The sequence below is a fragment of the Paramormyrops kingsleyae genome, chromosome 5, assembly GCF_048594095.1.
Source record: "Paramormyrops kingsleyae isolate MSU_618 chromosome 5, PKINGS_0.4, whole genome shotgun sequence".
Taxonomy (NCBI): Eukaryota; Metazoa; Chordata; class Actinopteri; order Osteoglossiformes; family Mormyridae; genus Paramormyrops; species Paramormyrops kingsleyae.
In genome coordinates, this window is record NC_132801.1 from 5,389,653 (window position 1) to 5,461,034 (window position 71,382).

Consider the following 71,382-nt stretch of genomic DNA (forward strand, 5'->3'; position numbering starts at 1 on the left):
ATAATTATAACGAAATATCGGCTGCTGTGCGGAGCTGGATTAGTGAACGCATAGCGCCCCCTGCCGCTCATCCGGATATGAAAAACATTCGCCGCCGCTCCAGCCCTCGGAAATGCACCATCAGTGTCAACAGAACTTATATCTTTGCCTTGAAATGAAACGAGTGTTTACATTATCGGGAATGAAAATAATTGCACGGAATGACCAAAGTAAATTCTCCATTAGTCTTTTTATTGATTCTGTCTGGTGGACCAAATAGCCGTACGCATTTAATAATTTCTCTCGCTAGCACAATCTCTTTCAGTTTAGGAATGGAAAGATGTTTATCAATAAATAAATAAATATGCACCGAGTAGAGAACAGAATATGGGTGGTTGCGTAGTATTTATGTCTTTCATAACAAGCATACAAAAAAAGTGTAAATCGCCTGTTATTAAATCCCCCCGTGACACCACGGTACGTAAGACTCATTCGTTGAGTTTGATAATTTGGACTCTATGGTAGATTACTAAAGAAAACAGAATAAACGGGACAAGTGAAAAACGCTTAGACGTTTTTTCACTAATACTGGCCACATGTCAGAATCTGTGGGATAATGTCCTATATAATTATCTGTTTTTTGTATCAGAATAAATCTCGACAAAAGCACTAATCACGATGAATGCTTTCAGTCTCCACTTTACATAAAAATCATAATTTACTTGGTAATTCTTTATATTCGCCTATATTGTAGTTCCGGGGTTGTGAGTTGAGCCCTCTAGTGTTGAAAACACATAACAACAAGGAACGCTTATCAAACGTGGCCCGTGTTTCTGACTAACTGCGCTGCTGTTAAACGTATCTTAAGAACCGTGACCGTAAATCATAGTATGAATGATACTGTTTGTGCCGATTTTAAGACTGCAAATAGTGGGCAAGCAGCACACAACTAGATTCACAGTAATTTAATACTGTGTGAGCATGACTACATTACAACCCTGTACAGAGGTCAATAAGGTTTTTAAAGGGGGGAGGGGTGTCGTAAGACCCACTACCGACGCACATTCCCTTTTTATGAAATATTAGTGGTGTGCAGAAAAGCCACTGGTATTTATTTTTAAAAACAAGACAGCGACCCCTTTGGCTGTAATGGCTCCTTCTGCTTGGCGTGCGTCATGGCTAGTTTTCTGCTATAACTTCAGGTTATGACAACTCATTCCATCGCATCTTGAGGTCGAGCACGCGCAGTGTGGAGAGGAGGCATCGTATGCCAGAGAGGAAGGACGGGGCAGTGACAGAATGAGGCTGGCGGGGGGGGGGGGGGGGGGTGGGGTGAACAGATCCCCGTAGCTGCGGCTTTGTCAGCCTCCTTCCTGGGCTCTCGCCCCCCCCCTCCCGGCTCACCATGAGCACCGGTGTCAGACTAACCCCCCACCCCCCCGGATCCTTCAACGTCACCTGTCACCTGAGTCCAGATAACAAGCTGTCACGCCCCTCCCCCTTCCCCCCACCCCGGTCTTCATGCTACAGAATGGTCCTTCTCCAGTCCCAGTACAATCACCAGCCTCCGCCCATCCACACCCTCAAGGCTTGTGCTTGAAGTGAGCCTCCACTGTAGGGGGAGAAGAGAAGCCGAGGGTGAGATCATAGACACTGTCTGTCTATCAGAAAGGGGAGTAGGACAGCGGCATAACTACAGACGGGGGTGTAGCTACAGACGGACATACACTCAATGGCCATTTAATTAGGTAAACTTGCTTGTTAATGTAATCAGTCTGATCCTCCAAACAACAAATTATGTGGCTGTAACTGAATGCAAACAAGACGTTAATGTTCAACTAGACATTTGAATGCGGTGTGACTGCTCATGCCAGAGAAAGCTACTCTCCTGGGACTTTCACACACTACAGTTCCTACCGTTTACAGAGCGTGATGTAATAAGCAAATAAACAGCCAGTTGGCGGCATTTCATTGGCTGAAGACACCCAGCCAATCAGAGAGCTCAGAGGGGAATGGGCAAACGCGTTAAAGCTAACAGGAAAGCCACAAGTGTGAAATAACAGCTCATAACAACAGCCTGGAAGTATGTCTGGTGACAAAAGGGGGCCTTAACCAATACTAGATAATAGGAGTGAAACAATGCAGTCTACTCATGATTTGGTTCGAGAGACGATTCGGGGCTCACAGTTCGACACTCACAACACATTCAACAAAATAAGACGGAAAAACTTCTTATTCATTCCTTTTTAGGCAAAAGCATTAACAAAAAAGTTGTTTGCAAACCATTTCCTTTTATCTTGCAGTTCATTTTCCATATTCTCCATTCGTCCTATAAACTCCAGTGCAAAATTCAAAAATAAAACCTTGAAGCAAAATTGAGCTTCTGCCTTTTGCCTTAAACTTAATGACTGATTTCACCCCACGGTGCCTGTTGTTACGCCCCTACGATGTGTATCCTCATTTTTTAATTGTGACATATCGTACTGTGGTATATTGTTACAATCCTTCTAGATATGAGATACATGTATGTAATAAAGTGGCCACTGAGTTTAGAAACAGACAGATACAGGAAATTCAGAGAGGCACACGGGTACAGACAGACACAGACAGGCACAGCACAGACAAACAGGCAGACAGGTACAGACAGACACAGACAGGCACAGCACAGACAAACAGGCAGACAGGTATAGACAGACACAGACAGGCACAGCACAGACAAACAGGCAGACAGGTATAGACAGACACAGACAGGCACAGCACAGACAAACAGGCAGACAGGTATAGACAGGCACACAGGTACAGACAGACACAGACAGGCACAGCACAGACAAACAGGCAGACAGGTATAGACAGGCACACAGGTACAGACAGACATTGTACAACTGTGTACGTGACGTATAAATATCTTGAATCTTGAAACATGCACACAGGGACTGGCTGACAGGCACAGACACAAACGAGATACAGGAAATACAGACAGGCATACAGGTACAAACAGGCACAGACAGATAGTAAACACAGACAGGAACACAGGTACAGATAGACAGGAAATATAGACAGACACACAGGTAGAGACAGACATATAAAATACAGACAGGCACAAAGTTGCAGGTACAGACACAAACAGATACAGGAAATACAGACAGGCATACAGGTACAAACAGCCACAGACAGACAGGCACACAGGTACGGACTGACTAACATAGACAGGTACAGTCGTGGGTATTAATTTTGTACTATTTTACAGTGCATCGTATATGTCAGTATGAATTCAGGTGTGTGTTTGAGTACACATGTCCATGTGTGTTGACTGCATGCATGAGTGTGTGTACCTGCATACTCCTGTGGCAGCATGGGTCGGTTGATGACCCTCTGGAAGGCGGCGATCCAGTCCTTCTGCTCCGCCTCTGTCTCGCAGGCGAACAGGAACTTCCTGTCCGGGGTGATGATGGTGATGCCGTGCTGCCAGCGGTGACCCTGCGTGGAGGGCGGCAGGCCAGCCTGCACTGCGTAGCTGTTCTCCTTGCTGCCGATGAACACCTCCCCCCGGGCATAGGCGTCCTATGTTGGGGGGGGGGGGCAGGTACACAGAGCCCACCCAGTTATATCGATCATGTTTCAAACCCCAAACCCCCAGTGCAGCAGCTCCCCGGACATACATACGTCATCCTATGTCACCTTAAAAGTGACACACATAACAGCGGACCCACCCCCCCACCCCAGAGGCGGACAGAGAGTCCAGCTGCATTTCCAGGCGCCCCCAAGAGAGAAGGAGAACAATGACGAGGAATGATGGCGATGATGCGATGGGTGATGTAAGCATGATGCGATGGGTGATGTAAGCATATAAAGAAAGAGAAAGCGCACGTCCGTCCTGTCACCGCGGAGACCGGCAGCACTGCCCAGGGTGACACACGGGTCCCTCTCGGGATTGCCAGCTTACCAGGGGGTCTTTGAAATACATCAGCCTCCTGTCGTCCATGGTGAACCACCTTTTCTTGAAGCCCTCTGTTTGCTGGGAGTCGGGGGGGTGGGGGGGGGGGTGACAGAGGTTTGTGAGTAGGTTGAACCGGGAGGGCGCTTGTTAAATAGCACGTCCGTCATCAATGCGTCCCTTAAAACTCACACACTGAGCACCGCACATACGTATAGCACAACGTAACTGAACACAGAAGAACGAGTAGCGCATGGCTTCCGGCAGTCGGGCTCATGCTTGTTCCACAGTAACCGGCGGTGGCGTTTACAACCACTCAAGCCACTCATCTGCATGGGGTCCCTGAGGTTTGGTTGCCCCCATTGACCACAAACAGTCACTGCATTAAATATTAGAGATACACCTTCTTTATTTAGGAGATGCTGAAGCGACACGTTCCGCTAACCTGCTAGCCAGCTACGATTTTCAGTACGCAACCACAAAGCGAATATACCTCACCGGGGCCACAAAAGGAAAGCTAATCAAAGGCAGGAAGGTGCTGACAGAACGTTTGCCTAAGGTGACCCGCTTCCTGACCACAGACGCTGAAACACTTCATGAGGAGGCAGCAAATTTTACAAACACAAACGGCAGGGGGGTGGGGGTTGACTTACTTTCGGACCTGTCTTCTCCATAAAACCTTCCTTAATAAAGTTTCTTGTTAGCTTTGGCACCAACTACGAAAGCAGAAAAAATACAATGTGAACTGAGAGACAGCAGAGATGCGGCCGCCGCTGACGAATGAGAGCCTCTGACCGGCCGGCGCGTGCGGAGGGGAAGCCGGAGGCTGGAGACTCACGTCTGCATCGCCGGCTCCAGGGAACGCCACCTGGAGGTAGTGGAATCGAGCCGCCCGGATGGCATTGAACCAGTCCACCATTTCCTGTAGGACAGATGAGGTTTGGTGATGAAGGACTGAGACTCGGAACCAGCACGCATGTTCGAGACCCAGTCAATCCCCAGTAGCATAATTCCAGGTATTAGCTCAGTAAACCTCAGCCACACGATTAGGTCATGCTTTAAATTGCCAGTCTCTATACTGAGTAAGAATAATTAAAATCCTATAGCCAATTGTAAGACTCCTAATATCTCCTGTAGTTCAACAAGTAGAGCCTCGTGCTGACAATGCAAAGGTTTGAATCCCAGAGAGGACGTAGAAATTGTAACCTTACAGTAAGTTGATTTGGATAAAAGCATCAGATAAATGAATCAGTGCAAGATCACTGCAGTCTGCATCCTGCTTGATGAAAGCAGGAAGTATTCTTGAAAAACTGAAAATCTTAAAAATGAAACAGATATGAGACATACTCCATCGGAAATTTCAGGCCACGTCCAAGTAGAAAAAAATGTTATCTTTTAGCAATCTACTGCTGCTGGAATCCAACAGGGGGAGCCGCTTTCTCACTTTCTCAGTGTTGTCTATACAGAGCGCTATTATTAAGCAGGTCAGAAGCATCCGTAAGGAATGATATTCAGCAGCAGTGTGAATATGCAGCTCCAGTATCCCAGTATGCAAATGATTACTGGCCACACCCATAATTCTACAGGCCACGCCCTCAGCGGAAGCACTGTTAAGCGCAGCCAGGGCCCAGCGCAGCCAGCCGCGGCAGTCCAACGATTTCACCGTCGCAAGGCGAAATTTCTTGCAGACACGTCAAAAAAAAAAGGCATTCTGTGGAAAGGGACTCCGGGAGGAGCGAGGTGGGCAACAGTTTCAGACTGCCTGCTCGGCACGGCCACGATGGAGCGGAGATATTTAAAGGCAGGCTGCGTGGGTGATCTCTTACATCTTAAGCCCTTTATATTGGTATTAACAGCAACTTCCTTCTCAGTGGCCTAAATTAAAATGTATTCAATATATTTAATTCACTTAGCAGACGCTCTTGCTTTTTCAATTCCCACACGATGGTACAACAGCAATGCCGTCTTCAGACCATAGGCACACCCTCATATGTGAGGCCTGCCTTTCAGCTGACAGCGACCTCCCCGTCGTCCCCTACCCCGAGGCCGCCTGCCCAGTGCCCCGCCCACACCTTGCCATCCTCGTGGTAGACAAAGATGTTCCTGGTGCTGTTGTCCTTCAGGTAGGTGATCTGGAGTCCATGGGGGCTCCCGATTTTTGCTGGCCGGAAGGTGGCGTTGAGGGTCTCGATTCTCATGGAGGCCTTGGGTTCCCTCGCCTTCAGAAACCAAGACATGCAAAGTTATGTGTTAGGAAGGGGGTGGGACAAATGGGATATCATCCAATCAGAGCCCTCTTTGTTAGCGAACAGTCTGTCTACAAGCCGTCAGATATACTAACTCTTCAAAGGCCTTTTTTTCTACCCTGTTCCTCTTTTAGATACACATGTTTACTTTATTGAGATGCTTCTGTCCAAAGCGACGTACAAGTTAAACAAAGAATATATTACAAACACAAGGCTGTCAAGGAGTCGACTAGGCATGAGCGCAGCTACGCTGAGGTTCCAGTGAATTCACCGAGGTTCCAGTGAATTCACAGAGGTTCCAGTGAATTCACCGAGGTTCCAGTGAATGCCCAGCTGCAAGGTTTAGCATACATGGCCTGACACCTTTACGCAGTGACAGGCTAAAAGCCGTGTACACGGTGTGTGCGTGTGTGTGTGTGTGTGTGTGTGTGGGCTTCCCCTGCTGGCACGCTGCCCGTTGGCGTACCGACCGCAGACAGACCAGGCCTCCACTCACGTCATGCTTGTTGAAGTACTTCAGGATCCCCTCCCGCTCAGAAAGGATGAACTTTCGGCTCAGGAATTGCCCGTTGTCTCTGCCTCGTTTCCATAGAAACCCCTCTCGGTACCCTGCGTGGGAAATGAGCCACAGTGGTGGCATCTGAAGCAGTCTGGAGGAACACGAACCCCCCCCCCCCCCCAACAAACCCCGCCTTCTTGGCGCAGTGGGGACCCCCCTGCTGTCAAAACCTGTCTTGCATATTAACATTAACACATCGCTGGAAATCAAATACATTTCTGTCTATTTTTAGATCCTAGACGTACAGTAGACTAATTATAAGCAGCTATTGCAGTGCAATTAATTAGAGTAAAATTTATCACCCCCTCATATCCCTCTCCCCTCTGGAATATCTGCCTCACACACACACACACACACACACGGGCATCGATTTCACTCTCAGGATGACATCACCGGTCGATACCCTCCTCCATGAGCCAGATCAATCCTGAAATCAATCTGAGACCCATGCCCACCCCCCACCACACCCCCCACCACTGACTCATCATCTAACATGTCTCTGCACATGTACACTTCATTTGTATGGCCTGGGGTGAGGGGGGGTGGATCTCATAGTAACTGAATCCCTGGGTGACCGGATCTGCAGCCAGCTGTGGCAGTAACGGCCAATACGGAACCGTGACTCAGTGCTGCTGTAACCCAGTGCAGTCGAAACTGGACTGTTTTATTCGGGGAGGGGGGGCTTCTCCCCAACACACTGTACAAAGGATCCAATCGAAGCTAATGACCCAGGACCTTGTAAAAAGCCATTTTTCTGTACTGGTTCCCTGACGCAGTCCTTCTGATTGCACCCCTTCTGTCAGCAAATCCAACAGTCTAATTAAAGCCCCGCCCCCTTTAAAACACCTTAGCAAGCAAGGAAGGAGTCGGTAGTCAAAGCCCATTAGCATTTAGCAATAGCTAGCAGCATCATACATAACTAACAGCATAAGCATTATAGCATGAACCTGTGATCGCATGCGCTGATGCAGTGTATTTTAGACAATGTAACGAAGGCTTATCAGGCTAATATGAAACGGAGAAGTATATAAGAATGTTGTGGTACTTGGAGGGGAAGATCTATCACAATAGTCACACTGAAATATAAATCCCTCACGAGTTTGTCAGAGATGAGCTGCCAGATGGGCTTAAGCAGATCTGTGTTCGGTAAGAGGGACAAAGGTGACATTCAGCTTGTCAAGTGCTTGGTTTACCTGAACTTTGTGTTCTCTCCCTCTACTCTGACCATGGGGAAGGCAGTAATCATGGTAGTGAAAGACGTCTATCTTCTGGTTTTGACTGCTAGCTGGTTTCCTAGCTGCTAAGTCACCTGCTGGACCTCATAATAACGGCGTTAAGAGGATTGACGTGGAATCCAACCCTGGATCCAACAGCCTGGTGGGGCACGGGGGTAGATGGTGAGGAATCTCAGATGTGGAGTCTGGATAGTGAGCCATGTTTAAAGGAAGAGAGATCATCCAGTTAAGCAAGAGCTAGGCTAGGCTAGGCTAGGCTTCAGTTTGAGCCCCGTGACGAGTGACTACAGAAGAAATACAGAAGTACTCACTGTAAAGACCAGTCATATCCTAACCCTACGCACACATACGAACCAAACAAGGACAGAGAAACGGAGGGTGAGGCGCAGACACCCCCCCAACCCCACGCACCACTACTCTGCCTGCCTCCCTTGGGTGTTGAAAGAAAGCCACAGTAGGTCGGCTGGCAAGGCGAGGAACCAAAGGGCAGACAGGGGAAACCACGCGGCGCACAGGGCCGCCGTCTTCCGTGCTGTGGTCAGCTCCCATGTGACCTCCTCCTGGTGGTTCCATGTCACTGACATTCAAAGGCGTATTGTGCACGATGCAGGGCTGTCAGGCAGGGGTGCACAAAGGGCCACTGTGATGCCCGTCAACACCGTTTGAGTGCTTTGCCTGCTGGGGGCCAAATTTACATGGCCGTGCCTTTGATCAGCCCCGCACCATGTCTTAACAAAAGGTGGCATTTACTAAGTTAGGCCGGACATTACTCCCCATCACCCCAACGGAGAGTAATGCATAACAGTCATACAGCGACAGTTAGCTCCTCGTACTCTGTAACAGAGCCATGTTAGTTCCTCATAGTCTATAATAGTGACAGTGCCACAGTTAGTTCTTCACACACTGTTATGGTGACAGAGCCACAGTTAACTCCTCATATGCTGTAACAGTGACAGATCCACAGTTAACTTCTCATACACTGTAACAGTGACAGATCCACACTTACCTCCTCGTACACTATAACAGTGACAGATCTACATTTAGCTCCTCGTACACTATAACAGTGACAGAGCCACAGTCAGGTCTTCGTACGCTGTACCAGTGAAAGATCCTCAGTTAACTCCTTGTACACTGTAACAGTGACAGAGCCACAGTTAACTCCTTGTACACTGTAATAATGACAGATCCACAGTTAACTCCTCGTACACTGTACCAGTGACAGATTCACAGTTAACTCCTTGTACACTGTAATAATGACAGATCCACAGTTAACTCCTCGTACACTATAACAGTGATAGATCCACAGTTAACTCCTCGTACACTGTACCAGTGACGGATTCACAGTTAACTCCTTGTACACTGTACCAGTGACGGATTCACAGTTAACTCCTTGTACACTGTAATAATGACAGATCCACAGTTAACTCCTTGTACACTGTAACAGTGACAGATCCACAGTTAACTCCTCGTACACTGTACCAGTGATAGATCCACAGTTAACTCCTTGTACACTGTAACAGTGACAGATCCACAGTTAACTCCTCATACACTGTACCAGTGACAGAGTCACAGTTAACTCCTTGTACACTGCAATAATGACAGATCCACAGTTAACTCCTCGTACACTATAACAGTGACAGAGCTACAGTCAGGTCTTCATACGCTGTATCAGTGACAGATCCACAGTTAACTCCTCGTACACTGTAACAGTGACAGATCCACACTTAGCTCCTCGTACACTATAACAGTGACAGAGCTACAGTCAGGTCTTCATACGCTGTACCAGTGACAGATCCACAGTTAACTCCTCGTACACTGTAACAGTGACAGATCCACAGTTAACTCCTCGTACACTGTAACAGTGACAGATCCACACTTAGCTCCTTGTACACTATAACAGTGAAAGAGCCACAGGTAACCAGCACTAATGCCACCGGTTGTGCATTCCTGATGCCCGTTACCATGGCAGCAGGTAGGTGAGTGGGCAGATGGGCGATCCTAGGCAGAGCACCAAGCATTATAGCCATTACTTCCCTGTGCAGGTAGGGTGACCTAATCCAAGTCAACAGCGACACTATGAGCTACAACAGGGTTTCATTACAGCCATTTCAGTTAAAATGACCCGGATTTCACGCACTGAGATCTTGCTGAGTGCTGATTGGTCTCCTATAATCGTGGATGTGTCACTAATGTTAATATGAAACAGCTGGATGAGTCTTTCAATCAAGGAAACAAACCAGTCAAAGCACAAGAAGAACTGAACTATTCAGCTGAGCACGGGAGCCGTTCAGTCTTAGTCTGTAAAACCTTTAGTTGCTGGTCGTGTCCCTCCTGGCGTGGATTAGATGGTCACCCTGTCAGGTGACCCCCCCTTCAGATTCACGTTATTCATACGTCGGGTGTCATGTTTAACCCTACCCCCCCCCTCCTCGACTGAAGCATTCTCAGACGCTTGACGCTTTTGAACGTCGTTTCACTTGGGAGCGCAGCTACATTCACCTCCAGACCTCTTTGAAACTTGATCTCCGGTTCCCCACAGCTTGTGACCACGGTGATGACCAGCCATAATTCACAGCCTGGTTCCCGACACGGGGCGTGGAAAGCGTTTGGTTTTTATGGTGGCCGAGACAGAGAAAACAAGAGATTGATGCCTGGTGTATCTCCTCCCGCGGGTACGCCGGCCCGTGTCGGCCTGAGACAGACAATACGCCCTTTCAGTGCGTCACACTAGACTCGGAACAATGCTGTGTTTTTTTTTCTTTCTTTCTTTAAGTCAGGCAGGGCCCTGAAAAGGGGGTGGGGGGGTTGTAGGTGTCACTGGATGAAAACTGGTTATGGAACTGGACTTTCGAGCGGCACATGGTGACTCTGCAGGGACACTTTTGAGGAAGTTAAACTGTAGCCTAAAAAAATACAGGAAAAGCCGGCACCCCGGAAAGAGACATTAACGACACATCTGAACTGCCGCCTACAGCACAAGTTATTGGTCTGCTACCCAGAATACCTCTGAAAATGCTTGCGTGAAGTGAGGTGTGAGTCATAGCTATTGAGTTTGTTTAAAAGTGCCTTTTAGACAAGCAATGTGTGATGTTTGCTGGGGGAAAATATCCCCCTTTCAGAGAGGAGGGCCTGACCTCTCCCTTGAAACCCGTTGCTCTTTATGTGAACCACAGTGCTCTGTGGTTAGGGGTGTGAACACGTGACCAAAACAGCGTTCGATGGAAGGAGATTTGAGCAGCTTCTGTAGAAGTGCTCATGCTCGCTTCTATGAGGCGGGGGGCTACGGCCGGTGGCCAGACGGCGGATGATGGCAGCGCCTACCTGCTGAGTATGGCTCCTGCTTCTCGATGTACATGAACTCGTTCCTCTCGTACCTGGCGTGGAACCACTGCTCCCGGAGAACTCTGCAAGGAACCGCAAGCTTCAGCCAGGCCCACTGGGCTTCCCTTAAGTCATTTGATACCGCAAAGCTGTTCAGTCGATGGGCCCATTCGAAGGCCATGTGGACTTTCATTTTACCCAGGAATTTAATTGAACACCAGCCCTTTGTTTTACCACAGAAATTAACTGGATAACAGCTTTTGGGTGACTTTGTTCCACTGTAGAACATGATTGGATGGTGGCACTATGTCTAAACCTGATTGGGCGATGGGCCTTTGTTTTAACACACTGCACTCTCACAGCGGTGCAAGTTCTGCAGATTCATGAGATAATCATTAGGCAGTAAGCCCTCTGTACATTCTCAAGACTTATCTGTCTTCCTGCCTCTCTGCATGGATGTGCCCTCTATCGCCCCTTCATCCGCTTTCCCGGCGCTCTGTGTGTGGGTATAAAGAAACACAGAGTTCTGATTCCGTTTCTGCAGGCTGCTAAGTTCCCTATCATTACTGCTGTCCCGCAGGGCGCCCCAGAAACTCTGTGAGGGTGATCAACTGGCCGACTCCCGCCACAGCGGCACAACTCACAAAACCGGTTTTTCAGGAAAAGGGCAAGCATGCCGTAAGTGGTTTTGGTCGTTCAGCTGCATAAAATGCCTCCCCCCAAACTGTGTATAAGCCCAGACCTTCAGTCCTGGGGGGCGGCAGCCCCGGTAAATATGTCACCGGTGGTAAAATGCCAAATGGCCGCTGAACACGAGCTGGCAGCGTACTGCCACACCTGGAGGCTTCGTGCCGTTCTCTGCTCCATGGCAGACATGTCACCGCTAAGGTCACGTGTGGGCAGGGGGCAACCATTCCGTCGCCATATTGGCGCTTCCTGCACGTCAGGATGCCACTTCTCACGCCATGAGCCTTATAGGGTACAAAGGGGCTGAAACAGCCCCGGTCATAGACTGCTTCCCGACCACGGGCAGCTTCCTGACCGTTTCCTGACCATGAGCCGCTTCCCAGTCATGGGCCACTTCCCAACCGTGGGCCGCTTCCTGACCGCAGGCCGCTTCCCAATCATGGGCCACTTCCTGACCGCAGGCCGCTTCCTGACCGCAGGCCGCTTCCCAATCATGGGCCACTTCCTGACCGCAGGCCGCTTCCTGACCGCAGGCTGCTTCCCAATCATGGGCCGCTTCCTGACCATAAGCCGCTTCCTGACCGCAAGCCGCTTCCCAGTCATGGGCCACTTCCTAACCGTGGGCCGCTTCCTGACTGCAGGCCGCTTCCCAATCATGGGCCACTTCCTGACCATAAGCCGCTTCCTGACCGCAGGCCGCTTCCCAGTCATGGGCCGCTTCCTGACCATAAGCCGCTTCCTGACCGCAAGCCGCTTCCCAGTCATGGGCCACTTCCTAACCGTGGGCTGCTTCCTGACTGCAGGCCGCTTCCCAGTCATGGGCCACTTCCTAACCGTGGGCTGCTTCCTGACTGCAGGCCGCTTCCCAGTCATGGGCCACTTCCTAACCGTGGGCTGCTTCCTGACTGCAGGCCGCTTCCCAATCATGGGCCACTTCCTGACCATAAGCCGCTTCCTGACCGCAGGCCGCTTCCCAGTAATGGGCCGCTTCCTGACCGCAGGCTGCTTCCTGACCGAAGGCCGCTTCCTGACCATAAGCCGCTTCCTGACCGCAGGCCGCTTCCCAGTCATGGGCCGCTTCCTGACCGCAGGCTGCTTCCTGACCGAAGGCCGCTTCCCAGTCATGGGCCACTTCCTGACCATAAGCCGCTTCCTGACCATAAGCCGCTTCCTGACCGCATGCTGCTTCCCAATCATGGGCCGCTTCCTGACTGCAGGCCGCTTCCCAATCCTGTGATTGGTGGGTAATATTTCAGCGTGACAGCGATGGAACCGTCGCCTCGGTAACGGAGCTGCAGCCATTATTCCTCTTAATGCATTTCTGCACTGAGCAGCAACTATTTAGGTCTCACCTTTATCAAAAGCCGTTTATCCGCTCAACAACAAAAGCATGCCCACCAGATAATGACTCACTCGGAGGGATAGACTGACCACTGCGATTTGAAACACATTGTGCTACAATTCGACAGTTTTGGTGCTCCTGAGAGCCTACCAGAGCAGTTTGGGTTTTATGTACCCTCTGTCCTACGGGGGTAAATCCTGATGCAGTTTGGGTCATTCCTTAATCATTCCCCCACTTACTGACCAAGCATTATGGTGCAAATTAGGGGGGGGGCGGGCTGTATAGGCAGTTCATAACTGGGACTTTAACAGCCATTGGATAAAATCAGGCACAACCAGCCTTGGCCCCTCCCCTTTTTCCTCCAAGTGGCATGTGGCGTGTTTCGGCAGGAGCAAAGCCATACGCAGGTGGCAGCCTTGACATTACTTACGGGGCTGCCAAATTACCCACGAGCACACGCGGTCACGCGTGAAGCACGCTTATGCTGCTCGGACCGTCGCGGCCAAATCTCCTGCAAGCGTCACAGGTGTCGACCTTCAGCGCTTTTGCCCTCGGATGCCAGCATCCTCAACCATCAGCATAACCGAAACGCCGTAAATGCGCAGCTGTGTGTCTGAGGAGTGTGTCAGAGGAGTGTGTCAGAGGAGTGTGTCAGAGGAGTGAGTCTGATGAGTGTGTCTGAGGAGTGTGTCAGAGGAGTATGTCAGAGGAGTGTGTCAGAGGAGTGTGTCTGAGGAGTGTGTCAGAGGAGTATGTCTGAGGAGTGTGTCAGAGGAGTGTGTCTGAGGAGTGTGTCAGAGGAGTGAGTCTGATGAGTATGTCTGAGGAGTGTGTCTGAGGAGTGTGTCTGAGGAGTGTGTCAGAGGAGTGAGTCTGATGAGTGTGTCAGAGGAGTGTGTCTGAGGAGTGTACCATAATTACTGCCTTTGCACAGTTAAGGGTTTCTTTGGGTGGGATTTGCACCAGCAAGGTGGGCAATTCTCTGTCACAGGGCTGCTGTATTAAATCAACAGAGACGGGAAAGTGCATTCAGATCAGATCAAAGAGAACAGCTTCAGGTCTGAAATTCTGAGTAGCGTGACTGAGAAAGTACAGTTCCTCTCAGCTCAGGTCTCACACATGCCAGCTGTGCATTACTTCCACCAGGTCCCCGTGACGCTCAACCCCTCCCACCCGGGCCCCCCCAGGACTGGTCTCACTCCTCCTGGCTGGGGCTTTGAATCCTGCCCCTGGCTGAGACCTTGTGGAGTTTGCTGGTTCTCCCTGTCAGTGTTTTATGATTCCTCCCAAATTAAAAAAGAAACAGTCAGGTTTAGTTTAAACTTAGTCTCTGTCCAGTGAGATGCTGGCAGGGACATGCAGGCCTGTGCTTCCTAACCCAGGCTCCAGGTTCCACAGTGGCATGGAAGATGGATCGACTGTATTACATACCGAAATCCAGCCAAATGGGCTTATTAGCCGACTCCCATTTGAAAAGTTTCTTATGGTTTAACTGGCCGAACAGAGCACTTCCTGTCTGGAGATGCCCCCCTTTTTGTAGCAGACAGTGAGATGGAAAGGCCCGGAAACTCACTGGCTGTCGGTGTGTGTGGGCCGGTAATAAAACGGCGGCACCTTCTGTTCGTACTTGGCTTTCGCTGCGTCGTTCCCGGTTGAGGCCATGAACTGTAAACCACAGAAGGGGAGAAGAGGTGTTACAACCGGCAGCCAACAGGGGGCACCGCGGTTGAGGAACTGGCAAAACAGAGCCCAGCCCAGATCCTACCAGAGTGTGATGCAAACATAAATCCGACAGCAGCCGGTTAAGGCTTGTGGGGTCACCCATCGCCATACAAACACCACAGACAGTGTGAAGGGATCTGACCCCGGCCACTTGCTGGTCCACAGTGACTAGTGTAGCATCGTAATGGAGGATCACTGGACTGGACATGCAAACACGCAGCTAACGATCAAATAAACACTCTGATTGGCTGGCATCTGACACCCTCCCTCCCTCCCTCTTTTCCTTCACCCCGCTCTGTTCATTTCCTCCCATCTCATTCGCTAAATGCTCAGCAGCTGTTTTCAGCACAGTGGTGGTGGGGGGGATGAGATGCTGCGATGCTGTAGGGTTGCCCGGTAACTGCAGCCATGGAGACTCTCCGCCCCGTACATCCTTCCCTGTGTCTCCCCCCTGCCAGCCCCCAGCCTGGGTGTCCCTGCTGGGTCTGTGTTTGCAGCAATACAGAAAAAAATATTCAGCATCGTCTACAGAAAGCAGTTAACCCTTCATCGCCTGTAGTTTATCAGCAGTATGTGATAAACGTTGTCGTTTTCAGGCTGGCCCCCTGGCGCCCCGCTGGGTTCTCTTACCCAGCTGAGAGTAAAAGCCCTGATCGCCAGCTGAACAGTCCTATCTGCAGACCATAGCCCTCCTAAAGAAAGGCCTGTGAGGAGCTCACTGCACTATCGGCACCCACTGCAAGATGTAAGAAGTACTGTAAAGGCTGTAAACACTGTAAACACTGTAAAGACGTTTTTTTGCACATATCCCAAAGCTGTTTGTCTGACCTCCCTGCGACCCAGAAGGATAAGCGGTTTGGAAAATGGATGGATGGATGTTTATCTGACCTTACTTTGTACATTTACTTATTATTTGCACGCTACTACTACTACTACTTAAATTCAGTTTATAGACTTTTGTACTTCTGTCTTGACTGTTATAATGTTTAATTGTACACTTCATGTCACTACCTGCACCGAAACAAATTCCTTGTCCTTCTTGTACTTGGTGAGTAAAAGGATTCTGATTTTGACCTGGATGTCCCCTGTTGACCTGGTCATCACAAGGGCGTAGGGGACCAAATCGGCCTGGAAGCCCCCGCCCCCCTAAACACATACGGGGCCCCCCTAATATTGGTCGGAATGTGTGCCTACCATCCATACCTAAATCTACGCCTTTTCTGCGTCAGTTCCTTTAAGGGGAAGCAGAGGAATGGAAAGGAGAGTGACAGAGAAGGAGACCTTACCTCGACCTCGCTGGCTTGCCAAGGCTCCAGAAGCAAGGACTTGACCCTGCTGATGTTCGGCGAGGCCTTGTGGAAGGCGGAGCAGCTCTGACACACAAATACACCCAGGGTGAGCGACGCCCAGTCAGGGTCTGGGGGAAGGGGGGACGACACAGGGGTCACTGCCGGGGCAATGAAGGATACCCCCTCAGACAAACAACACTCTGGCCGTCAAAGGATCATTTTCAGGGGCCTGATGCCGAGCTTGTATGCGCAATTCACCTACGTCACTTTAACCACTACGCCACCTGTTGTCTCAGTTTGGTTACTGCCACCCAGCTTAACGTTAACCATTGTTTAAGGAAAAACACTGACTGCTTGTTTCCGTCTCAAATGGCGAATTTCAGTGTTACGTTAATGAGCTCTTGTCCTTAATGCTCATTTCCACGGAAATATGTAAGTCAGCCAAGCAAATCTGCAGCGACTGGCAGAACAGGAAAAGGGAACATCTAAATGTTCACCTGATTGGTCCAGAGACACGGATGTGATTCATGTGTGATTCTATTGCTGGCGGGGATTCCTCTCGCACCGCTGGAAACGACTTTGGGCGTAGTGTATGATTATAATGTATTTTGGTAATTCGATCCCGGCTGGCAGATACGGCAGAAGGCCGCGACTTGGTTTTGATGCTGCACTAGCGCGTAAGTACCTACCGCGTGGTTTCTATGGCGACAGGCCCCGCCCAGAGCCGGGAAGCACTGCTTGACAACAGGAGGTTGCAGGATTCAACCCCCCCCCCAGAGACCTCACACACGTTGCAGCTTTGGTCGCTATAGTAACCAGTTGTGCTACGTACTGCCATGGGCGTGACCGGTACTTTCTGCCTGGGATCGGATCGCCTGCTCAGGCCATTGGTCCGGCGCCCCTGGAGTATATCAGGGGGTTAAGTCCCTCTCAAAGACCCCCCCCCCCCCGAGATGCAACGATTCTGCTGAGGTTCAACCAGGCAATCTGCCAGTCACAGGCTCAGCGACCTAACCCACATGCTGCCCCATGTGACAAACGATGACGTATGGCAAATGATGTCATATGGAGTGCGCAGATTAAGACGTGAATGGAAAAAATACAAAAGTGCAGTGTACTGGAATGGGGGTCTGCAGACACTGGATGCTCACTGTGTGCGCATGTGTGTGTGTTTCGACATTGATTATGTATTGCACTGCTTTGGCTTGAGAGGAGAGAAACTTCAGCTATATCAGGGATCGATAGAGACATATTTCTCTTCATTAAAAAGTATGTATTATGTATCAGTGAGAGAGGAACAGGAAACAGACGCTGTGATTTCTGCGCGAGGTCCCCTAAGTCTTGAAATGGTATGTAAATGACCTCATCCTGAGCTGATCATGCAGCCACTAATGGACACAGCTTGTTTCTTAGATGGGGGCACCGCAGACGGCTGGCATGAAAGGCAAATGGCTTTGGGGGGGGGGGGGGGTTCTGTGTGCCCAGCTCTTGTAGCAGAGGGTTGAGAGGCCAGTGCGACTGAGGAGAGATGCTGTCAATGTTCAGAGAGAAGTTCCTTAAAAAAAACGCCTCAGTCTGTACTGTAAACAGTGAGAGAAATATGCTGAAATGTAAAAAATGGGCACAGCATCTGCGACTGACATGTCATTGTCAACTTACTCCACTGCCGTCAGCCCAGTGTAGGATTCCGAAAGTTGCGCAATGTTATATTGGTTTGGGACTGGGGAGATTTCAGTGCATCATGCTGGAGTGGGAAGCGGGTGCGTGGTGTAAGACTGGGGGGGCTGCAGAGTGGCGCTGAGTGTTTATTTTGGGCCGAATGTTTATTTGTATTCAGGATGTCAATGATCGCCTAGGACTGGGGTCATCGCTGGATACCAACGCAGTCACACGTCCTCATGCCTGGACGTCCGCTTCTATGCCACTGCCTGGGTCATGTGATCGCAGGCTACAAACACCACCAATCGCGGATGAGTTGACGTGGACCTCCGTGGTGGTTATAAGTGACATACCACGCCTTCGCACCAGAGTCACTCCCATGTACACTCGGGGTAATGCTCACACGCATAGTGCAGTCAGAGAGACCGTGTGCACGTGTGTGCACGCATACGAACACAGACCACCCATGCAAACCGCGCATACGAACACACACCACCCATGCAGACCACGCATATAAACACACACCACCCATGCAGACCACGCATATAAACACACACCACCCATGCAGACCACGCATACAAACACACACCACCCATGCAGACTACGCATACAAATACACACCACCCATGCAGACCACACATACATACAAACACACACCACCCATGTAGACAACGCATACAAACACACACCACCCATGCAGACCACGCATACAAACACACACCACGAACACACACCAGCCATGCAAACCATGCATACGAACACACACCACCCATGCAGATCACGCATATATAATCACACACCACCCATGCAGACCACGCATACAAACACACACCACCCATGCAGACTACGCATACAAATACACACCACCCATGCAGACCACACATACATACAAACACACACCACCCATGTAGACAACGCATACAAACACACACCACCCATGCAGACCACGCATACAAACACACACCACGAACACACACCAGCCATGCAAACCATGCATACGAACACACACCACCCATGCAGATCACGCATATATAATCACACACCACCCATGCAGACCACGCATACAAACACACACCACCAATGCAAAGCACGCAGACCTACACGCAGCAGCCTTTGCATTTGCACTGTAGATAGCATATCACTGGAGAATCAGACAGCCTTACTGACAGTTTCCTAAATACGCTCAGAGCAGAGACTAAAAGCCACATTGGTCACATTCATTCTTCGGTGTGAGTATTTATGCACACGTGCGTGGGTGGGTGTGAACTTTGGTGTTTCATTTCTTTACCCATAAGCCTCTGATCACAATTGAAGGGTAAAAATACTGCATTAATGGAAACCATCTATCATGGCTGGGAGGAGAGAAACACAGGCATAACTAATTTGTATTTTGGTTTGTTATATTAAGTTTTACTGCCCCTGCATCCCTGAACTCTGTGAAACAGCTTTGATTGGCTACCTCACTTCTCTTGTCAATGGTGAGGCCTTCAAATTTCCAGCCAATGGCTGAGGGCCCTTTGGAGTCTCCATCCAACTGAGAGACACGCAGCCAATCAAGTGCCAAGCTGGCAGCGGCAATGCCGAAGGAATTCTGCTTATCAGTGCAAAATTTCCAGCAGTTATTGAACTTTGATCAAGGAGTTAGAATAAGGAGCGGCAGAGAGCTAGAGTTAGCCAACTTTAAAGACTGTGAATGCCGCAGTAGGAAATTCTGCCTAACTGCTCATTAACCTTTGATCCAAATCAAACGCTTACATGTTGTTTATTTAGCAGAGACTTTATCCAAAGGAATGTATCATTCTGAGAAACCACAGTCAGACAGTCCCGGGAACAGTACGGACGTCACAGACTTCATGTAAGAGCCCAACACAAAAATCACACTGCCCCAAAGGGATTTGAACCAACAACCCCTCAGCCAAACACACAGCAGTCGAAGCCAGGAAGCTACACAGCACCTGAAGCATTACAGCCTTTTTTTACTGTTAATTCTAGACAAGCACCTTCCAAACCTTTGAAGCTGGAGTTTCCTGGAGCAAGGGACACTTGCGGCAGCCGGACTCGCTGCAGCGCAAAGCTTTTTAAGCTGAACTCATTTGCTCAGGAATTCACGCTGATTTCATATGGCTGCCCGACACTGACTGTCATACTCAAACCAGAGCTGATACTGATACCAGTATCTGATACCGATACCAATCTCGATACTGATACTAATACTGAAATGTCATGTGACCCATAACAAACATGCAAACATGCCTCTTTATTTTTATATGTTGTTGCAGTTGAGAATTTCCAGAAGAATTACTCAAAAAACACCGTCAGATCAGTTGATTCATTCACAATAACAAGATCATTAAGTGATTAATTAATCCATGACTATTGCCTCTTCTCTCTTGAATCGGCCAGCTCAGCTGCCCTGAACAAACACCCACCCATCCTGTGGCAGTGACCTGCTACTTCATTCTCCCAGGTGTCTGAAAGAACATCACTCTAGGTCCACTTTGGTAAACTGGGCCAGGAACAAAAATAACACTGGTTCTGAGAGATGTCCATCCAGGAGAAACCGCCTTTCTATGATCTACAGGCCAAGGCAGTATGTAACAATAAATGTCTGCATGTAACAACACAGGGCAGTAGGGGGCATAGTGATTAAGGACAGCTATATAGATTGCAGGCTATGCTCATTTATACAGCTGGATATTTTACAGGAGCAACTCAGGTTAAGTAGCACATTCTAAAGCACCTGAGGGACTTGAACCAACCACCTTCAACATATAAGGCTGCGCCTGTAAGCACTCAGCTACCAGCTGCCCCAATCCCTACCAGGCTTGGATGCGGAAGGAGCGCCGATGTACCTGTATGCAAAGTACGGACCTTCATTCCGTCGGTAAGTGACACAGTTGTATAATGACAGAGTCCCATGGTGAGTCCTGGGCTCTGGCTTTGGATCCCCACGGCTCTGTGTGAGTGTCTCTGAAAGACCCATAGTGTGTGTGCATCCGAGTGTGTGCCCCGTGACGGACTGGGCATCGCGCGCCCCGTGACGGACTGGGCATCGCGCGCCCCGTGACGGACTGGGATAGGTTCCAGGCTCATTTCAGCTGTGTACTGCTCGAGGTGGATGACGTGTGATTGAAATAACAATAATAACCAATAATAATAATCAATATAATAATGTCTGATAGATAGCAGTAAAACTTAGGGGACTTCTCCGAGGTAGTGCAACAGGAGGTGGAGCCTGATCGTGGGGGGTGGGGCCTGGTAATAGGGGGTGGAGCCAGCTGTGGCGGGGCGGGGCCTGACTTTGGAGGGGCAGAGCCTTCTGTGGGGTTGGGGGGGGTGAATGGAGATGGCCGTGGTGGGACCGGATGCAGATCTGAATTCTAGAGTTGGCATCGAGCCAAACGCTGGGCGAGCTGCCCGACACCCAGCAGGCAAAGGATTCTGCTGCCTCAGAGGCAGAGCGGGAGGGCTGGGCAGAGCGGGAGGGCCGGGCAGAGCGTGAGGGCCGGGCAGAGCGGGAGGGCCGGGCAGAGCGGGAGGGCCGGGCAGAGCGGGAGGGCCGGGCAGGGCGTGAGGGCCGGGCAGAGCGGGAGGGCCGGGCAGAGCGGGAGGGCCGGGCAGAGCGGGAGGGCTGGGCAGGGCGTGAGGGCTGGGCAGAGCGGGAGGGCCGGGCAGAGCGGGAGGGCCGGGCAGAGCGGGAGGGCCGGGCAGAGCGGGAGGGCTGGGCAGGGCGTGAGGGCTGGGCAGAGCGGGAGGGCCGGGCAGAGCGTGAGGGCCGGGCAGAGCAGCCACTCTTCCCTCCTGACACTTAGGTAGGCTCGCCCATGCCCCGACTTGCCGTCTCACAAGCATGTGATCACGCGGATGGATGGGCAGGACTGAACCTGGCAAAAGAAAAAGAAAAGAAAAGAGGCACCGGTCCGAGTGAATCACACTCGTCAGGTGCAAATGCAGGGAGGAGGAAGACAAGGATGACGAAGGTGATGGGGATGATGACTCAATGGTACGACGGCACCTGCTTAGACGGGCTAACAGTTTGCACCTCGTGGGTTCAGTAATAAAAGTGCTTTTTTTTTTTTATTGTTACCATGGCGATTCAGAGGGGAAATAAATAAATAAAGCTAGTGTGCAGGTCACTTTTGTTCCCCAATCTGCTGGTGTTAAACCCAGGGCTGATTACAACTGGCCGATCACAGAGGAAGCAAACTCATTGCAGGCCAGTGTCCTGACAGCCTGGCCCTCCACCAGGGAGACAATGCTGCGGAAATATTACGCCTTAATTCATCTCTCATTTTCACATCATGCATCATTTACAACATGGCTGAGCTGCATTGTTTAATAACAGCTTTGGTCCAGTCAGCAGATGTGACGTGATATCCTTATTGCATTTTAAATTCTGGGCAAGGGAGTAGGTTTGGTTTCAGCACTGGTAGGGACCAAATCAATCCCCACGGAACTCCCACCATATTGGTAGCTACATGTCCCGGCTGTCCAAACCCAAATCTATACCCTTGGTTCTGGGTCCACTAGAACAGTGCTACATAAACATTGATATATATGCTCTATGTTCGAAAGGAATTAAAATTTGTCTCTGTAGGCTTCGACCCTTTTCTACAAGCAGGCATGATACTCAACTTACATAGTGAAGCCGCTGACACCTATTGATTGGTCATGTCTGACTCACATGGTGAGGTCACCCAGAGACCTGAGAGCCAGTGGCCATCACTAGGGTTTGCCTCCCTCTGCGATTTCCACTGAATGACAGGCAAGTCAAAATGCCCAGGAGTGACTTTCACAAGAGTGCTGTGTCTTATGTTTGGTTTGTTCTCACCTACTGTATCTTAACCAATTACTGCTTAAACAGCAGAATCAATTTTGACAGTCAGTATGACGGGAATATCCCCTGTGATGTAGTTACACCATTTTGTCCACACTTGTCATAATACCTACTCTTCCTCCAATGTCCATCATATCACACACCATGGCTCTCTCTCTCTCTCTCACACACACACACACACTTCACCACCTCTTTGCGCAGAAAAGTGTGTGAAGCTGACAGTCGGACAACTCAGAAAAAACTAAGCAAACTAACAAAGTGCATCAGCACAGAAACAGCACTTCTCCATATTTTTGCGGTCACGATGTGTAAATGACCGGCATCACTTAAACGGAACACGTGCAGCCTGTAACATTATATCTTGTAGTAAAATAAAGCGCCTCGCTGCGCTTCGCCCGCCAACCCCCAGATACGCCTCCCTACTCACCGGCTCACACTGACAAGCCGGGGCATCTGTGACCGAAAATATCAACTTAAAGTGTGATCCGGAACTGCAGACCTTGATGCGACAGTCGATTAGCCCTCAACGAAATGTATTACCATCACTATTGCGTTTTGGCGATTATTCAATCAGGTAACCATTTTATTATTCATTGAAGATGATCGTTTTGACCACTGCTTACTGCAGTAAAAAGTATTTCCTCACGCAGGCTAAAAAATCTCAGAGAGGAAGCGGCCAATATGTAAGATAAAAGCGCCTAAGGCCGGTCGAACAGAGAAGGCTATAGATGTGCATGGCAAAGGCATCATTGGAAAGTACGGGCTGCCGGCAGAGGGGGAGTCCGCCGGGCGCAGCTCCGCAATCCGCCTTCATCCCTGAAGCGGCCTTTAAGACGCGCTGTTAACATTCAGTATTACCACGATGGGGGCTTTATGGAGGACACATCACCTTCCCACCCCGTCTCTCCTCCTCCGGTGGGGGGGGGGGGACCTCACCTGCAAAGCCGCAGTCCGCACATGTGCCGTTGCCGGCTCTCTTCAGGAGATCCTGCAGAAGCCGCTGGTTCTTCTCCTGCTCGCCGCTCATACTGTTTATCGGTATCCCGCTGGATCCAGGGGGCTTGGTCCAGGATCACTGGTCACTTCTGATAACAGCGTATCGTGCCTCTGCTCAGCAAGACACCGAATGCTGCTTAACGTCAGCGCGTATTGAAGCCGATAGCATGTAATGACAATAATAATAATAATAATAATAATAATAATAATAATAATAATAATATCCAATGCGATCGAGAAAAGAAAATCACTAGCTTGTCACTGCCTCTGTTGGTGTCTCCAGCGAGCACCGATATTTCTCTTACCTTTGCGCCCCCGCTCTCTCTCTCTCTCTCTCTCTCTCTCTCTTTTTCTCTCTCTCTCTCTATCTCTATCTCTCTCGCTCTATCTCTCCCTCCTGATAGTTATTGCAGTAAAGGCGAGACCTCCAGCGGTCGCTCCGGTCCTATACCGTCAGACACACCTTCCTTGGGGAAAGACCTCAAATTCAACGAAGTATGACCGCAGCAGCTCTCACAAGTTCAGCTTTTATATCTGCTTTCGCTTTTCCTGGATGCATGAAAACGCTACATTGGCATAACCTATGTTCTGCATTTTATAGTGGACCGTATGGCTACATTTCTTTCAAACTAAGTTTCATGATGACCTTACAATTTAGAACATATGAAGTACAGCAACACAACTCCTATACATATAAAAAGTATGTTGGGCGACAGTTTTAGATGTGATTTTAAATTAATAACGTTTCAGACCGCTATATTATAATACACACACAGAGATATACACACAGGAATTAATTAATTTATTAATCTATGCATATAATTCCATGTACAGCCTTCTGAGTTTGATTAAAATACGTTAATTTATTACAGAACGTCCTGTAAGTACAGGCGTTACCTCAGACGCACTGTCGTAGTACAAACAAATAAATAAATACTAAATAGTAATAAATAATTAGGACAGCCCACTTTTCACGTGCATGTTCTTGACAATGACATTTCCCGACAATATTGTCAGCAATGAATAAAAGACTCACCTGACATTTTTGTTGTAATATCACTTTAACAACTAATGGATTACCGAGACGAGGATCTTTACTTGATTATTTTGTCTGACCTTGTTTTCTGTTCGTCACCACTGCGGACCATTATAGGTGCTTTGGGGGTGACTGTCCTCCTAATCTGGGAAAATGTCGACTGCTATGAATTTTGGAAACAAGTCGTTCACACCCCGACCGCCCGACAAAGGGGCATTTCCTCTAGATCACTTGGGTGAGTCCCATGTTTCGTACATTTGGTGGTTGTGTAAGAGAGCTTGCAGGACTTTCCCGGCATTACGGGCGGGGCGGCCGGACTGGGTTCCGCAGCGGGACCTGGTACCGGAGGGCTCGGGCTGAGCTGAGCATCGCCCCGGCGCCGAAAGCTTACTTTAGACTCTCAGTGTCCAGTCTGTTCGCTGGTTACAAAGCGCCGCTGACTAGCTTCGGCAGCTGCGTAAATTCCAAGTGGGAAATGAAGTTGATGAACTACATTTAATATTTTTAAATGGATTTAATGGTTTAATTATTTTGTAATCTCAGGTACGCAGATTGAAACAGGGCGTGTGCATTGTCTTGATATTGTCATTCCAGGGGAATGTAAAAAATTCAAAGAAGTATTTATGGAGTGCTTGAAAGACAACAGGTACGACAGCTCCATGTGCCGGATGCAGTCCAAAAACTACCTGGAGTGTCGGATGGAGAGGTACATATAAACTGTCCTAACTGGATGACCTATTTTACATTGTATTTCAGGTTGTTGGAGTCATGTAAAACAATGCAGGGCCGGCGAATCAGATCGTCAAACTGGTCTGACCATCTGCGCTGTCCCTATTATGAAATAGGCCTAAATGCTACTCTTGTCGTGTAATAATATATTATTTTCACATTCAAATGGTTTAATATGAAATTTCAAATTTAATATGAAATATTTTGTGTGTGTTAGATATGGCGTTTGTTCCTTATTGATACATTATGTCTAAACTTAATAAAGTAACACCTAAGGACGCTGTACCGCCTTATGCTATTTGTGTCGTCATGCGCAGACTACAGTCGTAACTGGTCGGTTAAAATATTTGACTTTGAGACACCTCCAGTGTCTAGCTCTGTAATGGACAACTGAGCAGCCTGAATTAACATCTCACACCCGTGTACAGGCAGCTGATGGCCAAGGAACCGTTGGAGAAGCTTGGTTTCAAAGACCTGCTGAACCAGTCCGGTGAAGAGCCCAAACACTGAAGGGACTCTGAGTGATGGACGCTCCAATGGATACCCAGGACTCATGTGTCCTCAATAAATACATTACAACCTTACAGTAACCACAAGAACAAAGTGATCGTCAGGGAATAATGGTTTTGTATATAATGTACATTTATCGTGTAAAATAAATTTATTACACTTTGTAAACATTGACTTGTGTGCATGATTTGAAATGGATTTACAGTCAAAGTGCATTTTGGGAGAAACTAAGAACACAGGCGTATGTAACAGTGTGTGGAGTTTGCATCCTGTCCTCTGTGGGTCTGTGTGGCTTTCTCCAGTTACAGCAGTCCAGAAACATGCAGTTTGCTGAAATGACTGAATTCACCACGCATGTTTCTGCCCTGCCATAGACTGCCATCTCTCAGGGTGTGAAGTCAAGTTCTTTTGAATGTAAATGAAGCTTTATTTGCCATAAATTTGCATAAGCACTAGAACAGGTATATTGCAACGTGTTCATTTTTTCGAATACCCCATTTTGCCCCCCTTTGTTTCTAAGGCATACAAACATGTTTAGGGGTGAGAGTGAAGCTTGGGGTCTGAGCACGGAGGGGGGGCACTAGGAGTGTGGTCACTCTGCTGTTCATAGGATTCAGGCTGGCGACCTTCCGATCACAAACACAGTGGCCCAAACCACTGAACCACACGGCACCCTTGAGACTGTGGTAGGTTTACAGTGACCCAATACTGAATAAGCAGTGATGGATGGATGGATGGATGGATGGATAAAGGGCATGGAAAAAGTATACATTGGACAAGAAAAGGTTTCTGTCACAAAATGTAAAACCAGTTCAGCAATAAGGGACACCAATCGCATGCAAGGTTCAGCAAGTTTATTTCAGAACCAAAAGCAATGCAGTTAACTAAATTTTTTTTTCATTTTACATGTCTCCACACACCTTTTGTATGTACAATGAATGAAGGATTGGTCCAAAAAAAAATTAACTAAAATTAAGGACCAAAAAATAAAAACAAACAAGCAAACCTACAAAGCTCAACCAAGCTGTCCGTTATAGCGACTTTCACCGAAGGAGCCCGTCTTCTTTAGAGCTTCCCGGAGACGATCCGTGTCGCGTGTCAGACCAGGGCTTACGCTTCTTGCGCTCTTTGCTGCAGAGAGGCGGGGCACGTGATGTGGGGGGGGGACACTAGAACAGGGAGGTGGGGGGAGGGGTGCGGGGTAGGCGAGAGGGGGCACGTTGGCGGGAGCTCTACCGTGAAGAGTTGGAGCTGGAGCGCGAGCGATGGCGCCGACGGGCGGGAGAGCGGGATCGCGAACGGCGACGTACTGGTGAGCGTCGCCGTGGGGACCGGGACCTGAGGGAGAGGACACCGTGTCTAACACACCTCTGAAGAGGCAGAGAGATTTAACTACAGTGGCTCGAGACAAATGGACCTGGCATTAAGATGGTATTGGTTCAAATCCCAGGAAGTTGTTCATATGATAGCTCCACACAGTGTGGAGTGAAACTAAGAGGTTATAAGGTCCAAACCCAAGCAGCTTAATGGTTAAAGAGCTGGGCCCACAACAATAACATTGTTGGTTCAAGTCCCATGTGCCCTGATATGTTTTTAATAAAGTCAATTAGACATGGAAATTTCAGCACAGAGCTGCAGGAAAGGTATGCAACCGACCTTCTCCTCATGCGCGGTGGGGTCCTGCGCCACATGGGGGGCGGCGGGGGCATTCTGCGTGGGGGAGTTAGCCGCCGGGGGATGGGACGCACCCTGGGAGCCAGGACAGCAGTGGCTGTGATCTCCTGGCCGTCAATCTGACCTGCGGGCACACAGACATATGCGTGGATCAGCGACAGGCCCAGCAGAGGTGCAAAGTTCAGGTCCAGAAGTTAAAACAAAATCTTGGTCTGGGTTTGTACTTTCTGGACATGAACTCTCCACCTTTGAGGCCCAGCAAAACGCAGGGAACGTTTCTTCACACCAGCATCTTCTTGTAGCCCGATTCACTTTGGTTTGGAAGCGGGGAGATGATAACGTATGGACAGGGTCTCCGCACAAACCTCCTGGTCACTCAGCACTAGTTCTGTTAAGTCCTGACCTGCCTAAGCTCATTAAGCTAGTTAAGCTCCATAAGTTTGTTAACGATAACGGTAAACGACCCAAGACCATGGCAGCACCCCCCCAGACCCCGCCTACCCCCGTCCATGTGTTTCAGGGCCTTCTCCGCCTCGTCTGCCGTCTCAAACTCCACGTAGGCGTAGCCCTTGGACAGGTGCGGGTGCAGCCTGTCGACAGGCATGTCGATCATCTTGATCTTCCCGTAGGTGGAGAAGATCTCCTGGATGTGCTCCTGCAAATGGCGAAACAGGCGGGCGACGGCCCTCATGTCAGGACGGCAGGTTTCGGAGCCCGTTCGTAATCAGCATCTGTGTGGCCCTGCACTGTTCTACCGTCTGTTCCCCTTTAAGCCCCCCCGCCTCCAATCATCCAATCAGTCCCACCCGTCCCACCATGGCGACGAGGGAGGAGCCCTGAAGGTAGTCACCCCGGAAGGAACTCATTCCAATCCGGGCTCCCTGGGACTCCTCTCACCGTGGGGAACATCGAACCCGGCTCGTGCTGGATGGTGTGCCCTGCTATGCCCCAGGACTCGAACCCGGCTTGCGCTGGATTGTGTGCCCTGCTTTGCCCCAGGACTCGAACCCGGCACACGCTGGACGGTGTGCCCTGCTTTGCCCCAGGACTCGAACCCGGCTCGCGCTGGACGGTGTGCCCTGCTTTGCCCCAGGACTCGAACCCGGCTCGGGCTGGACGGTATGCCCTGCTTTGCCCCAGGACTCGAACCCGGCTCGCGCTGGATGGTGTACCCTGCTTTGCCCCAGGACTCGAACCCGTCTCGCGCTGGACGGTGTGCCCTGCTTTGCCCCAGGACTCGAACCCGGCTCGCGCTGGATGGTGTACCCTGCTTTGCCCCAGGACTCGAACCCGTCTCGCGCTGGACGGTGTGCCCTGCTTTGCCCCAGGACTCGAACCCGTCTCGCGCTGGACGGTGTGCCCTGCTTTGCCCCAGGACTCTGCTTTTAACAAACAGCTGATTCTTAAGTCATATGTGGGGAATGCTAATCTAGCAGTCTCCAAATAAGACTTAAGACACAGCTCTCTGCCATGCCCCCTCCCTTTATTTTCCCTCCCAGGTCAGAGGGCGGGTTCTCCAGTGACGGACAGTCCAGTCAGCCAGTGACTGTGAGCCACACGTGGCTGGTCCAGTGACACGTTTGTTGTTAGGCCGTCCCTCACCTTGATGACGTTCCTGGTGAGGCGGCCCAGGTGCACCTTCGTGGGCCTGGGGCTGGGGCTCCTTCTCCGGCGCTCCTTGTCGTCCTTCTTCAGGGACTTGGACCTGGATGATGGCATGGATGAAAGTGTCAATCCAGTCCTCTTCCCACAGAGAAAGCCAATCCAGTTCTTTCCCATCAGTCATCATGTAATAGCACCTCTATGTCCGACCCCCCCAAATTTCGGTGGTGTCTAGGGGGTAGGAATGCATCCGTGGCCAGATATGGTACCATAATGGCAAAAGTATGATGCAATGACTGATAAAAGTTCATAGAAATCTGGCCATACTTTGTTTTTTATATTTGTATGTAAGCAATTAAAACCTCAGTGAAACCCCACTGGGGGTCCCCCATAATCCCACACTACCATCACCACACAGGCAGAGGGCGCTGTGCATCTGAACTGAGCCTAGCCAAGTTACCATGGCACTGTACTGCTCCTCTCCTAATATGTCAACCCCCAACCCGATTCAACACATACTTGGACCGAGAGCGGCGGCGGTTGTCGTGGCGATGCCGGCTGGGGCTGGGTGACCCCGAGGAACTGGAGGAGCTGGAGGAGCGTGAGCTGGAGGAACCGGAGCGGCTGGATGCCGAGGAGGAGCTGGAGCCGCTGGAGGAGCCCGAGCTGGAGCCCGAGCTGCTGCTGGAGCTGGAACTGGAGCGGGACCTGAGGGGGACATGGGGCAGCCAGAGGTCCGTTACTCTGGGGACTGCCCTCCCTCGCCCCCTGGTGGTAGCGATTGGAAATGCTCTGCCTGGGCTTGAGGTCTGAGGTTCTGGGAGCTGCCCAATCACTACCTGAAGGACCTGAACCACACACCAGAAACTAAACCAGATCCTTAATTAGAAGGCTACCTGCTAGTTGCCAGCATTCCTTAAAAATATCTTATTTTGCAACGTATACCCGGCTCCTTAACACCACAGGGCATGTATGTTTCCCACAAAGCTCAGAGCTGGAGTTATGCAAGAAAACCTGACCTATTAAACCTTCTCAGATAGATAAGCAAAACTGGGGGGAAAGGTACCCTTTTGCGGTGTCTTGGTTACATCTTGACCGAGCGGAAAGTTCCAAGCGCACTGACAGCGGGGACCGGTTTGCAGCGGGAAAGTCCATTCAGAAGAAAACGGGGGTGTCCACAAAAGCAGACATTTTCAAGCTGCGGCGACGAGCACTAAAAATAACCGCAGTAAATAGGCTTCTTGCATCGTGCCGCCTGACAGGTGGATGCTGTCCTCTGCGACAAAGGCACATGCCGCACTCACAGATGGTCTGTGCCGCCACTCCGCGGTCAGCCTGCCCTCTCCTCTGCTGGTGGGGGGGGGGGGGGGGGGTTGGTTTTGGAGTCTTTCATCTCCACCGCCTCAGGGATCTCCGTGTAACACATCTCCCTCAGCTTTTTGTCTCCTGAGAAAAGTCCTTTCCCTCAAACTGGAACCTGGGTCTCCACCTACCACTGTGCAGTACAACTGGTTCTGAAATCCCACGTAAAAACAGGTGTGAACGTTTCCATGGTAACTTTGCCAGTAATGAGGTCTTGCAGGTGTCTCCCGGAAAAGTCAACCGGCTCTGTTGCCAAGGATTAGCATAGAAAGAAAAGGTGGGAAAATCATCGCTTGCTTCTTGTTTCCCCTGTGACTTCAGAGGTGCAGACCACCATGAGCATGCAGTCATGGGAGATGTGGGCACCCCCCTTCTTGTTTCCCCTGTGACTTCAGAGGTGCAGACCGCCATGAGCATGCAGTCATGGGAGATGTGGGCACCCCCCTTCTTGTTTCCCCTGTGACTTCAGAGGTACAGACCACCATGAGCATGCAGTCATGGGAGATGTGGGCACCCCCCTTCTTGTTTCCCCTGTGACTTCAGAGGTGCAGACCGCCATGAGCATGCAGTCATGGGAGATGTGGGCACCCCCCTTCTTGGTTTCCTGGTTGGCAGCTCCCCATCTGGTGCTGCAAACGCCCTCTTTTGGAGACAGACGGTGCTACGCTAATTATAACACAAATGCTGTCCTTGTACACAGATCACTCTTATCAAAGGCCTTGCACGTTAAATTACTCAGAGAGACTACCTGCAGACGAGCATACAAATAATCACAATGATTCCCAAATGACACTAATTACAAAAAATCACGGTAATCACACTAATCCCTAAATCAAATTAATCACAACCATCACAATCACTGCAACGAAAAAAGGCATCGACTTGTTTTGTACAGGGAAAAAGACCCAAGATACATCACTAAGTATCTGTTTCTGCCATCATTATGAAGATTCCTGATTTAAGTAAGAATAAAGTGCAAAGCGGTTCCCAACCAGTAGCAGTACCCTAATGGAGAGCCCTTCACCATCACCTTCAGCACCTGGTGCAAACGCTCCATCACCAGCCATGTTGGGTAAAACAAGAGCCAAATGTGATGCAGTGATTTCAAGATTTCTGTGCCTGGTTAAGTAAATAAATTTTCACTCTTTGACTGAAGGATCAGAAACAGTGATTTATTTTCTGTAAATTTTCTTCTGATTTGGCCCAGACTAAACTAAAACCACGAGACCATGAAGGCAAAAACATGCCCAAGGAAATTCTGTATTTTTAACGAATTAGTGTAAGTGTTCCAGTGACACACTCCTTCAAATCTATACCACTTACTGCTGCTCAGTGTAGACATTTAAAACTGGACTCACAAGCATGTAAATTTTTATTTTTATATCGCACTGTCTTGTCATGTACTTGTATTGCGCTGCTGTGAGTGAATAATGCCACTCAAGCTGCATACGGGGCCTTAAAGAAGACCGACCTCCTGGCCGCTGCCGTACCTGCTGCTGCCCGTAGAGGCGCTGCGGCGCTTACGGCCCTTCTCCCGGCTCCTCTCCTTGTCCGCGCCCTCTTTGGTGCCCGTCTTGTCCTTTCCCCGATCTTTCGCCTTGTCCTCGGAGCGGTCTTTCCTCTTTGTTGGGGAAGGCGCCCTGAAATGAACATAAGCTGCAGATGAAGCAACTATGAACCCCCCCCCCCCCACCGAACATCCGTCAGCCAGGTTATGTTTGAGTTCAGGAATGAGTTTATGTGCATCAAGCTTTTAAAACTTTAGTTTAAAAACCCATACACAGCAGAATTTGACATAAATACATCACGCAACTGCTATTGTGAAGAACTTTTATTTTGGAAACAGCATTGCTCAGTATACCATACATATACTGGCTGTCAGGACATAGGAGCAACAACATATACGCAATTACTTAGACCGCGAAGTAGGTTACGCTACATGTCCTATATACACCAACAAGCTTTATAATGTCGTATGTATGCTATATCACATCTGTAGCTTGTGTCCAAAGCTGGCGCAGGTAACCTCTGCCAATGTCTGCGCGTTAGGTAACACAGCGGCCCCGAAGGTGTATTTGAATTTGCTTGAAATCATATCTTTTAATTGTGCGTATTGCTATTTTCCAATCGCTCTGCACAAGCTAGGTGCTTCAAATTTTCCGCGGAAAGCAACCCGATCGGCGAAACCATTTAAAGTGATATCGATGTATGCCAAGCCACCGTTTCATAAAACGCAAGGTTTTTTTTTCCACGTTTTGCAATTAAACCGCACTTCGAGTTGGGATTTTCGCAGATTGCACGGCAAACTTACATTTTGGCCGATTATGTTAGAGGCCTCCCTTAACGTCGCGGATTGATGACGCAGAGGAACGTCGCGTCGGCGATGACGCAGTGGCACGCCGCCCTTTGCTGTCACACAGTGGGGCAGGTGTTCCGGGGTCTGCGTCCTGGGACGGGGGGTGGGGAGAAAAACAGAAGAGTCACCGATTTCTCGCTACACCTTAGGTGACCACCTCGCTAAGTATGCTGTTACGGGAAGCGTTTGATTTATTTCTGTGGATAATATGAAGTCTCACTATATAAAGTCTCTACAGTTATGTAGCCGCAGGGTCGCTCATGTGTTAAAGACGCCGGTTAGGTAACATCTTGACCGCTTGATTCATGATCATTTTTGATCTTACGGCAGCATGGGGGGGCGGGGAGGGGGCATGTCAATCTGACGGAGTGAAGCAAAAACTTATTTTCGTTCTGTATTTATATGTAAGATGTTGCTGCTAAATTCATACGGTATCTACAGTTTCTGGAGCCCTTCACTCTGCAGTTTTTCGTTTTCTGGACATCGGTACGGACTAAACAGACTGATAAAAACTACTCTGTAAAGTACCTACTTCAGTCCGATGGCTAAACAGATGAGTCATGGTGGAACCCAGATGAATGGATCCACTTAACGTGTGCTCCACAAGCCATCATGGTCGAGGAGGAGGAGAAGGGTCATGCCAGGACTCTGGTCCTGATGGTGTGCTCAGCTGCGATCGGCGGTACCCTGCAGTACGGCTACAATATCGCCATCATCAACGCGCCCACGGCTTTCATCCAGAGGTTCATCAATGAGACGTGCCAGGAACGCTGGGATGTGCAGCTTGACTTCTACCAGGTGACGCTTGTGTGGACCCTGGTGGTGTCCGCATTCTCACTTGGCGGCCTGACAGGGGCCCTTGCAGGGGGCCCCATGGCCGTATTCCTGGGCAGGAAGCGGGCCCTGCTGGCGAACAATATCTTCCTGCTCGCCAGCGCCGCCCTGGTGCTCAGCTGTCAGGCTGCTGGCTCCTTCGAGATGCTTGTCCTGGCTCGTTTCCTGGTGGGCGTCAACTCGGGTGTCAGCATGAGCGTGCAGCCCATGTACTTCAGTGAGAGCGCCCCCATGAGGCTGCGCGGCGTTGTGTCGCTGTCCTCCGCTGTCTTCACTGCACTGGGCGTGGTTCTGGGCCAGGTGGCGGGTCTCACTGATGTGCTGGGCTCTGAGCCCCGGTGGTCGTACCTTCTGGCCAGCAATGCCATCCCTGGCCTGCTGCAGCTGCTGACGCTGCCCTGGTTCCCCGAGAGCCCGCGCTACTTGCTGATCGACCGCGGCGACCGCGAGGCCTGTGTGCTGGCCTTGCGGCGGCTCCGTGGGAGGCCCGTGCAGGACAGCGAGCTGGAGGAGATGCTGCAGGAGCAGGCGATGGCCGGGGAGGATGCGAGGGCCCTGCGGCCCTGCGAGCTGCTCTCGCGCCGTGGCCTGCGCCGGCAGCTGTTCTCCGTCATGACCACCAGCAGCGCCATACAGCTTTGCGGCAACGACTGCATCTACTTCTATGCCTTCTACGTGTTCCAGGAGGTGGGTGTGGCTGCCAGCCACATCCAATACGTGACCATCGGCACGGGCGCTTGTGAGCTGCTCTCCTCGATTGCTAGCAGCCTGCTGATTGAGAGACTGGGACGGCGCCCCCTGCTGGTGGGAGGCTACACCTTCATGGCCGGCTGGGCCGCCGTCTTCACCGTAGCCCTGACGCTCCAGGGCACTGTGCCCGGGATGCCCTACTTGAGCATGGCCTGCGTCTTTGCCTACATCCTCAGCTTTGGCATGGGTCCGGCAGGGGTGACTATGATCTTGCCCGCTGAGGTCTTCGGCCAGACGGCCCGGCCGTCGGCGTACATGATCTCCGGCGCCCTCATGTGGCTCAACCTGTTCCTGGTGGGCATGATCTTCCCCTTCCTGGTAAGCGGATTGGGCTCGTTCTGCTTCGTCCCCTTCGGTACCATCTGCCTGCTATCCTCACTGTATGTGGCTGTCATGCTGCCCGAGACCAAGGGGAAAAGCCTGCGTGAGATCACAGACGAGTTCGACAAGCTCAATCTCAGGTCCGGGAGGGAAGCTACCTCCCCTCAGGAATAAACACAGCAGTTAAATATCCTCCATGTTCTCAGGCCAGTAATCCAAACTCTATCCAGGCTGCTAATATATGTTTGACCAGCAGAGGGAGCCGCTCAGACAATCATCCGAGGTGCGTGATCAGGAATGCGAAGCTCTTATCAATACAACTCTGGATATTTATTCACAATATTTGCGCCCTCTAGTGGACAGGAGTCCTGGGTGCCCCCTGCCTTGTGCCGTGTGCTTCCCTGGGGTTCCAAGTTGATGCTGAGCCTGTAGTGGACCCTGCCTCAGCTCTCAATGGTACGGGCCATTTCGCTCCTGGGAGATGTGTTGATATACCTTCACAAATGTTCCTTTATCTTCTTTCTTCCATGTATACTGTACCTCCCCATTGAAAGTCATATGTTGGAGCTCCAAGTTGGCTTGAAAAATGGGTATTAAGTTTATATCAACGTGGCTTGTTGCAATATTATGATGTAATAGATTAGAGTAAGTGTGCTCATGTAACTGAATGTAGGTGTATCTCTTAATCTCTTTTTGCTATGGTTTGAACAGCTGTCTGTAGGAATTCATTACTTCCTGCAGTGCCTGTAAAGCATAGCATGATGTTTACGATCGCAGTCAAACCAAAGTTTGCCCGCTTATTAAGTGTGTACTTGTGCAAAGATTGTACTCGGCATGGTGTTTAACGGTGATGATGTCATGGAGTATTTAGGCCTATACCCTGATTTATCCGGGGTGGGGGGGGGGGGGGTGTCTTCAACACTGGGAAGAAGCTTGTCTTTATAACATTCATGAAATCATCATCAAATGAATGAGCTGGCCACACTTGTGAAACATATCTTTGGGTGTTTTTTATATGATAAGAACACACTACCAGAAATCTATGCAGTGTTGTGGCTTTAATATAACACCACGCACTTCCTTCCTATGCATGGTGAGATTCATATGTACAGATCAGTTACACGGCCATTTTCTTTCGGATCATGGTGCTATTTTGTACGCAGGTTTAATCGCAAGAAGGTAGCTGTTTGCTTTTTTGTGATCTTGTCCGACATTGCTGACACTGACTGTCACTGACTGTCACTCGCCCGATCGCGATCCTGAGCTCTCAGCCTGCAGAGGTAACTCCCGGCTGCTCTGTAAGGCAGCCCTGCATGACAGAGAATCCAAATAAAAGTCCTGAATGCGAAATGAACGTGTTGTTTGAGCTCTGGCCGTCTACGTCAGGCCCTCCAGTCCTGGTGTGACTTTGCTGAAAATCAGCATGAAAATAAAACTCAGTAGAGCTCTGAGGACTTTCTGATGTGCGTAATGGTGAATCCCTCACCTGGTAATTAAATCACTACAGGTGGGTCCAGACTGAGAAAATCAGAGCTATTGGCCTGTATCTCTACCCAAAACCTGCCTTGCCCCCTCCTGGGTTGTGGGTTTGAATCCTGCCTCATGCTGTGTTGCTCCCCTTTCCTCCCCCTGTCTAATTTCAGCCTGCCCCAGGTGGTGAATGCATGACTTAATGGTACATTTATATAACGCTTTTCAAAACACCCAATGAGGAGCCACTCTTGTGTTGCCCCCCACTGGATGATGCTCACCTCACAGTAACTAAGGTGCAAGAGAGAATTGTACCAGTTAGGTACAGCAGATGATGAGGAAGCCAGATGTGAAAGGGCCACAGTGGGTCATTTCAGCCAGGACATCAGGGTGCCACCGCTACTCTTTCGAAAGATGCCCAGGGATCTTTAATTACCTCAGAGTGTCAGGACCTCGGTTTTACGTCTCATCCTAATGACGGCACCATTTTTATAGCACAGTGTCCCCGTCACTGCACTGGGGCATTGGGATCCACACAGACAACAGGATGGGCTCCCCTGCTGGCCACAGTGTCCCTGTCACTGCACTGGGGCATTGGGATCCACACAGACCACTGGATGGGCTCCCCTGCTGGCCACACCAACTCCTTCCAGCAGCAGCCCAGCTTTCCTAGCTGGTCGCTGGTCAGGCCCAAAGCTGCTTAGCTTCAGAAGGATTACCTAGTCTGACCTGCAGGTGGTACAGCTGCAGACAATGACATAACCTGCTGGAATGGTTTAGCAAGCTTCCATTTCTCTTTGCTTATTTCTTTCTTATGGGGTTAGATAGTCAGCAGCAGGCTGTGGAATTGTGACCGTGTGCCTCTCCTCTGGCACAGCCCAGCCAGCCATGAGGACATAGCCTCCCACCAGTAGGGGGTGCCGACCCAGCCTCTCGATCAGCAGCCCCCCCCCCCCCCACACACACACACAAAGCTTGAAAGAGAACCTGAAAGAATCTGGTGTACCTGGAGAAATGCTATATTTATTGTTTATAAAAGAAGACCTATATTCTGACAAAATCCTCATGGTAAGCGATGTCTAAGGGGACCACCGGGTGGCGAAGTGGTTAAGGAGCTCAGGTTGTGGTCGGCGGTTTACAGTTTCAGCATAGACAGGATAAAGCTGTGAGGTCTGTGGATGGCTTTGTGTAAATGTGTAAAAATGAAAGCATTACATTTGCAGATTAGGGAGCGTGACAGCCATAGGATAGGGGTAGCTGGGGAATCATAAACCAGGGTAATCTGCTTATACTGCCACCCACAGACTCAATAGCTTCCCTCCCACACACACTTTTTTTCTGAGAAGTTCAGAGGCTATGAATCAGGATTATGACTTTTTCCACTTAATTGGTGCCAATGATAATTTCACAACACAGACATTGGGGCACCCCCGCATAGACTCTCAGTGGTACAATCCACCAAAACTCCCCTGGAGCATGGCAATGATCCGGTCCATTGGGTTCACTGCGTCAAGGTCACACTGCCAGCCTCCTCTATGGCACAGTTGTTGTGTGTGCCGTGGTCATGTGACTGTGGTGCTACACCTGGCCACCTGGACGTTGTCCTCGCCCGCAGTGCCCAGGTTTACACACACAGACACACACACACACACTCACGGATTGCAAACAGTGGGTCAGACTGGCAGATGAAGATGAGATTTTGATGGATTCTGTCTTGGTGACCCTCCTTTGGCATCCAGTGCCCGTCGCCTCATTCCACTGCCGCCACATTATCTGTGATGGGCATGTTAATCAGGGCCGTTATCATCGGGCTGTGTGATGTGAGCAGGAGCTACGAGCTGCCAGGCTGAGAAAGAAAGTCTTTTGGCCACCATCTTCTCAGCAGACACACACTGTACACTGTCAGGCAGAAAGCTAGTATTGGATAGTTTTACCTACGTAACTAACTACCTACCACTTTCCATGTGAAGTGAAATTCGAGAGAGCGCCATAATTTCACATTTCATCTCTTGATACGGTTACGGATTTCTGAAGGTCGCGACCTCTGCTATCCTGCCCCCTCCCCCCGTTCACGGTCTGCCTCGGTTATTTTTGGCTTCATTTAAACGAAGAGTCCCTGCCACTGATGCCAGAGAGACTCTCACTCTCGCACCTATGAATTTAGGGAGGGTGGTATAGCGGGGTGCCATGCCACAGTCACCCCTCCTGGGTGAGGGCGCCCACTGAGCCGGTCGCTCTGGGTAACAAACACGGGGATGTGCCCACAGCACACGTCCGGGGAGGGAGGGTGTGTAGCCGCAGACAGTGTGAGATGCTGCAATCGTGTTCAAATTAGACGTAGAGGAACCTTGGGTGGAGTGTGTGGTCCTGAAGCAGCCCCCTGTACTGTCACCCCTGATTTTTGACTGGGAAATTTTGGAGCCTCTTTTGGGGAGCAGTCCAGTGCTGGGTCTGAGCAAGCCTCTATCCGGGGTCGATTCAGGAAGTCTGTTTGAGAAGCGTCCAGGGCTGAGCCTGACCATCATCATGTTTACATAGCAGCCTTCGTCTTGACGTCCTACAAATACACACACACACACACACACACTTTTGAATTCATGTCTTTGTGGGGACTCTCCATTCATTTCTATGGGCATAATCCTAATCCCAACAATGACGCCCTTGACCCCTACCCAGCCCTAACCTTAACCATTAGTAACCAAGCAAAATACGAGACTTTTTAGTTTTTTGATTGCAGACACAGATTTTTATAAAATTGAGTTTTCCCTTTTGGGGGCTGAAAAACTGGTCCCCACAGCGTCAAATTAACAGGCTTTTATCAACAAACAAATGTCCCCACAATGTAATGCACACACACACGGTCCTGCAACTTCACCTCAGGAAAATATTATGGGCTGTAGTTCAGATACCCATGACAGATTCTTTTTAATATCGTTTTGTTTCCTTAATGAAGACGTTTCCTTTCGAATGCAACAGTCTCTCCTCAATTTCTCGCTACAGCTCCCTGAAGAGCCGCATGTAGGGAACGGCGACGTGTCGGCGGGTAAAAAATGAGGAGGAACTCCACACGACTGAAGGGATGGCGTGCCGGGGGCGCGGAATGAGAAAGGACCCATCACGCAGCATTTGCGTGAGACGCAAGCGAATGAAAAAGAGGAGTAATACACGGGGGGGGGAGGTGATGCTGAGTGTGACTCTGCTTGCCTGAGGAGTGAAGCAGAGATAAGGAGCCATTATTGTGTCAAAATACAATAATGTGTTTGGATAAGGCGGGATGATTACTGAGTGAGAGATAACTGTAAATAAAGGCTGTGGGGGGGGGGGGGGGGGGTGATATCAATTTCTGGCTACCAGTCTACTGGTGTTTCTGCTCCATCACCTGCAGTGGTATCTACCATCACTCAAACCATGCATTTCTGTGGGGCCCCTAAGGTTTGGCCCTCTGTTGGCCAGAAACAGTCACTACACTTATTATTAAATAAACATATTATTTAGGAGAACTTTTAAAGACTCAGTCACTGTTTATTTAGGTTTTGAAATATACAGTATAAGGGGAGGGGGGGAGAAGTGACTTTTTGTGTGGGGTCTAAAAAGCAGCAAACCCTCCCCTGTCCACCACTAACGGAGAGGAGATGCTTTGATTGAGATGTCTGCTCCCATCAGGCCGCGGAGCATGTGGCCCCTGTGACTCCAGCGGAAGCCCTGCTGCGGACGGCCTGCTGCGGACGGTCTGATGCAGACGGCCTGCTGCGAACGGCCTGATGCGGGGGGCCTGCTGGGGGCGGCCTGCTGCGGGGGGCCTGCTGCGGGCGGCCTGATGTGGACGGCCTGCTGCGGGGGGCCTGATGCGGAAGCCCTGCTGGTTGGCGGCTTCGCCTGGTATCACCACATTGCCGCTCCGAGGTTCCCCCGGGGGCTGTGACCTCACCTTCAGCCTGTTTATGCTGCACATTCAATTTGATACATCTAAATCCGATTTCACGTGTAACAAGCTCCCAGTCTGAAATGTGTAGTCAGCGGTGCATTTCCAGTCATTATCGCAGGGCTGTTATAGGGAAATTTCAGCCAATATTTCACTAAAGTTATTTAATTAATGCACTACAACACTGTTCCTATTCAAAGTTAATTCTGATTGTTTTTTCACTTTTATTGCAATACCAAGGCATTTTGTGTAAAATATTAGCCCATGACGTCACACAGAGTGTGGTGGACAGTATAAGCAAAGCCTCCCTGAGGATTTCCCATGAATCTTTGGGAGCGGCCAAATAACGAATAACGGTCATTATGCGGAGCTATCAGCCCAGTACCATCTGTGGTGCGCGCAGAAAAGTCAGCAGCTAATTTGAGGATTTGCTGGACTAAAGCGAGCGTCCGCTGCTGTGGAACCCTTTTCGAGGTCGTCTGGTGAGGAGCCGCGACGGTGATGAGCAAGCCTGCAGAGCCGAGGGTCACCTTCTGACGCCGGGTGGGGTCAGGATCACATCCCTGTGCTGGTGTGCTTTCCAGGGCCTGATGGGTTTCACATTTTATCTTTTATCCAAGGTGATGTACAATTGAAAAAGTATGTTCTGCCAGACTCTGGAGCAATTGGGGTTAAGTACCTTATTTAGTGGGTCTTACAGTGAAACCACTCAGGGATTTGAACCTGTATCCTTCTGATCACAAGCACAGCACCCTAACCCAATGAACCACCCACCACCCTAAGTCATGTGTTATTGAAAGAGGACGCTTTTTATTGTGCCAGGTACCATACTGTTGGTACTTGTACCTGACTGAAAATTAATACAAAAGGGAGCGTGTGGAATTTTTATTACCCAAAGTTCAGTTCCTGGTGTAATGGAAAAGTACCAAAAGATGGATGGATGGATGGATGATTATCATTTAAAAAATCTTTCATGAATCACTGTAATGCATTTAGGGACAAAATTGCTTGTCAGCTTTGCCAAATAAAATCTGATCCACTGATGAATTGCACTCTGAGCAGAGAGATGCTGTCGATTCAAAGCCTCCACAGAAGTTCACTGAGCAGCTATCAACAGGGGGGGTGATAATGTGCAGATCTGGAAGACACCCCCGCTGATGGCTGTCAGTCATTAGTCTGTATGGTTCTGATGTGTCATTTGTGTGTAAAGTCATTTACTCTGCGCCTGGGCTTTGTGGGCATGTGAGCCGTAGGTGATCTGTTTACAGCCCATCAGGATCAAGAGTGTGCTTAATGTAATGGCCCCACAAATCGCTAAATTTGTGGATAATAAGCTTGCAGCCTTGTTAAACCTGCTGGTGGTTTTTCTAAGAAAATTACCTAGGCGCGGGGCTTTAGCTTTGTCTAGGATCTCTATGTGGGAAACCGATCAGCAGCTATAAGAAAAAGAATGAAAAAAGAACAAAATTACCAAAGAATGAATGTACCATGCATGGCTCTTTCCACCAGGGGGCGCTGTCATCCGCCATGAAAACTGGACTGAGAGAAACGCTTCAAGGTGTCCAGGGCTTGTCCATACGAAGAGGACAGCATCACTCCTGCAACCGAGAAAAAGATGAAAAAAACACGCAAAAGCATAAAGACTTATGGGGGGCTGAGAGATAGGTATGCTCGATAAAGTCTGCACATGACAGTGACTGTAAAACAACACAGACAAAGAAAGACAACAAAGGGAAGCGGGAGAGAGTGGAAGCAAGGAAGAGGGGGATGGGCTCGGATGATAAACGAGGGGAAGTGAGCTCTTCAAATCAGAGAGCGCAACTGAGCCCACGCACGGATGAGTGGGTGTGGGGGGAGGAGGGGGGGAGTGTCCACAGGTGGAACGAGGGTTTCGGCAGAAGTGAAGAAAGAAGCAGAGAGGAGGAACAGAGAAGGAGACGAGTCCTTTGAGCCTATATTACGGTGCAGATGAGATTGAGGGATGTGAAGAAAGAGGGTCACACTTCTACTCGAGATGGAGAGAACATCGCATTAAAAAGGTGCAGAGGAGAAAAAGAGAGCGAGGGAGGGAGGAGCGGATGGGAGTAGGGGAGGATTTGAAGAAAGCAATGAAAGCTGGGTGCATGGATCACAGTATCGGCCGGCAAGCCAACACATGCATTTATGAAATTCATATCCTGCAACTAGGACAGCTGAAGTTGTAGAAATGGTCTTAGCATAAACCTAGTATTTATTAATAATAACTGTGAAGAAACTAATGAGTCACCTGCTCACTGTGCTCAAAATATCAGTCACAGCTGCCCCAAGAAATAATTTTAAGCACCATTACGCAATGATGTTGATTCAATTAGTCGTGTTCCTTACACCTACAGGAGAACTCACATTGGATGTAGTAATTGGGAAGATTAAAGGAAGGCAGTGATTGGCTTATGCTGCTGCTGGAGGCGGGCCACACCGCCAGGGGAGGTGCAAGAAGGTCCGTACAGGGCCGACCTGCAGGGCATCCCGCTGAAGTGGGCCTGCTCAGAATTTGTCTCCCCTTATTGCCGGACTAAGCGGTTAGATCCCGGTGGGATTTGGGGAGGTGTCCCGGCTGGGGGGGGAAGCCGCAATTCCGCCTGTTTGCTTTGGCGTGAGAATGTCACCCTCACAGAAGGTCATCACAGCAGTCCTCAAGCAAACTTCAGCAGGTCTGTTATTCGGCTCAGCCGTCCAATCAGTGATGACCCCTGCCCCCAACGTTCACCATCAGGTGAGATTTAACGAAGGTATAGATAAGTTATCCTTGTCTCACAGTGCTGGTCCTTATGCTCCATATACAGGGCCGGGTTTATTGTTCCTGGGGCCCCACTCAAAGAAAACGTCCCTTTGGGGCCCCTCCCACTGCCCAGTGTAGTGAATGCTTGTGGACACCAGGAGGCCCCTAAACCTCAGGGGCCGACTGAGTGGTGGTAAACAGTGCCAGTGTCCATGTAACATGACTCTGAATCCGTTTCACAGTGTTTTAAGGATGGTGCCAATCTTCAGCTTAATTATAAAATGGGGAAAATGCAGACACACAGACAGACATGTTTGCGAAACAACGCCGGCTCCAGATTCCCTCCCACGGCTAAGAGGTCCTCTGCTCTGTCTGTCCGCTGTGGATGGCTCACTCTGGTCTGACCTCTCTGCCCCGCCGTCCGTGACCGAACTGCCCAAACGTGGCCGCTTCGCCCCGACCGCGGCGGTCTCACTGCACCGCTTGGACCCGGGAGGCTCGCCGGGGGTGAGATGACGGAGATTTAGAAATTTCACGGCGGTCTTTCTCAGCTGCTCTCGCAAACGAAGGAGGCGTTCTGTCAAGAAGCCAATGCTTCTGACGCCCTCCTGGTGACTGTCTGTGTGCAGTTCGTGACCCAGAGCTCATGGCAAGCAAATGACTGTGAATCGTGTCCTATTTCTGTGCTGATACCAGCCAGACCTCCAGGATGTGTCTGTCAGAAATAGACGTTTGTTTGGGTTTGTGAGCAGCAGATATGCCCCGGAGCATCAGAGGTACCGTTAGTAGGCTGGGTGGATGGAGTTCAGCTTATCCTGTTCCCGGCCCAAAGCATCCATACTGCCCGTCCGGGTCATTCCCTTTCCAAACCACCGCCCCCCCCCCCTCCACAGCTTCTGAGAGTTTGGCTGTAATTGGGTGTAATTGGCTGTAATTGGGTGTAATTGAGCAGATACCTCTGTCTGTACATAACGCTCCAAACCGATTACTCACTTTACTCCTCAGTTTAGGTTAAGTTCCCTGTCTGGAGATGAAACAATGTCCTCCCCATGCACTACCAGCATGACCCATTCCTGCTCATATGAATGAGTGACAGAGGACATTAGAAAAAAGCTATTTCTTGATTTCAGTCACAGACCTGATTTGAAGGACAGCTGATTTGAGTCACAGACCTGATTTGAAGGACAGCTGATTTGAGTCACAGATCTGATTTGAAGGACAGCTGATCTGAGTCACAGACTTGATTTGAGGAGGATTGATTTGCTCCCTTTGGTCAGTGTCAGGAAGAACTGGCTATAGTCCCATTGATAAGCCTGATTTCAGTTTGAAATTATGCAACTACTAATAAATATTGAGTATCTAGATAGAGGGAGCTCTATAAGTGGAATGATTTCTATATAAAGGTACACATATGTCACACAGACAGATCCGTATCACACTAATGCTCAAGCAAACATGTGCAGATATGGTGAAACTTCAGGATTGTTAGCAGCTTCTGTTCACAGTGACCAAATAAGGGTGAAGCCGGCTGGGTGGTGGGGGGGCACACACGTGAGGGGGGGGGGTGGCAGGGCAGACGGTGGCAGTCAGCGGGAGACTCGGGGGAGTAGCTCAGTGGATGGCAGGGCGAGTCACGACATCACTTCCTGCTGTCTGCTGGACAGGACCATCCACACGGGGATGGAACAGTGCCTGAGTGTGTGTGTATGTGTGTGTATGTGTGTGTGTGTGTGTGTGTGTGTGTGTGGTGTTCCTTTACTCCTGCTTATGTGTGTGTGCGCAAAATCGTAAAAGACACTTTTATGTCTGTCCTTGAGTGTGTATGTCTTTATTTCTGTTTGTTTGGGTGTGTGTGTGGTGTAACTTCACCTCTGTGTGTGTGTGCGTGTGTGTGTGTGTGTGAGGTAAAGTTAAATCCACTCGGCATCTCTTTTGCTACATGCTTTTATATAATTAGCTGTTTAACCTTCCATCCAGTTCCCTGTAAAGGACTCTGCCGTAACCCTTGCAATGGTGGCGACAGGACGGGCCCAAGGCTAATGACCTGCCAGCCCCCCATCCAGGAAGTGGCGAGACAGGGGTGACAGCGGGAGGGTGGGGGACATCTGGAAGGTTGCGACCCGCTGTCACCCCCCCCCCCCCCTTCTGGTGGCTGGATGCTATGGTGGGTCCTTGGGACAGCAACTTGGCATGACCTCTAGGACTTAATTTATTTTAAAATCCTCTTTACCTTCTGTCTCCTGCATATGCAGTGGGTTGTGCGTGATTGGTCAGGATTTCTGCTCATGGGCAGTGATGTCACCCCCCACAGGGATGCATTTCCAGGAGTGACATCATCTTAGAACACCAGCTGGTTTTACAGCTCTGGAAAAAATTAAGAGACCACTCCATATTTTTTGAAGTATCTGCATTTTTAAAATCTGGTTTAATCGTGGTTCTGCTGGCAGAAGGCTATGCTGAGCAGCAGGATCCTTTCAGGTTCAAAGTTTCCAAAACAGCAGTACACAAGAATAAGGTGAAACGCGAGACACTGGGAACGACCAGAAACCAGCGGTGGACGGGCTGTGTGTTTTGAGGGGTGTTCTGCATGAACCCGGTTTGTGGCTTGTTCAGAAACACAGTGCTGGCCGCATTTGTCTACGGCTGCTTCTCCCCTTACATGCCGTGAGTCCAGTTCAGGGACCATTTGTTGCCCTAGTTTGTATTTTACCCACTTACCTGCTGCAGACTGAGTTCCACTTGCTGCAGCATTAGTCCCAGTTTGAAGGATTTTTATAGACCTGCCCGCTTTATAGTCCAGTTTCCAACCTCAGCCTCAAGGTCGCGGCCCATTTGCTGCTTGTCTGTGGCCAGTGGAGTTGACACCATTCGGTGAGGGACCTCAGCTTGGAGAATCACTGTCAGGAATACATCCCACGTTCTGTTTCTAGCTGGACTTTCTTCAGAACATCCCAGAACTCTGGAAAAACAGGTGCCAATTAAGAAAAACTGTTAGTGCCCAGAACAGCTCTGTTGGGATACGTGCAACCACTCTAGTAATTGTATATCTATGTTCCATTCCGCACATTAGCCTATACCTCCTATACACCAGTAAAGGTGACTGAGCTCAGATCCATTCCTCGCATGCAGTGTTAAAAAAAAGTAGATTTCACAGGCTGTGTAAATGATGATTTTGGGAGCATCACATTGGGTACCAAGGCTATGCACCTCCAACATCGTGTTTGCCAGAGTTCAAAGCAAAGTTAAGCTTTATCTGAGCAGTATGATTTATTTAGTAATAACTGTGTCACCATTATGATATCAATCCATTTTGGACTGACACTCACATCATATGTGAGATATGGCACCATCTCATCCAGTGGTGAGATCTGAGTCACTGCGATTACTGGGCAACTCCACCCATCCGTCTTCCTACTGAGTATCCTGGTTACGTTCAAGAGGGACAGGGAGTCTATCCCACGCACACAGGACAGAGGGACATAGATCAGCAGAGGAGTCATGCGGGACAGAGGAACATAGATCAGCAGAGGAGTTATGTGGGACAGAGGGACATAGATCAGCAGTGGAGTCATGCGGGACAGAGGGACATAGATCAGCAGAGGAGTCATGCGGGACAGAGGGACATAGATCAGCAGAGGAGTTATATGGGACAGAGGGACATAGATCAGCAGAGGAGTCATGCGGGACAGAGGAACATAGATCAGCAGAGGAGTCATGCGGGACAGAGGGACATAGATCAGCATAGGAGTCATGCGGGACAGAGGGACATAGATCAGCAGTGGAGTCATGCGGGACAGAGGGACATAGATCAGCAGCGGAGTCATGCGGGACAGAGGGACATAGATCAGCAGCGGAGTCATGCGGGACAGAGGGACATAGATCAGCAGCGGAGTCATGCGGGACAGAGGGACATAGATCAGCAGAGGAGTCATGCGGGACAGAGGGACATAGATCAGCAGAGGAGTCATGCGGGACAGAGGGACATAGATCAGCAGTGGAGTCATGCGGGACAGAGGGACATAGATCAGCAGTGGAGTCATGCGGGACAGAGGGACATAGATCAGCAGTGGAGTCATGCGGGACAGAGGGACATAGATCAGCAGAGGAGTCATGCGGGACAGAGGGACATAGATCAGCAGTGGAGTTATGTGGGACAGAGGGACATAGATCAGCAGAGAAGTCATGCGGGACAGAGGGACATAGATCAGCAGTGGAGTTATATGGGACAGAGGGACATAGATCAGCAGAAAAGTCATGCAGGACAGAGGGACATAGATGCACCAGGAGCATTGGAAATAGGGGGATGGGGGAGGGGTGTGTTCCCCAATATTGGCAGATTTCACCTCCTCTTCTTCCCAAAAAATAAACGTGAACAGATATCTATTCAGGGCTGAACGATACTGAAAAAAAATCAAAAATCAAATCGCTATATTTTTGGGTTTCACTATAACTGTTTATAACTGCACCTTTTGCTATTTAATGTACTGATACATTAAAAAAGATGCAATAGATAAGATGAATTAAAAGCATGTTCCTTATCTCTCATTGTGAATCCACACATTACTGAGCGCGAGGACAAACAAAGGCTGCAGTCCTATATCAGAGAAAACCATTTTATTATATGGGTCAATTATTTTTTTAGTTATGTTTAGTTGTGAAACAGCACATTAAACAGTGTTAGTCTTATTTTAAATTATGAAATCTTTCCAACTGAAACACTAGCTGAAATTGGGTTTGAGGTTTCACAACCTAAATGCACGGCCTGGTGGTCAGTCTTCACTGATTGCACATTTTATCAGTAAGAGCAGAGTGTGAAGGTTGAATTAGCAGAGCAATAGCACAGCTGTACATACAATATTGTAATCCACACAACACAAAGGGAGATGCATGAGAGTACATAAGAGGACAGATTGTCGGTGCGCATCTCGCTGGAGCATCTGTGAGCAGGACAGGGTAATTTGGGCTTACAGTCTTGAAGGATGGACCACATCTAACAGGAGTAACTGTGGACACAAGAGGAAGCTGTCTGACAGGGACGTCCCAGGTACTAACCTGGATTGTACCCAAAAAACATAAAACCACAGCTGCCCAACTCACTGCAGAATTACACGCACACCTTGACTCTCCTGTTTCCACCAATCCTGTTCGTCCGGAGCTCCACATGGTCAACATTCATGGTCGGGCTGCTACAGCCAAACCTTTTGTGCCTCGGACCGATGCCAAACATTGGTTTCAATGGTAGCAGCAGTGCAAGTCTTGGGCTTGTGGATAATGCGAAACATGTATTGTTCTCTGATGAGTCCACCTTCACTGTCTTTCACACATCCAGGAGAGTTACGGTGTGGAGAAGCCCCAAAAAGGCTTATCACCCAGACTATTGCGTATGCGGTGTCGATCAGTGATGGTTTAGGCTGCAATTAGGCTGCAATATCATAGCATTCCCTAGGTACACTACTTGTTCTAGATGGGCGCATCACAGCCAAGGACTACCAAACCATTCTGGAGAACCATGTTCACCTAGTGGTTCAAACATTGTACCCTGAAGGTGCTGTGAAGTATCAGGATGATAATGCACCAATACACATCACTGGTGGCAGAGAGCTTTGATGAAAGTGAAGCTGAACATCTCTCATGACATGCACAGTCACCAGATCTGAATATTACTGAGCCACACTTTGGGGTGTTTCAGAGGAGAGAGTCAGGAAACGTTCCTAGTGACCTGACCAATGTTCTGCAAGAGGAACGGCTCAGAATCCCTCTGGCAACCGTGCAGGACTGGTATCTTCATTCCAAATGAACGGGCTTGCAGTAGCTGCGTCACCTGAAGGTGATATTAATCTCAAAGCCCCCCCACACCCCCCCCCCGGGTGTAACGAATCATCTATATCCTTGTCATATAGATGTGTGTATAAATACAAATAATCACACATCCAGCAGGAGCAGAAGGACAAAACTTACTCAGTGGGACAAATTTGGAACACGACCAATAACAGCCCAGGTCTGAAATCGCATCAGAAACTGCTGAACCGAGGTAGCAAGGACAATGGGGGTGGGGCACGGGGGCATGGGGGCACGGGGGGGGGGCTCCTTACTTTTCTGCTGCATTTATTTGCTTCTTCTTTTAATGGGATCCATATTGAAAATGTCCCCCTTTTAAAACCCAAACGTCAAACTAAATCCTGAAGTTTGGCTTCCCCGTTGTCTCCTGCAGCACCAGGCATCCAGCCATTAAATGTGCCCAGGGTCCCCGCCCACCCTTTGTTTTGGTAAACAAATTAGGCACCCCTGGTCCGCGGCCCCCGGAACCGCGAGTGACGCACGGAGATCAGCCGACTCGCCTTCAATCTCACAGAAGTTCTGCTTCGGGCAGCTGGTCATTGTACGACACTCCGGATGAGAATCCCTGCCAAGCCAATAAATAAAATCATAATAGGAATTATTTCTACTACTGCAGGTTTATTGATTTTAGGCCCTACAGGGACAGATCTGTACCATTATAAGCCATCAGAGGAAATGCTAAACCGCAAGAAATATGCTTTCAATACCTCCGCTTAAAATGTATCCCCTATCTCTCCCATTAAATGACATTTGTGAGAGCTGCTGTAATTCCTCATCTGTACAGATATGCATTATAATGTGACAGATATTTAAAAGCATTCATTATATGTATTATTCTTTCCAAAATCTTAGCAAAGAAAAGTTTTTGCAGAAAATAATGTAAACCTGAAGCAGTGGCTGTAGAAGGTGTGAACAGGAGCAAAGTCTCCCACAATGCAACAGGCTCCTCACAGTGTCCTATTAGCGTATCTGGCCTGAAGTACTTTTCCCTCTGGGAATGTTACTAGCAGTTAGGAGACTTGGCTTATGTAAAGACCATTGCTGTGCATCAAGTACAATGTCATAGCTGATCAATAAAGGTCAAAAAATACTCAGATGTCAGATTTTTCAGCACAGTGAGGAGGCTTCTGTAACACAAATACCCAGGGTTTTCTGTTACATACTGCGGAATTATCGCTGTGGTAAGGGGATGTGCTGCTGTTTGCTTATTGAAACCGCATCATTAATAACACCTAGATGTGTTAATGTAGGAGGTTTAATGCTTCCAGCGACCTTTGCAGCCAAGGGGTGAGTAATCAGCTCAGGGTGTTACAGGGGGACACTCACCGGCACGCAACCCAGCAGACAATCAACAAAAAACCCAAAACCAACACCTTCCTGTAAAACCTACATTACACGGCTCTCCGTGTCCCAAAAAATAAAAGACCTTTGATTTTAACAAGGAACATACTGTAATTGCAGTAGAGAAGCCATGATTAAAATGGGATAATGTACCATCCGCTGCTGGAAATGTGCATCTCTCCGTCAGCACATCCCAAAAACAGGCAGGAAGCGGCCGCCTCTTAGGGCGCCACGCCATCGCTCTTGGGTTTTTGTTTTCTTGAGTGACGCTGGCAGCCCTGTGAAGGGGGGGGGGGCGGTGACTGGGAGACGTGCGTGTTTATTTCAGCATACTGATGAGCCGTCTCTGGCCCGTTGAACCGGTTCCGCGATAGCAAAAGCACAGGCCTGTGACACGAGTTTCCCACGCTAATGGATGAGTACAAATGCATTGATGTGTGTGTGGGATAAAAGTCAAACTGGGGGTGGGGGGGGGGGACACAGTGCTTCAGGCAAGAAGGGATGTAAACATTTCAGGTGCATTTCAGGGTGCTAAAAAATGTCATTTCAGTGGACTTCATTCTGTTTATACAGTACTTACATATTACCATCTTCAGTGAAACATTTCTTGGTTCTGGGTCACTGAATATTATTATAATCTGTCGAAGCAGAAAGCTTGACATGGCCATTTACACACATCATTCTGTGAATCTGTTAACCCCTCAGCCCACAGAGACTCATCAACTTTGAGCTCTGCTTAAAAGAGGTTTAGGTGGAATTAATCAGACCCTAGGACCTTATTTCCATAATGGCATCTCGCATACGATGTTCATTTTATGACGTTATAATAATCGAAAGCGATACTTCAAACAAAGGATAGATTTGCAACATTATGCCAAGAGGAAAGTGCAGGTCTGATGAATTTCCCGTCTTTGTTACAATTGATGAATTCTGGTGGAATTATTGCGCTCTCTCTTCCTGAATATTAGCATAAAAAATATTTGAATGCAAATGGATGCAATACGCTAAGGTTAAGCAGCAGGACTTCCCTGTGAATAGTCACGCATTTTTTAAATGCGGCTGCTCGTCGCAGCTTCCCATTTTGATACCACCTGGCTGATATCGCCCTCCCTGGCTTTGGGGCATGTCTACGCCTGCAGCCTGCCAGCGACAGCATCTAACAGTAATACTGAATACTGAAAATGAATTACAATTTCACCACTTGACTTGATGCCATCTTACTTTTCATCTGCCAGTTAAACAGCCAAGATAAATCGAGCTCTCTGTGTTTAGTGTCTCTCTTGCAGGGTGGAGAGCTCAATCAGCTTTGAGCAGTTACTCTTAATTGGCCAGCCACACCTCTGGGGGGGCAGGGGGGCATAAAGGGCTCCTGGCCTGCTTTTATATCAACCCCCCCCCCCCCCCCCCCGACCAGCAGCACCTTTTGGAGGTTTTATCACATACTAATTTTTTCCTTTAACCTTTTGCTTACTCTGATGTTTTGCTTATGATGAAATTTAACTTTGTTTTCCAATAAACACCATTAATTGAGCCTAATCCATGTCTGGTCCAGGAACATAGGAACCAAGCAGATCAGGGGGGCCATGTGCCCCCCAATATTTAATTTAACTTAATCCCCTCCCAAAAAAAAATTAGACCTTAGATTTAAATTATGAAGTGCTCCCTGGGCTGGGGGCTTGGGGTGGGGGCTCGGGATGACAGGTATGCAGTCAAGGTGAGGATGAGGGCACAGAACTGAAGGAGATCTGGCAGTCGTGGATGAAGCACAAAACCAAAACCAAACCAGGAGCAGAACAAAGCACAAGCAAGAGCCAGAACAAACTGGGAAAAAAATCCATATCACAGAACCGAATAGAAGCAGAAAACTCAGAGATAATAACAACAGTTCCTCAGAGTCCTGTTAGATTTATAGACTGATGAGAGGTGATGATAGCCGGAAGCCGCCGGAAGCCATGGGGGGGGGGGGGGCGTGGAATGGAGCACATCTCATGAAAATGATTCTGGGCTGCCTGTGACACTTAGGACATATATTTTAATGGAGTTTAATTAATTAATCAACGACCCATTCATTTTTATCTCTAAGAATATTTGTCCAATTAAATGTGTGGCTCTGGGGTGCTAAATTGCAGGTTATTTGTAAAAGAGTTATTTCCCTATTAAATTAATGTTGTATGTTTACGTGCCATAATATTGTTAATGTTATAAATTCAATTCTTTAGAGTTTTGAGACGACAGGACTTAGTAATAGCCACGTTCTCCTCGACACTGACTTCAGCTGTGTGTGGCTCTGTGGATTAGGTCAGGGTGGCTGTATTCAGAAGGTTGTGGTTCCAAGTCCCGTGGTCAGCAGAATGACGTCACAGTTTGACCCCTGAACAAGGCCCTGTTTGCTCCAGACTGACTTCACATTCTCGGTCATACACCACTTTGGATAAAACCCCCCCGCTATGTAAATGAGTAAGTTATGAGTAAGTTACCGTCATGAATTGTAATTTGCACTGCGTTTCCATTAAATACTGAGCTGGAATGAAGGCCGGAGGCGCATCAGCAATTGACAAGATGCTGGGTATTAAATTGCCGATCAAACATTCCACAAACTTTGCACACATTGTCAACACGTGTTATTGGAGACCACAAGCAACTGGAAAGGTGCTTCAACTGTCTGTGGTCACTCTGCAAAAAGATAATTAAATACTTCATGAATGTATCCATGCCAGCAGTGTGACAAACAGGTTGTGTATTTCAAAAACATTACAGAGTTGGAAGTGGATTCACATAATAATAATCTAGTTTAGAGTACGTGAATTTGCAGGATGATGAACACAGCCATGAGGAGGCTGTTTATCTAAGGTGACATTTAAGAGCTCCTTGCTGAAATGGAAGGTACATTCACTAAAATACAGCTGAAATGATGCCACTCAGATATATAACCCTTAACCTTAGCAGCTCCTGTAACAATACAACCGAAACTATAAGCAGTATGAAAAGTCTTTTTTTTTTGCATTTTAATTGTTTTTATCCATTAGTTGCAGCTTCACTGGATACATATACTGAAATCATTTTTTCAGTATTTTACCCAATTTACCCAGTGTTGATTCAATAGATTTACGATGATGTTTCAAGTTTCAAATATAATTTCTCATATATACAAACATACATGGATTATGCCAAAAGGGCAATATGTAAACTAGAGAAAAATAATATGGAAAAAGCATGATTAAAATGATATAAAGTAGTAAAATAGACAATAAAATATAAAGTGATGATATCCGTAACTGTACTCGCATACAGCAGTGGTCGGTAAGATACATTACAAAAGGTGACGGACCGCCTTACGTGCGTAAAATCGCATGATTGTTATTGCAAGTCCTTGTTTGACGTTTCAGGCTAAACGTATTTCTGCTGATTCAAGTCAAGATTTGAGTAACTGGGCCACCAGCTTGTACACGCCACACGGCAGAAGGCAGGACCGCAGAGCAGCCGAAGGGTTATTCACGCGCGTGCGAGTCACAGCCGGACGCGAGGGAGGAGGGAGCCAGCGCCGTCCAATTCACAGAATGCTCTGTGCAGCAGAATAGCCAATATCTGTTCGTCATTACTCACAGCTACTCTCTAATCGTATAGTTCGCTTAATTTAGATATAGGTAATGTACAAATATTGTGTATATATATATATACACACACAGACACACACACGTATACCCGTGAGCTAGAACATTGTAACTACCTCCATATGAAACAAATAATGTTGACTAGATCATAAATACAGTTTGTGTCAAGGTCTGAGGTATATTAGGTGGTAAGTTAACATTGTGTACTTGTATGCGACATGTTGAATGCAGAAGCAATAGGCAGGAATAAAGATCTGAGTGATTCTGACAAGGGCTAAATCATTATGGCGAGATGACTGGGTCAGAGTATCTCGCTGACGGTCAGCCGTGGTGAGAACCTGCTGAGAGGGGTCGAGGAGGGAAAAGCCAGAAATCGCCGTCAAGGTGTTGAGTGACCAGGATTCATCGACGCGGGATGTGAATGAAGGTATTCCTGTCTGGTACAAAGTTACAGAAGGCCTACTGTGGTAACTGTAATGATGGTCACAGGAGTAACGTGTGTATGGGGCAGGAGTAACGTGTGTATGAGTAACGTGTGTATGAGTAACGTGTGTGTCTGCAGGCCAGTCATAGTGCCCATGCTGACCCCTGTCCACCATCAAAGCACCTACAATGGACACAAAAGGAGCAGAGCTGGACCTTGGAGCAATGGAAGAAGGTCACCTAGTCTGATGAATCTCATTTTCTGTTGCATCATGTAGACCAGGGCTGCCCAACCCTGCTCGTGGAGACCTACAGTACCACCCTGCCGAGTTTAGGTACAGCCCTAATTTAACACACCTGATACAGATAATCAGGCCCTTCAGTATCACCTCAGTATTACAGTCAGCTATCTTGAAGTTAAGCTGGTTCTCATACTGAGATATAACCGAAGGGCCTGATTATCCGTATCAGGGGTGTTAAATTAGGGCTCTACCTAATCTCTGCAGGGTGGTAGGCCTCCATGAGCAGGGTTGGGCAGCCCTGCTGTAGACAGTGTTAATCTGTGGGATGCGTTGGAGCCAGAAGACCGATCTGCAGCTATACAGCCCCGATATGCAGCAGGGCTTGAAATTAAATTATAATAATATCACTGTCTTTATAAGTCATTTGGTTTTTGCAATCCTGTCAATATCTGAAGATATCAAAGCAGAATACATAGTTCCTTATTAGTAGAGAGTTTTACAATGTTCTATTCTTGTAGACCTTCAGAAACACAAACCTGCATGCTTCTGCTGGGCCATTGTAATGTGCTATGTTGAATTTCTACTACAGCCAGTCAGTAACATCTCTGAATCATCTACGGGATTATATTTAAAAGCGTCTGGCAAATGATTATGTCGCACTAGAACCAAGACAGGCTCTTTGTTCTCTGTTTCTTTCTCTACAAAAATTCAGCTGGACCTCTCAGGAAAGGTGATGTCATTTCTTCAGATTGATAGGTTATGTTTTTACGGTAAAAGTCTGATCACAACTGCAGTTGCTGGCTGGTATGGAGGATGTACCAAAATCAGCCATGCAATGGGACTGTTGTCCTGAAATGCCACTCGGTTCTGAAGAATCCTTACTAAAACTTTAGCAGAACCCTTAACCATCTCCTTAACTGCAGTAATGCATGTGACACCCCACCCATTGCCCAATTGCTCATCTCTGTGTTGCTGTTCACCAAACATACTCTACCACTATGACCAAGCAAGGAAGCTCCAGGCTCCCGTCCTCACTGATGCCCCCCACTGGTGAGGAGTGACCATTGCAGAAGCTCACTGACAGCTGAAAGCCATTCTTAAGCTGACAGCTGGCAAGGCAGATAAGCAAGCTTCAACCAGCAATTATGTTCACTTGGAAGTAGTATTTAAGCCTACATGGAACTTTATTCCTAGTAAGTCACTATTTGCTCTGCCAGTCACTTGGCTCATCCTGTTATCAAGACTCAGCAGCACCAGACTGGATGACAGTCTTTGTGTAGATCCTTCTTATTGACTAAAGCACCGTGTTGCAGTCGTGGGTCTTGGTCGGGGCCATCAAGCAGTCACTGTATGGTTACTCACTTGGGTCATTCAAAGCAGCTTCCATAAAACATGAAAGCTTTTTAACTCAATGGGGCTCCAGGTTTAAAAAGGGACCTGTCACCAAGTTCGAGGATTGGGGGGAGGTGGAGAGAGTAAGTAATGCTCTCCCTGCCTGCAAAAAATGTGTAGGAATGCTAGTCAAAACTGTAGCATCACGACGTCGGGACCGCCTGACCGAAACTGGGATTATCAGGACTAGGTTGAGCAAGATGTCTCCAGTCGCCCACATTCCAGTGCTGTTTTGAGCACCTTGACATTGCTGGTGTTTCGCAGTGAGATCCTGCCTGGGAGAAACGATAAGGAGGAGGTTCAAAGGAGCATGTTCTCCGCGTCCTCCATGAGCCCTGGCTCTGCAACAGAGGCAGCCAATCAGGCGCGAGATACATGTATCTGGAGCTGACTAAACCGGTACCAAAAAAGACGCATCATATTACACGCTGTTTACGTTTCTGATGTTCATTAAGAGAAAATAAATGGGTGAAGCTGAGCAGACTTTGCATAATTGATATTAATTAGCAGGAGATAAATGTCTGTCTTTAGGAACGGCATCGCGTTACGCCTGGCAGAGCCTGAGGAGAAATTTGGGCACCGATGAGCAGCTGGTGACGCTCTTTCCAGTCCTCAGAAGCTATGGAGGAACGGGGGCTGAAAACTGTGAGGGTCTGGACTTACACCAGCCTTCCTCCACCCCCGGAGGCTGCCTTCAGGTCCAGCCAGCTGCATCGCTGAGGTCTGAATCACGGCCAGAGAGCTCGATTGAAATGCCATCGGGTGCCTAACAAATAATCAGGCGAGAGATGTAAACGTCTGTTATGAAGGGGTCACCAGGATGGCAGCTAACCCTGACCTCTGAACCTTCATGAGGGGTTAAGGTAGCATGCGAGTCGAGGAGCTTAATCTCCAGGGCGACAGCACATGACTCCGATTGCTACGTGCCCCAGTATTGAAGGGCTCGCCTTGTATTGGGAGAACAATGGTCATCAAGCCAGCCATCTGCTTTGCCTCCTGACCAATCAGAAATAAACACATTTCACTCCAAAGCACAGCTGTGGTCTCTAGGAATGGGAAAGGCCCCAAAAGCCATGGTGGGCGGGATTTTAGACCATCAATCATTTTCTTAACCAATGGGAATTAGGCAAAACCACTCAATAATTGACAGAATGTCAGATCATTATGGCTCAGGCTTTTATGATGCCATGTGCAGGGTGATGACATAGCCAGGTCTGTAATGAAGCAGCTTAGGTTTATTGCCTGTAATTGCAATAGCAGAGGTCCTTCCGGAAAGGGAGCCTAGGAGTTTGTAGTGATTAGCATACATCATTAGCCACTCTGCTGCGTTCTGCACTCCAGCTCACATTCTAGGAATAACAGGCTGAAGTTACGGACGTATGAAATGCGCCACCCTCAGCAGGGCAAACAGACGTAGAACGTAACGGCATTCATTCTTTATACAACTGTAGGGGCCAACACATCCATGTCCTCCCCGTGTCTCAGTCACAAATACACCAGACATACACCCCCTACGTTCATGTCAAATTAAGGGGACGCTGTGTTTGTGATCAGAAGGTCGTTGGTTCTAACCCCAGGGTTGGCAGGGTGATGTCACCATTGGGCCCCTGAGTGAGGCCCCTAATCCGCAGTTCCTCCAGGGGCCACATGACTCCGCTCTCTCAAAATCTACCTTTCTTTGGATAAAAGCATCTACGAAATAAATAAAATGCAAACAATCTAGTGATATCTCTCCTACAACGGCTCAAAGCAATAATTTGGCTTTTTACCCTTCCAGAAAATGGTAATTAACTGTGTTTATCATTTCAAAGGTTACATTTCAAAAGGATTTCAAAATTCAATGGATGGCGCTGAAATAGCACACAGGTGCATCTATACAGACATATACAGACATTAGCGTGTTCTTCTAAAATATCTGGATGGATTTTCAAGCTTTTTCGACATTATTGAGCAAAATCCCCAAACTGAATAATGCTGGCCGGTGCAGAGCAGCACAGTCAGTCTGTCCGTACACAGACATGCACATGTCCGTCGTCAGTCTGTCCGTACACAGACGCATGTCCGTGGTCAGTCTGTCTGTACACAGACCCGCGCATGTCCATGGTGTCTGTCCATACACAGACGCGTGTCCGTGGTCAGTCTGTCCGTACACAGACGTGCGCATGTCCGTCGTCAGTCTGTCCGTACACAGACGCGTGTCCGCGGTCAGTCTGTCCGTACACAGACGCATGTCCGCGGTTAGTCTGTCCGTACACAGACCCGCGCATGTCCGTGGTCAGTCTGTCCGTACACAGACGCGTGTCCGTGGTCAGTCTGTCCGTACACAGACGCGTGTCCGCGGTCAGTCTGTCCGTACACAGACCCGCGCATGTCTGTGGTCAGCCTGTGTGTTTTGGTAACTCTACCTCACCTCAACATGTTTTTGGGTTGCGGGGAGGGGGGGAACTGGAACACCTGGAGGAAAACATACAACACAGGGAGAACATGCAACCTCCACACACAGGGAGAACATGCAACCTCCACACACAGGGAGAACATGCAACCTCCACACACAGGGAGAACATGCAGCCTCCACACACAGGGAGAACATGCAACCTCCACACACAGGGAGAACATGGCAGAGACTCAAACCTTGGTCCCAGTGAAGTGAGGCAACAGTGTTAACCACCAGAGGTGGAGACTACAGGTCCAGAGAGTACAAATCCAGGCCAAGGTTTTGCTTCAACAACCAGTTGAGTATAAAGAGTCAAGGTCACAGAGAACTGAATTGTTTGGGTGAAACAAAATCCTGGTCTGGATTTGTACTCTCTGGGCCTGAAATCTCCACCTCTGCTAACCACTGCACCAACATGCCACACTGTTTTGAGATAAAATGTCTGTCAGAATTCCCCATGGTAATTTGCCCTGGTCCAGAGACACAGCAGAACCTTCTTCAAACATTATCTATCTTCTGACTGAAAGAAGGGAAGAAAAGGAAAAGAGGATTGGCAGAAGGGAGAGAGACTGTTTAAGCAAGCGTGTATATTATATCCAGTGGGATGTGTGTCTCTTTGTGTGTTATTTCTAAGGTGAAATGCTTTATTTTTCTCAAGCACCTCGCTTGCAAAACCTCTTTGGTGTCTACAAAACATACTTGAATTTAAATAGAGTGAAGAAGAACCAGAGACAAAAGGGAGCGAAAGACAGATGGAGAGCGTGAGTGAGGGAGGTGTGATACCGTTGAGCAGAAGGACTTGCTGCATGAAAGCTGGGCACTGACAGGGCTCTCAAAGAGCCCCTTGTGGCAGGAGCCTCAGCTCACTATGGGGGAGGGACATTGTGGGTGGGGCCTCAGCTCATTGTGGGGGAGGGGCATTGTGGGTGGGGCCTCAGCTCACTGTGGGGGAGGGACATTGTGGGTGGGGCCTCAGCTCATTGTGGGGGAGGGGCATTGTGGGTGGGGCCTCAGCTCACTGTGGGGGAGGGGCGTTGTGGGTGGGGCCTCAGCTTATTGTGGGGGAGGGACGTTATGGGAAGGGCCTCAGCTTATTGTGGGGGAGGGACATTGTGGGTGGGGCCTCAGCTCACTGTGGGGGAGGGACATTGTGGGTGGGGCCTCAGCTCACTGTGGGGGAGGGACATTGTGGGTGGGGCCTCAGCTTATTGTGGGGGAGGGACATTGTGGGTGGGGCCTCAGCTCACTGTGGGGGAGGGACATTGTGGGTGGGGCCTCAGCTCACTGTGGGGGAGGGGCGTTGTGGGTGGGGCCTCAGCTTATTGTGGGGGAGGGACATTGTGGGTGGGACCTCATCTCACTGTGGGGGAGGGACATTGTGGGTGGGGCCTCAGCTCACTGTGGGGGAGGGACATTGTGGGTGGGGCCTCAGCTCACTGTGGGGGAGGGGTGTTGTGGGTGGGGCCTCAGCTTATTGTGGGGGAGGGACGTTTGGGAAGGGCCTCAGCTTATTGTGGGGGAGGGACATTGTGGGTGGGGCCTCATCTCACTGTGGGGGAGGGACATTGTGGGAGGAGCCTCAGCTCACTGTGGGGGAGGGATGTTGTGGGTGGGGCCTCATCTCACTGTGGGGGAGGGACGTTGTGGGTGGAGTCTCCACCAGAATGTGAGGGGCGGAACGTCAAGCTGTGTGTGCTCGTTGTGCTGACGCCCCCAGTACTGAACCATGGTGGGTGCTCCTGCTAATGCCCTGAGTGGGAGGAGAGCAGTGGAGGGGAAAGGAAAATGAAGAAGTGGAGGAACCCATCATTAGAGCAAACTAACCGCCATGCGGACCCTGTCGAGCAGGGGAGCGGACCAAAGGTTTGCAGCAGAGCCAGTACCGGTCAATACAATACTAGAGGGTGAGGTTCACCGGGGTGGGGGGGTACTGGTGATGAAGCTTGTGCAGGGTGCCGCATGGACTGTAAAATGCGGTATTTTACCAATCAGAGTAAATGTTAAATGAGAAAGAAAACTGCCAGTGCCATCAGCGCTTAGCAACATTTACCCACTGAAGTCCTGCGTGTGTCACTGTGGCCTGGTCTCCCTGGACACCCAGTGCAGCCAGCTGTGAATCTCCAGAAGGGAAACATGCAACTGATCACTGGCTAACAATAGACAAAAAATGTTCTTCCTTCCTTCCTTCCTTTTGGAGAAAGAAATACTGACTGTTACTCACGTGATGCCCCGCAAGCGTTCGAGGCTTTGCGATTCCTCTCTGCCAGTGAACGGAAACCTGACGCTTCGAGAAATCACGATCGACAGCGGCATTGTCAGCTGTCACTCACCCATAGTTTCACTGATTTCCCATTGGCTAATTTGCTGCCTGTAGGCTGTGATTGACAGCACAGAGTAATCCCGCCCCTGTCTTGTTTGTTAGACTATTAAGAATTCAACCCACCTCTGAACTGCCAAGATCCTGAAATCCTGACTACACACAAAAGTCATAAGGCGTAACAGACTAACATAACTGTTGCTGTGGTTAGGTTATGGTCTGGTTAAGGTGACACAGTGGTTGTCTAGTGGTTAAGGTGGCAGGTCCAAATCCCTGAAAGGTCACTGCTGCTGCAACCAACATGCTTTGAATTTCCCCAGCTGTGAAAATTATCATAAAAGCAGGAGGGTGCCAGGAGTTTTCTCCATGATTATATCGCTTCTGTCCAGCTAGGTCACTGTTTCTGAAACCAGTCTGGGCAGGGAGCTGGGATGGAGCAAAAACGTGGACCATCTGGACTACAAGGACTCCCGGAGAACCAGGAGAACCAGAAACCCTGAGCTAGATAGCCCCTCCCAGTCAATCAAAATGATTGCAAAATTAAGGCAATTCTGTCCCTAAGGTGATCATGGGATCAGCACCATCTGCAGACACAGGTGTGGAGCAGCTACTGGAGCAGCTAAAAAACTGTGCATGCCCATCTTTTAATCGATACCTCAGGCAGCACAGGGCACCAGGCTGGGACGCCAGCCCATTACTGGGAGCGTATACTCACATTCATGCACCATGGGCAATCATACACCATGGGCAATCATGCACCATGGGCAATCATACACCATGGGCAATCATGCACCATGGGCAATTTGGAGACACCGGTTAGCTTAACTGTCTTTATTATAGTTATTACAGTTTTGATTTTTTTTATTAAGTTTTTATTTTTATATTAGTATCAATTTTCATTTGAAATAGTTTGATTTTATTCATTTTGATTTTAATGATATCTTTCTATTTAGTTTGTAAGTAGTTTAGTTCCAGTTTTAGTTATTTTATTTATAGGTATAGAATGAAAGTTGTAAATTAATGTGTCTGTTCTTCGGAAAATCCTGCATGTATATGAAGTGCTAATGTTCTCAACATGGGCAAATCAGGCATTATTAACGGTAATTAAAGATAAACAAATCATTACTTTAGCTAAATAGTATTTAAAAATGATAATGGAAAATATTTCACATTTATTTCTATTCTAGTTTTTTTAGAAAGTAATATTCATCATTTTTTATTTAGTCGTAGCTTTTAATTTTATTTTCATATTTTATTTTAGTTTATAAAAATGTTTTCTAATACTTCTAGTTTTCAGCAACTATAATAATTCTGCTTCAGGCTGCAGAATAAAACCCACACAACACGCAAACTCCACATGCACAGAAGGGCGTGGGATTGGAACCCCCAACCGTGGTGTGAAACAACAGTGCCCCCGACTGAGCCACCGTGCCACCCGGTACCTTCCAGAGCTTCCTCTGTGGCCCTGACAAATACCAACGCTACGGCCCAGAGCTACAACCAATCGCTCCCAAGTCAGCCGCTACAGCGTCACGCTCGTCATGTTACCCAGAATGCCTCAGGACTGAACAAGGACAGGCCGTGAGGGTTTGACAGGAAGGACGCAGGCGGGGGCAGTAACAACCACAACAAAGAGACTTAATGCATGAAATAATGCATAAAAATGGGGGGCAGAGCCCCCTAAGCTGAATAAAGGTAAAACAAAAAAGAGAAAACAAAATGCTAAAGAGCTGTTAGAAACTGGAGGAAGCATGTCCTGGCTCATTCACAGCTCATACCCAGGCAGCCACCTTACTCTCCTGAAAGGACTCAGCCTGCACAATGCATATATTACAGATGAGCCAATCGTTCCAACTACAGCGACCTGGGATTCATTATCCACGGCAATTGTTAGCATGCTGCTAGTAATCGATAACCCCAGGAAGGGAGAAGATGACCAAAGTGCAGGCCGACGCGGTCGCCGTGACACCAGCACAGAATTATGGGGGGCATTCAGCTGTGATGTGTAGCTAGAGAGAGGAGAGAGTCCAGGCTGTTTTATGCAGAAAGCAGCAAACCAGGAAGAGTGGCTTCCAAAGCAGGTGGAGGAAGCGGGAGCAGCCAGCCTCTGATTCACATGGTATGAAATCCCTGCATGTGTCTGACGACACCGAAGAGATATTGTTTAATTTACCTGTAAAACAGAAGAGAGAGGGGACTTTCTTTCTGTGACATGAGCGATGCGTTGCTGTGGCGTCTTACCTCACACATGCTAAATTATACAGTATTCATGGTACAGTATTGGTTAATTTCTACACCTTAAAGTTCCATTGTCCCTCCCACCTCAAACATCATTGGCTGGTCCTTACATAGTTATATCACTCACTACTCCCCTACCCAAAACCTCACAGTAGAATTTGCCTAATGATGTCATTCACCATGCTCCTCCCCTGAAGCTCATGGTATCATTGCCCCCTCCCCACCCCCCAAAAGCGGCTGACATCACTCACGACTCCCCACCCCCCAGGTGTCATTGGCAGCCCCTTACCTAATGAAGTCATTCACAACACACCTACTCTGAACCTCATGGTTTCATTGACTCCCTCCTTACCTACTGACGTCATTCACAACACACCTACTCTGAACCTCATGGATTCATTGACTCCCTCCTTACCTACTGACGTCATTCACAACACACCTACTCTGAACCTCATGGATTCATTGACTCCCTCCTTACCTACTGACGTCATTCACAACACACCTACTCTGAACCTCATGGTTTCATTGACTCCCTCCTTACCTAATGACGTCATTCACAACACACCTACTCTGAACCTCATGGTTTCATTGACTCCCTCCTTACCTAATGACGTCATTCACAACTTCTCGCCCCCCAACCCCCTGGTTTCATTGGCAGCCCCTTTCCCTGATGATGTCATTTACCACTCCCCCACCCTATATTTCCCAGTATCATCGACCCCGCCCAATTAAATTATATCTTAAACCACTCCCCCATGCTATCGGTGCCTGTGTCCTCGGCTCCACCCAATCTGATGATGTCATTCCCCACTCTCTTTCACATACTTCCTATACTAGTGTCCTTCTCCTTATGCATGTATCTAGAAATATGGCACCTCCATCCATCCATTTTCTGTAACCGCTGGTCCAATTCAGGTTCGTGGGGGGGTCCGGAATCTATACTGTAGGCTACAGGCGCAAGGCAGGGAACAACCCAGGACAGGGCACCAATCCCTCACAGGGCACACTCACACACCAATCCCTCACAGGGCACACTCACACACCAATCCCTCACAGGTCACACTCACACACCAATCCCTCACAGGGCACACTCACACACCAATCCCTCACAGGGCACACTCACACACCAATCCCTCACAGGTCACACTCACATACCAATCCCTCACAGGTCACACTCACACACCAATGCCTCACAGGTCACACTCACACACCAATGCCTCACAGGTCACACTCACACACCAATGCCTCACAGGTGACACTCACATACCAATGCCTCACAGGTCACACTCACACACCAATGCCTCACAGGTGACACTCACATACCAATCCCTCACAGGTCACACTCACACACCAATGCCTCACAGGTCACACTCACACACCAATGCCTCACAGGTGACACTCACACACCAATGCCTCACAGGTCACACTCACACACCAATCCCTCACAGGGCACACTCACACACCAATCCCTCACAGGGCACACTCACACACCAATGCCTCACAGGTCACACTCACACACCAATGCCTCACAGGTGACACTCACACACCAATGCCTCACAGGTCACACTCACACACCAATCCCTCACAGGGCACACTCACACACCAATCCCTCACAGGGCACACTCACACACCAATCCCTCACAGGTCACACTCACATACCAATCCCTCACAGGTCACACTCACACACCAATGCCTCACAGGTCACACTCACACACCAATGCCTCACAGGTCACACTCACACACCAATGCCTCACAGGTGACACTCACATACCAATCCCTCACAGGTCACACTCACACACCAATGCCTCACAGGTGACACTCACACACCAATGCCTCACAGGTGACACTCACACACCAATGCCTCACAGGTCACACTCACACACCAATCCCTCACAGGGCACACTCACATACCAATCCCTCACAGGGCACACTCACATACCAATGCCTCACAGGTCACACTCACACACCAATCCCTCACAGGTCACACTCACACACCAATGCCTCACAGGTCACACTCACACACCAATGCCTCACAGGTGACACTCACACACCAATGCCTCACAGGTCACACTCACACACCAATCCCTCACAGGTCACACTCACATACCAATCGCTCACACATGCACAGATATGGCACCTTTCACAGCATAATCAAGATGCAGGATCTTTCCTTCCAAACATAGCATGCGGGAGCTCTGTGTTAAGCTTGTTGGGTCTGAGTTGCATTCGCAACTCACTTTATATGTTTATATATCTGGAAGTTAGGAATTCATGCCAAGCAAGTTTATCACAAACACATTTGGTCATATGTGTGAGTTCTCCCACCCCTGCATTGACTGGTCTGCTTCAATGTACTAGAAGAAAGTGTTATACCCAAAACAGACCTTGCCTGATGCAGCAAAAGGTGTAAATTATTTTGCCAGTGGGGGGGGGGGGGGGCATGTGAGGGGACATGGTAGCACTTTGAGTTTAACACGACATCTGGCTCTTCCTGTACCATGTGACCTGCACCATGTGACTTGTGGGAGGGGTGGCGGCTTAATGTCCGCCCTCACCCCACATCTTTCCTCTGTGAGAGACCTCACGCCTGCCCCCCCCCCCCCACCATTTGCACCAAGGATTGAACACCTATACTGGCAAAAGATGGAAAGAATTAAAGAAAATACGCACCACGATGGAGGGGGGGGGGTGTTGGTGAGAAGAGCGAGTCATCACACCCCCCCACCCCACGCTTCAAGCTGAGAGACCAGCTGACACGTCCTTTCATGCCTGCGACAGAAAATGAATCACTTTCTAAAAAGCCAGCAGGCTGGCGGCTTCGTGGCAGAGCGGCGGGCCGGACAGAACCGTCCTCAAAGACGTCAGTGTGATGGCGACCGGAAATGGGGCCGGATCAGAACCCCTTTCTGAATGGGGGAGCCGTGGGATGGGTGGCGATACTTTGGGGAGCGCAGGAGAGGGAGAGAGAGAGAGAGAGAGAGAGAGAGAGAGCGTCTCACTAATTGTTGATGTTTAAGCTCAGACAGTGAGTCAGGGCAGCAGTAGCCAATGAGGTAAGAGAAACTGGATTAAGACCTGCCTCCATGTCACACCAGGCCACACCCACCATGTGAGTGGAGTGTCAGTCTTTTAAAGTTATATTTCCTAGGACCCAGCCCCCCTGGCCCATTTATATGAGGACGCAGGGTCAGTCTGTCCCTGGAGCCCCTGGGGGTTACGGGTCTGGTCTGAAGGCCTCTGCTGGGCTTGGGATTTGACCTTCAAATCAAAGGCACAGCATGCAAACACACTGAGCCACACACTTCCCTCCAGATACATTTACCCAAAGCGACCTACAAGTGGGGCAATCCATAGCAAGTAACAGGCTTTGATATTCAATTCTGCTATTGAGCAGGAAAAGAAATCTGTAGACGTGCGAGGCTCACACAGTGCCACCCCCTCGTGATTTATCAGCTTTGTTCACGCTCACGTGGTTCCCCTGCTCTGCCTGGTGACATTTTGACAAAATGCCTCCGTCTGAAAGAGTCCGTCCACCCACCCATCCAGCAGCATGCATGTGATATGGAGTCCTATAAAAAGCACTTCGGAAAAACCATGAGCGAGAGGCGGAAAGAAGAGGGGGAAAAAGGGAACAGGTTGATGAATCCTGAAGAGGAGGGAGAGAAAAATTTCAAGTCCATCTGCTCACTTTCATGATGCACCTGTGCTGACTATGATGTGGAAATTCATTGGCAAAGAGGGAAATACATTCTCATGCAGCAGGGGGCGCTGTGGTTAGAGATCCAAGCTTATAACCATAACAGGTTACAGGTTACACTGATTTGCTTCTGGGGAAATGCTTATTATTGTCAAAAGAGTCCGAGCAACAGGGAAAGAGCTGAGCCATTTTTATTGGTGAGGAGCCAATTGACGCAGCGCAAGTCAGCGTAGGCGCACCTAAAAATACAGAGAGAACTGAGATCACTTCACAGGCTTATATTAGCAGTGTGCAATATCCATTAAGAGAGGCAACAGCAATAATGAGATTCGCCTTTCAGATGTGCCTAATTGGTCGGTTAGGCCACCCGCTGGAACCCTAGCCAGTGGGGACAGAGTGGCTCCTCCCCCAGGCCCCACGAAAGAGGCACGCCATTGTTTGGCCCCGCCCCCGCTCTGTCTCAATTACAGGGGACAGACACACCAGAACCGGAGATCGTTTGCAGCTGCAGTCTATTTTTGGACTGCCATCTTACAACCCCCCCCCACCAACCACCAAACCTGTGTTGCTTAGCCAGTCTCGCAATCACCATCCTCCCCCCATGGTGAAAGTGGTGCTTATTCAGAGAGCATTCTTAGAAATGAGATCCCCAAATTGGTGTCTTGCAAACTCATTTTCATGTGTGAATGTTTAACGAGACACAGGTATGTCGCCCACTGGCCGAATCTGCCCGTCTCGTTACTTCTGGTACCTGGTGGATTTGAGTATGAGCCTCACCTTTGATGTCTGGTCCTACAGAATCAGGCAGATCCTCCTCTAATTGACTATCGGATTGGATCCTGATGGTGAAATCAGGAAAGGAATAAAAACCCTTTCAAAGTGCCTTTAAGAAAATTAACAGAAAAATATAGTAAATAACAGAAAATGATACAATTTGTTAAGCCAGAGACATCAAGATGCAATTAAATACTTATTATGTTGTTAAAGAAAACACTTTCCTTTTCTTTGAGCTGGACGGCCAAGAAGAGCACGGTAATCAGCAGCGGTGTCTGGTGGCCCCTGTATGCTTCTGCTTTTCTTGTGTTTCCCTCTTTCTTTGCCTGGGGGGGTCTTCAAGGTGCGCTGTCCGGGTACACATCCCCCAGGCAGGTCCTCGCCCCCACTCTGTGAGGTAATGAGCGCCTCTCGACACGTTCGGATGAAGTCTGCAGCCCACGTCTGCACGTTTATTTAAACTCAGCAGGCAGACGTTCCAGAAGAACAGGGCTTTACAGCAAACATATACATTTAAATTCAGAGCTGCGCGGTACAATGTTAGGTTCCTGAGCAGCCTGCTGGAGTCCGTGATTGCAGCCAGCTGACCCTACTTACCCTACAGTAGCCATAAGTCCAGTTTGGGCTCACTGGGTTTCATTAACGAATGTGTCTACGGGTCCAGGCTTGGTGATCAGTCGCCATGGTAACACGAGATTGCCTAACCTTTCGCTCCACCTCCCACAAGCTTACTATATATATTTCCATATATATTTCTGTACTTAACCGTCCACTTGTGCAGTATGCTATCAAATAGCTAATTAAAATGAAAACAATATTGTAGCATAAAATAATTCAACAATGAAACATTCAACTAAAATAAAACCCGCCTGCTGTGCCGACAAGTGCGAAGACTGCACCCTCATGTATGTGTCATTCCAGGCTCCTAATGTAAGCGCCATTCCAGGCTCCTCATGTACGCGCCATTTCAGGGTCCTCGTGTACGAGCCATTCCAGGCTCCTCGTGTACGAGCCATTTCAGGCTCCTCGTGTACGAGCCATTCCAGGCTCCTCGTGTACGCGCCATTTCAGGCTCCTCCTGTACGAGCCATTTCAGGCTCCTCATGTACGCGCCATTTCAGGGTCCTCGTGTACGAGCCATTCCAGGCTCCTCGTGTACGAGCCATTCCAGGCCCCTCGTGTACGAGCCCATTCCAGGCTCCTCGTGTACGCGCCATTTCAGGCTCCTCGTGTACGAGCCATTTCAGGCTCCTCGTGTACGCGCCATTTCAGGCTGTGCCACTGGGGATTAATGCTGAAGTGTGAACATCTGTAGATGCCGTTATTCTCTACCTCCCACATTTAGCAGGGAAGCCCCCCCGCACCGGATGAACGGATGTAAAGTGGACAGAGGGGTGTTTTTCAGGTATGTCAGGTAACCATTTTTGGTCACGTCCAAAAAAGAAAAAAAAAATCCTGCAAGCTGTATCTAAGTCGACCCGCTAAGAGGTGGTGTGCGGCTTAGCGCCTTGGACCTCTGCGCCTTAGAATGGAAGGTGCTGCTTTTCATCCAGAGCTCGGCAGAATAGTCACATCTATGTTGGGCCCTCACGCAAAGATCTCAACCCAGGGGTGCCGAATAAATGGCCTACACTGTGCTGAGCCCCCCCCCCCCCCCCCCCCCCACCTGCATGCCTCACAAAAGGAGAGCATGATGGGATACGTGAAAACTAAAAGCGTTCCATTGTATCTGTACTTGTGTGGATGGTAATAAAAGGATTTCTGAGGGGATACACCTTGTACTGTACCACGAACCAAATGGAAAATGTTAGAGACGGATGGACCTTCTGAGATCCACTGCAGAGTCTGTCCTAATAAATTCGGAAATTTACAGATGGGTAATTATACTGAAGACACTCTCTAACAGGGAGGTAAGCAGTAATATTCCTGGCTAAACTGATATTAATAATGCCTCATGTCAGGCCCAAACCCATTTACACATCGCTCCCCGTTGTACTCAGACCCTGGTGACACGCTACAAAGTCCCCTTTCTACTCGAAGTGTGGCCTTCCCTTGGCAGACCAGAGATAAACACTGAAAGATGAACATTACTGCAGAGTCAGTTTTAAAACGCTTTGCCGTATTCAGCTGCCAAACGGATTAAAATAAATTCTGCTAATGATCTGATCCTCATGGTCTTTGGGGCATCGCCTGTGTTTTGTCATCTGTTAAGCCAATTGGGCTGTTTTCAGCCGTTCCATCGGTCCACATGACAGATCATTAATCGAGATTAAGGGTCAGTTGTTATCTGTGTGGTTAATTTTTATGAAAAAGGCATAAGAGATGAGAAAGTATTTTGCAAGTTGTGTATATAATGATCAGTTTAGTATAAAGTAACATTAGCAGTAAATCACAGTTACCACACATTTGGGTGGAACTCATATTGGATAAATCTGGAAATGAAAAAATGGATTATTTGAGTATGGTGTAAAAAATTATCTGACCATGATGGTTTTATGGTTTTTTTGGAATAAAAAATTTAAACTTTTTGGAATATGTAGCTGTTCTGAGGATACATGGATTCTAATGTGATCAATTTACCATCAGACTGACCCTTTAAAATTCATTGACTATTTTTATGGATATTTGATATTTTCTAGCCCCGCCCATTTCAGTTGGACGTCGCCATGGTAACACGGGGTCTGACTGGGATTGGTCGCGTTTACTGATCTGTGTACTTTTCCTCAGTGCATATCTGACCTGTCAAGTGCAGGCAAAATAACTGCTTCTGTTCTAGAGTCATCACATCTTTCCTGGATGTGATGACTAAATGATCTAAATGATAGCCCAGCGAGTCAAAAGAAAAAAACCAGACATTCAGATGGTTTGTGCCACCCTTTCTCAGCCCAGTCCTTAGGCGCCCCCAGACAGTCCACAGATCCCAGGACACCTGGACACCAAAGCCCCAGCACGGGTCCCCACGGCCCGGGTTGAGAAGCACTGGTTCGGTCAACATGACCCCACAGATATCGCTGTGGATAACCCCAGCAAATCAGCACCGGCTACCTGTAGATTTAGTCTTGTGAGAAAAACGGCAGGAAAAAAATAAAAAATACATAAAGTGAGTAGGAACAATGGGCAAGGCACCTCCTGTGTGCAGGAGGCTTTTAATAGATGTGGGCGTTTCAGATTGAGTGCGCGGGTTATAAATAAAGGCTTCCCAGAAGGAAAATGCAAAGCGTGAAATGCGTATAAAGGATGGCGGTATGGTGGGGGGGCTGGTTGTAGGTCTTATGTCTAAAGGACAAACTAATCAGTCCTCAGCTGCTAACAAGACAAAAAGCCAATAGGACAGACATAATTAGCCTTCAGCTCGGAGAGCTCCAGTAGTGAGTGTTAGGTGTGAACGATTCGGTGCCCCTTTAGATGGCTTCGGGGATTAACTATACAACTGTATCGGCAGTTAGTAAATTATTATTAAGTGAAATGCATGGGAAAGGCAGGCTGGAGGCAGGGAGTCACTGGAGGTTTCCTGGTGTCTTCAGGCGGCTGGCTGTGCCATAAGCCTGTTTTGGCTTGGAGGAATATTGAGAGTGATTATGGTCTGGCTCTTCTGGGAGCGATTCATACCGCCAAAGCTGCTTTGCTGGGATGACAGTCATTTATCTAGATAAAAGGAGAATAAGGTGGCAGAGTGTGTCTGTGGGCAACCACACACACACACACATACGCACACACACACATACACACACACACATACACACATACACACGCACGCACATGTAGGGTAAACATATCCTTATGGGGACCGCTCATTCACACATACACACACACACATACACACACACACACACACACACATACACACGCACGCACATGTAGGGTAAACATATCCTTATGGGGACCGCTCATTCACACATACACACACACACATACACACACACACACACACATACACACACACGC

At 48.9% G+C, this 71,382-nt stretch overlaps 3 protein-coding genes and 1 pseudogene across 5 annotated transcripts; 2 read left to right on the forward strand and 2 right to left on the reverse strand.

Annotated features, from left to right (window-relative positions):
* Positions 1-210: 210 nt before the first annotated feature.
* On the reverse strand, positions 211-24,955 carry LOC111860602 (arf-GAP with dual PH domain-containing protein 1). Of its 2 annotated transcripts, none has more exons than XM_023844436.2 (12): positions 24,843-24,955; positions 23,747-23,917; positions 16,312-16,442; positions 14,877-14,968; positions 11,275-11,357; positions 6,656-6,768; positions 5,986-6,132; positions 4,752-4,835; positions 4,567-4,629; positions 3,923-3,994; positions 3,312-3,540; positions 211-1,591 (listed from the first exon to the last, which is right to left on the reverse strand). In XM_023844436.2, exons 2-12 carry the CDS (start codon positions 23,835-23,837, stop codon positions 1,563-1,565), a joined length of 1,134 nt encoding a protein of 377 aa, XP_023700204.1. In that variant the 5' UTR covers positions 23,838-23,917; positions 24,843-24,955; the 3' UTR covers positions 211-1,562. The 2 variants fall into 2 exon arrangements, with proteins under 2 accessions (XP_023700204.1, XP_023700203.1); XM_023844435.2 differs by lacking the exon at positions 24,843-24,955 and adding an exon at positions 24,112-24,145.
* cox19 (cytochrome c oxidase assembly factor COX19) lies at positions 24,939-26,249 on the forward strand. Its single transcript, XM_023844439.2, has 3 exons — positions 24,939-25,077; positions 25,437-25,548; positions 26,000-26,249. The coding sequence occupies exons 1-3, from the start codon at positions 24,996-24,998 to the stop codon at positions 26,079-26,081; spliced, it is 276 nt and encodes a 91-aa protein (XP_023700207.1). The 5' UTR covers positions 24,939-24,995; the 3' UTR covers positions 26,082-26,249.
* Positions 26,250-26,920: 671 nt separating this feature from the next.
* On the reverse strand, positions 26,921-33,129 carry LOC111860611 (RNA-binding protein with serine-rich domain 1-like). 2 transcript variants are annotated; one of them, XM_023844453.2, is made up of 8 exons: positions 33,031-33,129; positions 32,210-32,359; positions 29,877-30,065; positions 29,358-29,460; positions 28,257-28,410; positions 27,738-27,879; positions 27,318-27,419; positions 26,921-27,212 (listed from the first exon to the last, which is right to left on the reverse strand). In XM_023844453.2, coding segments are annotated over exons 1-8 (930 nt in total). In that variant the 5' UTR covers positions 33,033-33,129; the 3' UTR covers positions 26,921-27,124. The 2 variants fall into 2 exon arrangements, with proteins under 2 accessions (XP_023700221.1, XP_023700222.1); XM_023844454.2 differs by lacking the exon at positions 26,921-27,212 and having other exon boundaries at positions 27,314-27,419.
* Positions 33,130-33,223: 94 nt separating this feature from the next.
* On the forward strand, positions 33,224-35,884 carry LOC111860610 (solute carrier family 2, facilitated glucose transporter member 11 pseudogene; annotated as a pseudogene).
* Positions 35,885-71,382: the final 35,498 nt, after the last annotated feature.

What these genes read in the sequence shown, in the direction of transcription:
- cox19 (XM_023844439.2), top strand. Translation starts at nt 24,996, where the DNA reads ATGTCGACTGCTATGAATTTTGGAAACAAGTCGTTCACACCCCGACCG. An exon ending in ATTTCCTCTAGATCACTTGG is followed by an intron (nt 25,078 to 25,436) that starts GTGAGTCCCATG and finishes TTGTCATTCCAG; the next exon opens with GGGAATGTAAAAAATTCAAA. An exon ending in CTGGAGTGTCGGATGGAGAG is followed by an intron (nt 25,549 to 25,999) that starts GTACATATAAAC and finishes ACCCGTGTACAG; the next exon opens with GCAGCTGATGGCCAAGGAAC.
- LOC111860602 (XM_023844436.2), bottom strand. Translation starts at nt 23,837, where the DNA reads ATGAGCGGCGAGCAGGAGAAGAACCAGCGGCTTCTGCAGGATCTCCTG. An exon ending in TCTACCACGAGGATGGCAAG is followed by an intron (nt 4,836 to 5,985) that starts GTGTGGGCGGGG and finishes TCTGTCCTACAG; the next exon opens with GAAATGGTGGACTGGTTCAA. An exon ending in CTGGAGCCGGCGATGCAGAC is followed by an intron (nt 4,630 to 4,751) that starts GTGAGTCTCCAG and finishes CTGCTTTCGTAG; the next exon opens with TTGGTGCCAAAGCTAACAAG.
- LOC111860611 (XM_023844453.2), bottom strand. An exon ending in CGCCGCCGCTCTCGGTCCAA is followed by an intron (nt 29,461 to 29,876) that starts GTATGTGTTGAA and finishes GCCATCATCCAG; the next exon opens with GTCCAAGTCCCTGAAGAAGG. An exon ending in CCACCGCGCATGAGGAGAAG is followed by an intron (nt 27,420 to 27,737) that starts GTCGGTTGCATA and finishes CCTCTCCCTCAG; the next exon opens with GTCCCGGTCCCCACGGCGAC.